The sequence below is a fragment of the Ascaphus truei genome, chromosome 15 (genome assembly GCF_040206685.1).
Source record: "Ascaphus truei isolate aAscTru1 chromosome 15, aAscTru1.hap1, whole genome shotgun sequence".
NCBI classification, from domain to species: domain Eukaryota; kingdom Metazoa; phylum Chordata; class Amphibia; order Anura; family Ascaphidae; genus Ascaphus; species Ascaphus truei.
In genome coordinates, this window is record NC_134497.1 from 24,065,918 (window position 1) to 24,138,006 (window position 72,089).

General features: G+C 45.2%; 2 protein-coding genes across 2 annotated transcripts in view; both read right to left on the reverse strand.

The window, feature by feature from the left end:
• Positions 1 to 18,333: 18,333 nt before the first annotated feature.
• On the reverse strand, positions 18,334 to 45,691 carry LOC142466702 (uncharacterized). The gene is made up of 2 exons (XM_075572020.1): positions 45,571 to 45,691; positions 18,334 to 19,399 (listed from the first exon to the last, which is right to left on the reverse strand). The coding sequence occupies exon 2, from the start codon at positions 19,290 to 19,292 to the stop codon at positions 18,372 to 18,374; it is 921 nt and encodes a 306-aa protein (XP_075428135.1). The 5' UTR covers positions 19,293 to 19,399; positions 45,571 to 45,691; the 3' UTR covers positions 18,334 to 18,371.
• A 22,533-nt stretch (positions 45,692 to 68,224) lies between these two features.
• The window catches only part of LOC142466363 (uncharacterized), a 790,214-nt gene continuing 786,349 nt past the window's right edge, over positions 68,225 to 72,089 (reverse strand). Inside the window, exon 5 of the mRNA XM_075571215.1 lies at positions 68,225 to 69,195. Within this exon, the coding sequence (XP_075427330.1) occupies positions 68,251 to 69,195 (945 nt within the window). The 3' untranslated portion in view covers positions 68,225 to 68,250. The remainder of the gene's footprint in view (positions 69,196 to 72,089) is intronic.

Here is a 72,089-nt window from a genome sequence, read left to right on the forward strand (position 1 = left end):
TAACCAACTCTGATTCAGAATTACTAGTAGGAACCAATGCAGCCTCGTCGGAAATAAAATCCCTCTCTTGTTTAAGGAAATGCCTTTTCAGGGTAATATTACGGGTAAATTTATGCAGATCTTTGAACAGCTGGAAGGAGTTAGGTCCACATGTTCTAGAAAAACTCAAACCTCTTCCAAGTATGTTCAATTGATCCTGAGTCAAAATAACAGAGGAGAGATTGAAAACCCCTTTATTAGCTACGGAGTTCTTTCCCAAGAGTACTCTCTTCTTTTGTGCTCTGGTCCCTCCTCGTGTTCCTCGTCTGAGGTTACCCTTTTTTTCTTTTTCTCCTGAGGGGTATTTTGTACACTTTTTAATGGCATTACCCTCTTTTCCAGTCTTGTTCTCACTAGATCTAAAAAAGAAGGTGAATCTGTATTTGATTCGGGTCTGGCCACACGCTTAGGTGAATGTCTGGGGGAGTTTCTAGGAGAATATCTAGTTGATCTTGAATGGGACTCTTTATTCTCATATTCATATGATTTAAAGGGGACCTGAGGTCTTGAGCCATATCTAAAGCCCTCAATGTAGTTTTTCCCTTTGTAATTGGGATTACGGTACCCATTCCCATAGTTAGAGCGAAATTGGTCTTTTTCATTTCGCTCATCTCTATGCGTCCTATTCCCTTTTCTTTGCCCATACAAATGATATTCTTGCTGCCTATTTTTTGAATGTGCAGACTCCCCTCTTCCTTTTTGGTGGGGGATATATTCATTTCCTATCACCTTCCCTCTATCTTTCTTGGCCCAGTCCCTTTGTCTTCCCTGTTGATAGTCCAGTTTATCTCTTAAAAACTTGTTGTGTTTTGTTTTAAGGAGTTCATCTTCTTCATGCTCTAATTTTACCTTGAGATCGTGTTCAATCTCTGAACAATCAGTGTCTAGTACTATTGGTTCTAGTGCCTTAATTGCTTTAAGGATCTCCTTTTCAAGTTCTTTAATTTCTCGATTCCTTTCGTAAATTATTAATCTTATGAGATCATTAGAGCACTCATCTTGTATCCTGTTCCACTCTTGTATAAATTTAAGGTTATCCTTACCGAAGGTAGGGCTTTTCGAGAATCTAAGACCTCTTGGGATTCTACCTACATCCAAATAACTCTGTAGGGTTTTTGTCTCAAGCCAGTGTTTACCCTCGGTAAGTAATAACCTCTCTAGTATTTTAAATTGATCCTTGGCGGATGAGCCCGTTGTTTCATTCTGCTGACCATGTAGCACCTCATCTGTAAAAAGGAGTCTAAAATTCTCCTCTCTTTTCTCCCTACAATTGACCAAACTCCACACCATAATTAGCTAAAATATTATCTAAACAACTGAGGTGATGAGTGCAGCAACAGTAAAGAGCAAGAAACAGTGATAAATAGAAATAAACCGTGCACAACTACTTAACCTCTAGGAATGTCAGTGAAGTGATATACCTATAACCTTATAATTTGTAAAGCCTAAAAACAGGACCACAAAAACCACAGTGAGATTCAAAATAAAATAAATTTACACAACCGTGTGTTCAGTGATGATGGCGTCTGCTGCTATAATAATAGGGGGTGGCTCAGCACCCCCTAGTACACTACAGAAATGGAGACAAAATACAGCGCACAACGCAAATGGTGAAGTAGGTAATACAAGTGTGTATTGAATAAAACTATATATAAACTGCGTACATCAAGTAAGATTTATGTAAGCATTGCGTGTGTAATCACACTCGTTACCACTCGATGCTGTTGGTGTGGAATTGGTGTAGTATAACCTCTCAGCGGGCACTCTCAGCGACAGCTGTATATCAGGACTGGCTGGGAAATCCCTCTCAGGCTGACGTCATCTCCGTAAGGATTCGCCCTTCAAGACAGCTAGGCTCCGTTCGTGATGTTAGCCTCCGGAGGTACTCCAAGGGGTTTGGTAGTGTCCGCAAGTGGCTGTTGGGGCTCCCTATTTGAAACCGTCACACAAATGGGAAAGTCTGTTTGTTGCAGGCTTCACCGCGGCTCGACACAGTGCTGCTTCATTCAGGGACGCCACGTGATGACGTCACTGCGTCCGCGACCCTTCGATCCGTCGGCAAGAATATAAACAGTCTTTCACAGGATAAAAGTTCCACACAGTGTTGTAGATAATAAAATTAATACTCAAGAGCACATAGATTATGGATAAGGTTCTTCCAACGCGTTTCGTAGTAATCACTACTTCTTCAGGGAATAGTTGACATGTTTCCCAGAGGTCTAAATATACCTCTCAAACGAACCCCATTGGCTAATCAATCAGTAATGAATTAGTTTCACCTCAGGGTAATTCGCTTAGTCATACTGACTGGGGAAATTGTGAGCACTTTTTCTTAAAACAACAACTTTATTGACAACTCTGTTAAAATTACATAATAATAAAAAATCAATAATGACACCTTAAAAATGTTACAAAAATACATGAGAAGCTCTGTAATAAAAAGATACACACTATTAGTAAAATAATATGGGCAAGTAATGATCAAAATATGTACTAGGAAGAGCGGAGATAAGGTGCAAAAGTGGAATACAGCAAGGAAGTGAAAAGGGCTATAATACTCAATAAAGTGCCCAGATATCAACATCCTCGTTTAACCCTTTCGGGGACAAGGTATCTAATTTATGTATCCAGTATGTTTCTCTTGCAGACAATATTTTAACCCTATCTCCTCCTCTCCTATTGACTGGAATATGTTGAATCCCCTTAAAAGTAAGATTAGAGGGATCTTTGTTATGGTGGGTCAGAAAGTGCCTAGACACGCTATGTTTCTCAAAACCATTTCTAATGTTTCTAACGTGTTCTTGGATTCTGACTTTGAGGCTGCGTTTGGTCCTACCCACATATTGGTAACCACATGCACACTCCAATAAATATACAATATGTGTAGTGGTGCAAAGAATAAAATCATCAATGTTAAAAATTTCATTAGTAATCTTTGACTGAAATCTATACTTATCAGGGTGTTGAAGTTTGCAAACTGAACACTTACCGCAAATAAAATTACCCTTAGGTTTAGAGCCTAACCAATTTCTCTGAGATAATGTGTCGGAGCTCTGATAAACATCACTTGGTGCTAATAAATTCTTAAAATTACTAGCTCTTCTATAAATAAAACGCGGTTTGTGGTTTAAATGACACCCCAGAATGGGATCATTACACAAAATACCCCAGTGCTTGGTAAAAACTTTTTCAATATCCCTATGCACAGAATTAAAATCAGTAATGAAGGCCACATTAATAGTATCATCTTGTGCCCTAGGTCCTGATTTAGTTCCTTTCCTAGACTCTTTTTGGATTAACATATCACTGCGATCCATTTTGCGTACCCTCATGATCTCTTTATCGAGTAGTTCCTTGGGATAACCTCTCTCTCTAAATCTAGAAGACAGTTTATTGGCCTGTTCATTAAAAGTTTCTAGACTACTGCAGTTACGTCTAAGTCTAGTAAATTGCCCCCCTGGTATATTGCTCTTCCATGTATTTTTGTGATTACTGTTCGCCATCAGTAGGTTATTAGTATCCACCTCTTTAAAGAAGGTCTCTGTCTCCACGGTGCCGTCCACTCGTGCCGTCAGTCTCAGATCTAAGAAATCTATCTGAGCCGCATCAATCTTATGTGTAAATTCAAGATTGTAGTCATTCTTATTAAGGTAGGCAATAAAAGTATTTACTGACTCTTGATCGCCATCCCACACACATAGGATGTCGTCTATATAGCGTCTCCACATTACGACATTCCCATGGTGAGGTTTACCGGGCCCAATGAAATGTGACTCCCACTCCCCCACATACAGATTTGCGAAACTGGGGGCAAATCTAGTCCCCATAGCAGTTCCGCAAATCTGCAGGTAGAAAGTGGAGAGAAATAGAAAATAATTGTGCTTTAGTATGAAGCCAATTGATTTAAAAATGAATTCCCTATTTAATGGGTGTAGCTGGAGATCTGATTCCAAAAAAGAACTAACAGCGCTTAACCCCTTCTGATGGGGTATGTGTGTGTACAGGGCTTTAATATCACATGTTATCCACACATATGAACTTTTCCATTGGAACCCATTAAACATGTTTAGAACTGCAGTTGAATCCTTTAGATAGGATGTTAATTTGCCAACGTATGGCTGTAGGAAAAAATCCACATATTGGCTGAGGTTAGCTGTCATGGACTGTATGCCTGACACTATCGGGCGTCCAGGTGGATCAACCAGTGCCTTATGCATCTTAGGCAGATGGTAAAAAATTGGTATCCTAGGGAATTCGGAAAATAAAAAAGCAAATTCTGTGGTAGTGATGATAGAGGCGGCAGCTGCATTGTCTAATAATGCCTTAAGTTCTGTTAAATATTCTGCTGTGGGGTCTTTAGGTAACTTGGCGTAGAAAGATGCATCACTTAGGAGCCTTAAAGCTTCTTTCTCATAATCACATCTGTTCTGCACTACTACGCCTCCCCCTTTGTCTGCTTGTCTAATAATAAGACTCCTATCATCTTTTAAACTTCTAAGTGCTAGAACGCATTGGAAGAACCTTATCCATAATCTATGTGCTCTTGAGTATTGATTTTATTATCTACAACACTGTGTGGAACTTTTATCCTGTGAAAGACTGTTTATATTCTTGCCGACGGATCGAAGGGTCGCGGACGCAGTGACGTCATCACGTGGCGTCCCTGAATGAAGCAGCACTGTGTCGAGCCGCGGTGAAGCCTGCAACAAACAGACTTTCCCATTTGTGTGACGGTTTCAAATAGGGAGCCCCAACAGCCACTTGCGGACACTACCAAACCCCTTGGAGTACCTCCGGAGGCTAACATCACGAACGGAGCCTAGCTGTCTTGAAGGGCGAATCCTTACGGAGATGACGTCAGCCTGAGAGGGATTTCCCAGCCAGTCCTGATATACAGCTGTCACTGAGAGTGCCCGCTGAGAGGTTATACTACACCAATTCCACACCAACAGCATCGAGTGGTAACGAGTGTGATTACACACGCAATGCTTACATAAATCTTACTTGATGTACGCAGTTTATATATAGTTTTATTCAATACACACTTGTATTACCTACTTCACCATTTGCGTTGTGCGCTGTATTTTGTCTCCATTTCTGTAGTGTACTAGGGGGTGCTGAGCCACCCCCTATTATTATAGCAGCAGACGCCATCATCACTGAACACACGGTTGTGTAAATTTATTTTATTTTGAATCTCACTGTGGTTTTTGTGGTCCTGTTTTTAGGCTTTACAAATTATAAGGTTATAGGTATATCACTTCACTGACATTCCTAGAGGTTAAGTAGTTGCGCACGGTTTATTTCTATTTATCACTGTTTCTTGCTCTTTACTGTTGCTGCACTCATCACCTCAGTTGTTTAGATAATATTTTAGCTAATTATGGTGTGGAGTTTGGTCAATTGTAGGGAGAAAAGAGAGGAGAATTTTAGACTCCTTTTTACAGATGAGGTGCTACATGGTCAGCAGAATGAAACAACGGGCTCATCCGCTAAGGATCAATTTAAAATACTAGAGAGGTTATTACTTACCGAGGGTAAACACTGGCTTGAGACAAAAACCCTACAGAGTTATTTGGATGTAGGTAGAATCCCAAGAGGTCTTAGATTCTCGAAAAGCCCTACCTTCGGTAAGGATAACCTTAAATTTATACAAGAGTGGAACAGGATACAAGATGAGTGCTTTAATGATCTCATAAGATTAATAATTTACGAAAGGAATCGAGAAATTAAAGAACTTGAAAAGGAGATCCTTAAAGCAATTAAGGCACTAGAACCAATAGTACTAGACACTGATTGTTCAGAGATTGAACACGATCTCAAGGTAAAATTAGAGCATGAAGAAGATGAACTCCTTAAAACAAAACACAACAAGTTTTTAAGAGATAAACTGGACTATCAACAGGGAAGACAAAGGGACTGGGCCAAGAAAGATAGAGGGAAGGTGATAGGAAATGAATATATCCCCCACCAAAAAGGAAGAGGGGAGTCTGCACATTCAAAAAATAGGCAGCAAGAATATCATTTGTATGGGCAAAGAAAAGGGAATAGGACGCATAGAGATGAGCGAAATGAAAAAGACCAATTTCGCTCTAACTATGGGAATGGGTACCGTAATCCCAATTACAAAGGGAAAAACTACATTGAGGGCTTTAGATATGGCTCAAGACCTCAGGTCCCCTTTAAATCATATGAATATGAGAATAAAGAGTCCCATTCAAGATCAACTAGATATTCTCCTAGAAACTCCCCCAGACATTCACCTAAGCGTGTGGCCAGACCCGAATCAAATACAGATTCACCTTCTTTTTTAGATCTAGTGAGAACAAGACTGGAAAAGAGGGTAATACCATTAAAAAGTGTACAAAATACCCCTCAGGAGAAAAAGAAAAAAAGGGTAACCTCAGACGAGGAACACGAGGAGGGACCAGAGCACAAAAGAAGAGAGTACTCTTGGGAAAGAACTCCGTAGCTAATAAAGGGGTTTTCAATCTCTCCTCTGTTATTTTGACTCAGGATCAATTGAACATACTTGGAAGAGGTTTGAGTTTTTCTAGAACATGTGGACCTAACTCCTTCCAGCTGTTCAAAGATCTGCATAAATTTACCCGTAATATTACCCTGAAAAGGCATTTCCTTAAACAAGAGAGGGATTTTATTTCCGACGAGGCTGCATTGGTTCCTACTAGTAATTCTGAATCAGAGTTGGTTATTCAACATACATTATTTAAAACACAATCCAAATTTTACCCTGCACACTCCAAGGGCCACCATATTGACACATTTTTTACTATGGTTATTAATGATTTTAATAATTTATCACGTAATTTTAAACCAAGCGATATCAAACACAACCTCAGTTTTAAAGAGTCCCTAGCACTTAGAAGTTTAAAAGATGATAGGAGTCTTATTATTAGACAAGCAGACAAAGGGGGAGGCGTAGTAGTGCAGAACAGATGTGATTATGAGAAAGAAGCTTTAAGGCTCCTAAGTGATGCATCTTTCTACGCCAAGTTACCTAAAGACCCCACAGCAGAATATTTAACAGAACTTAAGGCATTATTAGACAATGCAGCTGCCGCCTCTATCATCACTACCACAGAATTTGCTTTTTTATTTTCCGAATTCCCTAGGATACCAATTTTTTACCATCTGCCTAAGATGCATAAGGCACTGGTTGATCCACCTGGACGCCCGATAGTGTCAGGCATACAGTCCATGACAGCTAACCTCAGCCAATATGTGGATTTTTTCCTACAGCCATACGTTGGCAAATTAACATCCTATCTAAAGGATTCAACTGCAGTTCTAAACATGTTTAATGGGTTCCAATGGAAAAGTTCATATGTGTGGATAACATGTGATATTAAAGCCCTGTACACACACATACCCCATCAGAAGGGGTTAAGCGCTGTTAGTTCTTTTTTGGAATCAGATCTCCAGCTACACCCATTAAATAGGGAATTCATTTTTAAATCAATTGGCTTCATACTAAAGCACAATTATTTTCTATTTCTCTCCACTTTCTACCTGCAGATTTGCGGAACTGCTATGGGGACTAGATTTGCCCCCAGTTTCGCAAATCTGTATGTGGGGGAGTGGGAGTCACATTTCATTGGGCCCGGTAAACCTCACCATGGGAATGTCGTAATGTGGAGACGCTATATAGACGACATCCTATGTGTGTGGGATGGCGATCAAGAGTCAGTAAATACTTTTATTGCCTACCTTAATAAGAATGACTACAATCTTGAATTTACACATAAGATTGATGCGGCTCAGATAGATTTCTTAGATCTGAGACTGACAGCACGAATGGACGGCACCGTGGAGACAGAGACCTTCTTTAAAGAGGTGGATACTAATAACCTACTGATGGCGAACAGTAATCACAAAAATACATGGAAGAGCAATATACCAGGGGGGCAATTTACTAGACTTAGACGTAACTGCAGTAGTCTAGAAACTTTTAATGAACAGGCCAATAAACTGTCTTCTAGATTTAGAGAGAGAGGTTATCCCAAGGAACTACTCGATAAAGAGATCATGAGGGTATGCAAAATGGATCGCAGTGATATGTTAATCCAAAAAGAGTCTAGGAAAGGAACTAAATCAGGACCTAGGGCACAAGATGATACTATTAATGTGGCCTTCATTACTGATTTTAATTCTGTGCATAGGGATATTGAAAAAGTTTTTACCAAGCACTGGGGTATTTTGTGTAATGATCCCATTCTGGGGTGTCATTTAAACCACAAACCGCGTTTTATTTATAGAAGAGCTAGTAATTTTAAGAATTTATTAGCACCAAGTGATGTTTATCAGAGCTCCGACACATTATCTCAGAGAAATTGGTTAGGCTCTAAACCTAAGGGTAATTTTATTTGCGGTAAGTGTTCAGTTTGCAAACTTCAACACCCTGATAAGTATAGATTTCAGTCAAAGATTACTAATGAAATTTTTAACATTGATGATTTTATTCTTTGCACCACTACACATATTGTATATTTATTGGAGTGTGCATGTGGTTACCAATATGTGGGTAGGACCAAACGCAGCCTCAAAGTCAGAATCCAAGAACACGTTAGAAACATTAGAAATGGTTTTGAGAAGCATAGCGTGTCTAGGCACTTTCTGACCCACCATAACAAAGATCCCTCTAATCTTACTTTTAAGGGGATTCAACATATTCCAGTCAATAGGAGAGGAGGAGATAGGGTTAAAATATTGTCTGCAAGAGAAACATACTGGATACATAAATTAGATACCTTGTCCCCGAAAGGGTTAAACGAGGATGTTGATATCTGGGCACTTTATTGAGTATTATAGCCCTTTTCACTTCCTTGCTGTATTCCACTTTTGCACCTTATCTCCGCTCTTCCTAGTACATATTTTGATCATTACTTGCCCATATTATTTTACTAATAGTGTGTATCTTTTTATTACAGAGCTTCTCATGTATTTTTGTAACATTTTTAAGGTGTCATTATTGATTTTTTATTATTATGTAATTTTAACAGAGTTGTCAATAAAGTTGTTGTTTTAAGAAAAAGTGCTCACAATTTCCCCAGTCAGTATGACTAAGCGAATTACCCTGAGGTGAAACTAATTCATTACTGATTGATTAGCCAATGGGGTTCGTTTGAGAGGTATATTTAGACCTCTGGGAAACATGTCAACTATTCCCTGAAGAAGTAGTGATTACTACGAAACGCGTTGGAAGAACCTTATCCATAATCTATGTGCTCTTGAGTATTGATTTTATTATCTACAACACTGTGTGGAACTTTTATCCTGTGAAAGACTGTTTATATTCTTGCCGACGGATCGAAGGGTCGCGGACGCAGTGACGTCATCACGTGGCGTCCCTGAATGAAGCAGCACTGTGTCGAGCCGCGGTGAAGCCTGCAACAAACAGACTTTCCCATTTGTGTGACGGTTTCAAATAGGGAGCCCCAACAGCCACTTGCGGACACTACCAAACCCCTTGGAGTACCTCCGGAGGCTAACATCACGAACGGAGCCTAGCTGTCTTGAAGGGCGAATCCTTACGGAGATGACGTCAGCCTGAGAGGGATTTCCCAGCCAGTCCTGATATACAGCTGTCGCTGAGAGTGCCCGCTGAGAGGTTATACTACACCAATTCCACACCAACAGCATCGAGTGGTAACGAGTGTGATTACACACGCAATGCTTACATAAATCTTACTTGATGTACGCAGTTTATATATAGTTTTATTCAATACACACTTGTATTACCTACTTCACCATTTGCGTTGTGCGCTGTATTTTGTCTCCAATGAGACTACACCTTTTACTCAGCACCTCACCAGACCTATTCCCGTATAGACTACTTTCTGGTAACCAAAAATGTTCTAGAGGCCGCCTCTGAGTCAGAAAGCCCAGTTACCTGGTCGGATCACGCCCCTATCACCCTAACCCTCTCCGTCCCATTTGTAAAATGAAATTCCTACTCCTGGAGGTTAAATGACTCCTTATTGAACCATCCTGAGATAGAGAAAGAGATCAAAACATCACTTAAGGATTACTTTTTCTTTAACTCAGGATCAGTCACTTCCCCAGCAATCCTATGGGAGGCCCATAAGGTAGCAATCAGAGATAAATTCATCTCTATTGCATCCCATAGGAAAAAGGTCAAACTAAAATTGATCAAAGATCTCACAGACAATATTGTCACACTTGAGCAATCACATAAAGCTAACCCATCAAAGAAAATATACAAAACATTAACCGTAGCCAGATTAAAACTAAAACCGGCCCAACTAGAAGACGTAGAAAAAGCCCTCAAGTGGACAAATCAACAGTATTATGACAAAGGCAACAAGGCCGACAGACTCTTGGCTAGCAGACTAAGAGGAATACAGAAAAGATCCCAAATAACAGCGATCAAAAATAGGTCTGGTGAGATACAATATAGCGACAAAAAAATAGCAGCAGAATTTATTAAATTCTACACCAAATTATATAACCTAAGAACCCAAAAGGGACATCCCGAACCAACAGCATCGGAATCCATAAAAAAATATCTAGAAAACCGCCACCTTCCCACATTAACAGAGGAGGAAATGCAATGCTTAATGCTGAGATGTCAAAAGAGGAATTGGAAGAGGCAGTAAAAGTGCTGAAGGTGTCTAAGTCCCCTGGCCCTGATGGGATCACCAATGTTTATTACAAGATATTTTTACCAATACTATCCACGCATGTACTAAAAATGTTTAATTTTTTCATGGAAGGGAACCCAATGCCTACCTCAATGTCTCTAGCCAATTTAGCCATTATACATAAAGATGGAAGAGACCCAATGCAACGTGGAAGCTACCGTCCAATCTCCCTCCTGAACAATGACCTCAAATTATATAGTAAAATTCTAGCAAATAGGTTGAATCTTATTTTACCCAGACTTATAAATATAGACCAAGTTGGGTTTGTCGCGGACAGACAAGCCTCAGACAACACCCGTAAGATAATCAATATATTAGACCATGTAATCCTCACAGGAATCAAAGCAATATTGCTAAGCCTATTCGAAGAGAAGGCGTTCGATAGAATTGACTGGTTATTTTTATATAACACTCTACGAAAATTTGGCTTCAAAGACACATATTTAGAGGGTGTCTGTAGACTTTACCAAGATCCATCAGCGATGGTGAAACTCCCACTGGGCAACTTACAGAAATTCAATATTAAAAATGGCACAAGACAAGGATGCCCCCTATCCCCTCTCCTCTTAGCACTGACCATAGAACCTGGTATCAAAAATTCGAGATAACGTTGACATCCCAAGGGATAGAAATTGGAAATAAACAATACAAGATATCTCTGTTCGCAGATGATATAATTCTAACTCTATCCAAACCCCAAATATCCCTCCCTAATCTCCAAAAAGAACTCCTGGACTTTGGTAAAATATCAGGATATTGTTACGCGGTGCTGCCCGCAGACCAGACCCGTCCCTTCTACTGAGGTGAGGAACGTATATGGGCATGCACCCGCAGCAAAAGGAGCGTGTCCGGAGTGTGGTGATTTAGGCGTTGCCAGGCCAGGTGACGTTTAGCTAGCAATACTTGCCGGTACCGGTGAAGAAGTGCCGTCGTCGTTGCCGTTTTAGCCAAGGTCAGGGATTGGAGAATTCCGGAAGGTTGTTGTCCAAGCAGGGGTCGAGAGCCAGAGAAAGACGTCCACCAAGCCAAGTCGTAACCTGACACGCTGTTCACGTGCGAGGCCGGGACACACGGCAGCCGCATGGGACAGGGAAGAGCTGGCAGGAGAGAGAGACCGCCGGGGACGACGGGGAGCCCCCAGAACAGCAGGCGATAAGTGGCGCCAGCGAGGAGCACGCACCTCAGCAGTGGGGGTTAAAATAGATGAGGAGGGGCCAGATCGCAGGCGCCGCGATCCCTGACTCCTCACAGTACCCCCCCCCCCCTCAGGGTCAGCCTCAGGACGATCCTTCCATGGTTTTGATGGAAACTTCTTTCGGAAGCGTTTAAGGAGTCCGGGGGCATGAATGTCTTTAAGTGGTACCCACGACCTTTCTTTGGGTCCAAAACCCTTCCAATGGACCAAGAAGTGGAATTTACCTCTCGAAAGACGGGAATCTAGTAAAGCCTGGATCTCGTACTCTTCGTTACCTTGTACCATCACAGGATCTGGTTTAGAAGTGTGGTCCGGAAAGAGGCTACTGGAGATGAATGGCTTGAGAAGCGAGGTGTGAAAAACATTCGGAATTCTCATACCTTGAGGTAGTTGGAGTCGGAAGGAAACCGGATTTACTTGCTCCATGATGGAAAAGGGACCTAGAGACGTAGGTACCAATTTGGGGGAAGGAGTCTTGAGATGGATGTTCTTAGAGGATAGCCAAACCTTGTCCCCGGGTTTGTAGTTGGGTGCCGGACGGCGGTGACGATCAGCCTGGGTTTTAGAAGTCAAGGAGGCTTTTTGTAGTGCAGATTGAATTCTGGACCAAGAGTCCTGAAGGAGGGCGATATGCTCGTCCACGGCTGGTACTCCAGAGGAGTTTTTAAAAATAGGTAGGCGAGCCGGATGGAATCCGTAGTTGATGAAAAAGGGAGTCTCACGGGTAGACTCGTTCCTGGAGGAATTAAAGGCATACTCAGCCCAGATAAGTAATTCTGCCCAGTCATCCTGAGAGTTAGAGACGAAGCACCTTAAGTATTTCTCGAGGGATTGATTAACCCTCTCGGTCTGTCCGTTTGATTGAGGGTGATATCCAGAAGAAAAGGAAGATGAGATGCCCAGTCTTTTGGTGAAATTCCTCCAGCATTTGGAGATGAATTGAGAGCCCCGATCAGATACGATGGATGTGGGAATCCCATGGATACGGAAAATCTCTTTGGAGAAAATATCAGCTAGGGTGGGTGAGGAGGGTAATCCTTTAAGAGGGATAAAATGTGCCATCTTGGAAAACCGGTCCACTACTACAAGAATGGTGTTCATGCCATTCGACCTAGGCAACTCCACAATAAAATCCATCGATATGTGTGACCAGGGACGCTCCGGAATAGGTAAGGGTAAGAGAAGGCCCTGAGGTTTCTGACGAGGAATCTTGTTACGTGCACATACCGGACAGGACCGTGTAAATTCAAGAATGGTTTTGGCCATATTGGGCCACCAGAAGGTGCGACGGATGAGATCCAACGTTTTCTTGAATCCTGGATGCCCTGCCGAACGGGCAGCATGTCCCCAGTCCAGTACCTCAGGAACGAATTTGGGCTCTATGTACAAAGTGTCTTTCGGAACCTCAAGACCGGTCGGAAGATGTTTTTGTGATTTGATGATCTTCTCAAGATTCTTGAACGCCGCAGCCGCTATGATCCTTTGTTTAGGAAGGATAGACTCGGTTGTCTTTTCCGGTCTCTCTTCAGAAGAGTGTTGCCTGGAGAGGGCATCCACCTTGACGTTTTTTGTGCCGGGAATATATGAGAGAACAAAATTAAATCTGGAGAAAAATAATGACCAGCGGGCTTGGCGAGGACCTAACCGGCGGGCATTCTCAATGTACAACAGGTTTTTATGGTCCGTGAGAATCGTGAATGGCTCTTTTAAACCCTCCAGAAGGTGCCTCCATTCTTGAAGAGCCAGCTTGACAGACAAAAGTTCCCTATTGGCCACGTCATAATTTCTCTCCGCTGGAGAATTTTTTTTAGGGAAAAACCCGCAAGGGTGAAGTTTGTCCTGGGGAGAAAATTTCTGAGACAGAACCGCACCAGCGCCACAGTCAGAAGCATCAACCTCTAGCGTGAATGGGAAATTAGTGTTCGGATGTCGAAGGATGGGAGCAGAGACAAAGGTTTGTTTCAGCGTTTTGAAAGATGTGACTGCCTCGGGTGACCTTTTTGGGTCAGTGCCGTGATAGGAGCGATGATGGTGGAAAAGTTACAAATAAACTTCCGGTAATAGTTGGAAAAACCTAAAAATCGCTGAACAGATTTGAGGGAATTGGTTTGCGGCCAATCCACGACGGCTTTCAGTTTCTCTGGGTCCATGGCCAAGCCTCTGTTGGAGATAATGTACCCAAGAAAGGAAGTGGTAGACTGGTGAAAAAGGCATTTCTCCATTTTAGCAAACAACTGGTTCTCTCGGAGGCATGAATAACGTCAAAGCCCAGGATCTCTTTGTGAGAGTGAGAAGAAAGGGTGATAGGTCCGGTCTCCAAGGAGATATATGCCGGAGTGAGTGGCCGATTATCAATCCCGACCAAGGCAACGGGGGACTTCTTCTTGGAAAGTGGGATCTGATTTTGTTCAGAAAAGGTCTGATCCATGAAGTTCCCTCCGTCGCCGGAATCGATAAATGCTGCTGTGGAGGTGCGGAAAGTAGGGCCAGAAAGGGAAACAGGAATGGTCAATTTTTTAGGGAGTTCCCTTCTGGATAGGGGACAAGGAGATTTAGCACCCAGGAAGCGCCGATTCGTACTCACTGGGTTTGGTCGTTTCCCGAAGATGGTGGATTGTTACGGGTACGCTGCTCAGAAGATCCGCAATCATGGCACGACTCTCCGGTTGAGCGAAATTGTCGTAAGGGTGCCCGAGGTTGCTGGACTCCGAGTTGCATCGGCTCTAGGGCTTCCAGCGCAGGCAGCGGGGAGAAGACGGGTCTCGAGGTAGTAGAGAACCTGGAGAAGGGAGCATGGAAAGGCGTAGACCGGGGTTGCTGATGCTGAGCGCTGCGTACCTGAAGACGCTGGTCCATACGAATGGCCAGGGTGATGAGGTCCTCCAGCAGTCCTGGCCTGGGTTGAGAAGCAAGTTCATCCTTCAGGGAGTCCAATAGGCCTTTCCAGAAGACGGAGACTAAGGCCTCCTGACCACAACGAGTCTCAGCTGCTATGGTCCTGAATTCCAAAGCGTATTGGGCCACAGGCCGACGTCCCTGTGTAAGCTGCAGCAGGGAATCAGAAGCAGTCTCTTGTCGTGCGGGGGTATCGAAGACCTGTCGAAAGTCTCATCTGAAGGCTGCGTAATCTCGGGTAATATTAGGACGCAGTTCCCAGATCGGGGAGGCCCATGCCAGTGCATTACCTGTGAGCAGACTGTATACATAAGCTACCTTTTTTCGGCCAGTAGAATACAGCTTCGGAGCCATCTCGAACTGGATCTCACACTGGTTGAGAAAGCCACGACAAGCGTGGGGGTCCCCTGCATAGGGCTTCGGAGCCGGAATCTTCGGAGCTGAGGATAAAGTGGATGTTGAATCGGACTGCGCAGCTGTGCAGCCACAGGTGGTGCCTGTAGAGAAAGGTCCTGTACCTGTTGGGAGAGGAGAACCACTTAATCCATTAAGACCTGGATTTGTTGGTACATGGCCGTCATCATAGAGTCCACATCAGTCTGGTCTGCGTCTTGTGGGCTCGACATAATGTTACGCCGGTGCTGCCCGCAGACCAGACCCGTCCCTTCTACTGAGGTGAGGAACGTATATGGGCACGCACCCGCAGCAAAAGGAGCGTGTCCGGAGTGTGGTGATTTAGGCGTTGCCAGGCCAGGTGACGTTTAGCTAGCAATACTTGCCGGTACCGGTGAAGAAGTGCCGTCGTCGTTGCCGTTTTAGCCAAGGTCAGGGATTGGAGAATTCCGGAAGGTTGTTGTCCAAGCAGGGGTCGAGAGCCAGAGAAAGACGTCCGCCAAGCCAAGTCGTAACCTGACAAAATAATAGAGAGAATGCCAGAGTAGTATCCAAGTGGAAACTATGTCGAGCAATGAGTGAGTGGGAGAACAGGCATTATAAAGTGCGGCTGACCAATAAGAAGTGGAGGCAGACCTGGAGGAGTGCGTGGAGCTATCCTGGATAGGTCCACTTGATTGGCAGGCAGGTGAGGACTCTTGTTTTGGTAGGAGGTCCTGTTCGTCTGCTGGGGGCGTGGTCTCACTGCTAGAGCAGTGAATAAATTATCTTCACCCGGCGCGCGCTGTTCACGCGCGCGGCCGGGGCACACGGCAGCCGCATGGGACAGGGAAGAGCTGGCAGGAGAGAGAGACCGCCGGGGACGACGGGAAACCCCCAGAGCAGCAGGAGGTAAGTGGCGCCAGCGAGGAGCATGCACGTCAGCAGCGGGGGTTAAAATAGATGAGGAGGGGCCGGACCGCGGGCACCGCGATCCCTGACTCCTCACAGATATAAAATCAATAGCGACAAGTCTGAAGCCTTAAACTTAAATCTGCCAGAGCCAGAGGTGAATCTACTCAAACTACATTTTGATTATCGTTGGAGTTCCTCATATATTAAATATTTGGGAGTAAATGTATCAAGTAACTACCAGTCCCTATACCAACACAATTACCCAGCCCTATTCCGGAAAATTAAAAATTACCTAGACAAATGGGAAGGTTATCAAATATCATGGATCGGGAGAATGATCTCGGTCAAAATGAACATACTCCCCAGATTGTTATACTATTTCCAGACTCTCCCGGTCCACATCCATGGCACAGAATTGAAAAATATTCAGAAACAAATATTTCATTTTATTTGGCAGGGTAAAAAACCCAGGACCGCTAGGTCAGTTCTACTCTCATCAAGAGGGAGAGGAGGCCTTGGAGTCCCAGACATCATAAGATATTACCAAGCCACCCAGCTACGACAGGCAGTAGTATGGCATGCCGATCCAGACCAATATTGATGGTTAGATATAGAATCACAATACGCCGGCACGCCTTCTCTGCCAGCATGCCTTTGGTCCCTGAACAAGGGAGATACACAAACTAGTAAATTTAAATTAGGACCGATGAGGCACACGTGGGAGACTCGGATGAAATCCAAATTTAAATATAAGCTCACAACCACTAACTCCCAACTCATTCCAATTTTCAAAAATCCTAAATTTCCTCCTGGTTGTGAACTCAGACAATTCGACCAATTCAAATCAAAAAATATCAGGACAGTCGCTGACCTGCTGAGTCTAGGACAGTTCCTAAGATACCAAAGATTAAAAAAGAAATATGAAATTCCAGAACTGAACGCGTTCAAATATCTCCAGATTCGACACTTTATACAAAACCTATCCCCAACATTAGAATTTCCCCCTCTCACTAATTTTGAAAGGCTGTGTAGGAACACCGCTCATCAAAAAGGTCCCATAATGCAAATATACGCCGAAATGGAGAAGTCGGCAGACCCCCCTAGCCATGACTATATGCTCAAATGGGCAGCTGAATTGAATATAGTTATAGACAGAGAGGACTGGGAAAGTATATGGGAATCTGCCTCAGGAACTTCCATATGTACCACAACTAAGGAAAACATTTATAAAATACTGTTCCACTGATATCTTACCCCAGTCAGATTAAGACAAATCTACCCTCTGGCCTCCGATCTATGCTGGACAGGCTGCGGACAAAAGGGGGACATGGCTCACATTTGGTGGTCATGCCCAGATACAGAAATATTGGCTAACCATACAAACTATAATAAAAGAGGTCACGGACTTCACAATACCCATAGACCCGCTAACCTACTTATTGGCCAGGCCAATGGAGAATATTGACCACTCAATAAGAAAATTAATCTCCTTCATTCTTACAGTGGCTAGATGTGCTGTGGCCGCCTCATGGAAGAAGGTATCACCCCTCTCCCCCAAGCAAACGGTAAAGAAAAGGATCCATGAAGTAATGCTAATGGAAAAACTTTCAGCCTTTCTGAAAAGAACCACCACGTCCTTTTACAAAGTTTGGGAACCATGGCTGACCCAACCAATAGGGTAGAAAACCCACATACATAAAAGGGAGACGACATAGACATCAGAGAGAAAAGATGCGGGATACCTGGTGGACGGGATAGGAAGTCGGGAACCACCACCCTCCCCCCCTTACTCTTTCCCCTCCCCCTTTCTTCTTCTCTCTCTCTCGTCTGCCCTTTTCGGTCCAACAAAAGAATCGGAGGCCTGACGAGGCTCTCAATGTGAAAAACAAAAAACCCTGTATTAGGCTAAGATATACCTGTATATATGTACAGTATAATGTATAAATGCCTAATAAAAAAATTTGAAACAAAAAAAAACCTATTTAATTTACCCCCCTACCCAAAACAGTAAAAAAAATTACATTAGAAGCAGCTGGTGATGGAGAGTCTGTCTGCGGCCTAACGCCGGCGGCCAATAGGTCGCGGCGAAACTATTCCGATTCACAGCTAATTGAGACTACAAACAGCTTCAGCATAATGGGGAACACACATTTTATTAGACCCAACAGAATGGAAATATAAAACAAGAAGAACAAAAAATTTCTTTACATAAAAAGACAATAAGAATGATACAAATAACCTGCATTTAAAAAGTTATATATATTTTTTTATCCTTAAACATGTCTAGCTTTAGAGAAAGGTCTATTCCCCGTGTGTGTCCTCCTGTGTCTATTCAGGCTGGAAAAGTCACTAAATCCATTCCCACATTCCCCACATACATGCGGTGGCTCCACTGTGTGTGTCCTTATGTGTCTGATACGGTTGGAGAAGTCACTAAATCCCTTCCCACATACCCCACATACATGCGGTCTCTCCCCTGTGTGTGCCCTCTTGTGTGTGTTCAGATGTGATAACCGACTAAATCCCTTCCCACATTCCCCACATAAATGTGGTCTCTCTCCTGTGTGTGTCCTCTTGTGTATGTTTAGGCTGGATAAGTCACTAAATCCATTCCCACATTCCCCACATACATACGGTCTCTCCCCTGTGTGTGTCCTCTTGTGTATGTTCAGGTGGGATAACTGACTAAATCCCTTCCCACATTCCCCACATACATGCGGTCTCTCCCCTGTGTGTGTCCTAATGTGTGTGTCCAGGTTGAATAAGTCACTAAATCCCTTCCCACATTCCCCACATACATGCGGTCTCTCTCCTGTGTGTGTCCTCTTGTGTCTGATCAGGCAAGATATGTGACTAAATCCCTTCCCACATTCCCCACATACATGCGGTCTCTCCCCTGTGTGTGTCCTATTGTGTGTGTTCAGGTGGGATAACCGACTAAATCCCTTCCCACATTCCCCACATACATGCGGTCTCTCCCTGGTCTGTGTCCTCTTCTGTAGGTTCTGGTCTGATAACCAAGTCAGACTCTTCCCACTTTCTCCAAGATCTTTTCCTGAGGCAGCTGCTAATATATATTTTTTGGAATGAGAAGCAGTTACATTGTTTATTAATTGCCTTGACTGGTTGAAAGACGCATTTTCTGTCATATTTCTTGGAATGTTGCAAGATTGTTCTGTCTTCATCTTTTCCATATACTCATTTGGTTGTTTGAACTTCAGATGTTTGAGGAGGTAATCCTGACTGTTAAAGGCAATCTTGCATTGTTGGCATGGGTGGGTTATTGGAGCTTGTCTTTGTACTAGACGAGACAAAAAAGTCACTGTTACACAAACTGTCTTACAAAAGGTCATGCAGGAGAGGTAAGTTGGCATATCCCAAAAAGTTCAGGATGAAAGTAAACTGTAGAATTGTAAAAATGAAGGGTTTAGCACAATATGTGCAGCATCAGGGTTTAGCACAATATGTGCAGCAATATGTGCATCAGGGAGACTAGATGTAGTGGATCATACATTTAAAGTAGATCATAATATTTAATGATTTAAAAGGAAATCTCACTAGCTGCAAAACACCAATTAAAGCGGCGGAAATCTTTTCAAATCCTTAGATAGATAGTAAGTCGATAGTTTCAGTTGTGACGGTATAACTAAAAAATGTTTGTACAATGAAGAGAATACGTATCTCATTAGAACCACACATACAGCTGCGGCCACCTTTATCCTAATGCGGCCGTAGCAGCGCAACTCTGATAACCGCGGGCAGATGCAGTATATTTGTTTTTTTCCGGAATATGTTCCGGTATTTTAGCGCTTGTAAATATTAGAATATTATTAGCGCTGTCTGCAATACTGCAATACCGTCTAAAAACTCAGGTGGGCGTTCGCGAGCTGTTGTCTTCAAAGTCTAATACTGTAGCATTTCAACCTACGTCAGTACACAGTCTGCGTGTGCATGCACAGTAATTGTAAATTTGCATATTTATACATGCATGTACAGTGCTGTATGTCTCATTTGAACATTGTTGAAACGCATAGGCGTGTACTGTAACAGTATAACATTTCGGCGTATACAGCGCTCGCCCCCGCACACACACAGGCTAATTTACTGCACTGCAGTATTTCAACTTCTTATCTTATCTACAGTACACCTCTCCCACACCATTCCTTTGAATGGGTGTCTTTCTGGTTTCAATCACATTCCTGCGTGTGTAACGTACAGTCCAGTGCAGTGCAGAGCCTGCTTTGATTTATTCTGTGTTGATTATTAATGCTCATTGGGGGAAAAAAAGTTCAAGAGTGAGTGACCAAAAAAAATATATATATTTTTTTCTCGTCATTTTTTATTTTTATTTTCTCAACATGTGCCTGCCTAAACCATCTTGATATTACGATATTCAATCGTTGCTGTAGCTTTTGACTGCGACACTGCGTTTGACTGCACATGATTGATTTGTGTGATTTTTATGTATTTGGGGGTGTGGGGATCAAATTAATATGATGACCTGTCTGTTGAAAATATGTCATGTCTTTGAACTACAGTACAGCTAATCCTTCATGAAGCTGTACCCTGTTTCCCCCTCCCCCACGCGCACACACACACACACAAGGCTCGCTCAAGGATTTCAACCTCTCAGACCATTCGTTAATTTTCCTATTGTTGGCTTTCCCTTATGTTGTATTGTATTGTATGTCTTTATTTATATAGCGCCATTGCTGTACATAGCGCTTCACAGTAGTAATACACGTGGTAATCAAATAAATAACAGATAATATAAATAACAGATCATGGGAATAAGTGCTTTAGACATAAAAGTAACATTAAGGAAGAGGAGTCCCTGCCTCGAGGAGCTTACAGTCTAATTGGTAGGTAGGGAGAACGTACAGAGACAGTAGGAGGGAGTTCTGGTAAGTGCGTCTGCAGGGGGCCAAGCTTTGTGTATCATGTACAAATACAAAAAATGTCCCCGGCGCAAAGTGTGGTGATGATAATTACAGTACCATATCGAAAGACAGTCCTGTTTGAAAAGTCAGTCCTGGTAGTAGAATGATTCATCAACAATGTGAGGTAGATTTTCCTCTAGGCGTGTTCCCTTATGTTGTCTGCAATGACAGATAAAGAAAACACACCATTGCGCAGTATACAGACTCAATTGCCCCAACCTGAAGAGGATAATCTCTACTTACAGGATATTTTCTTCTACATTCGGGGGAGAGAATCTGTTCTTTAGCTCTTTTCCTCCACCTTGATCTCCACGGGCCCCTCGTGGTTCCTAAGGTGGCTCTCTTCAACTCGGTCTGCGTCGTCCTAGTAGCAGCATACACCGCAACAACCGTGGTTGGAGAAAATTGAAAGACAGCCTAGTGTACTCCGCAAATTTTATTTAACAATGTTAAAAAGCAGCGATGTTACACTCACATTTTGCGAGGGCAAACATGCCGCTCAAGAATGCCGTCCGCAGCCTATGTCCACTCGATGGTGTGTTGTTCACGACGTCGCGCGCCAACCGATGACGTCAGCGGCGCAGCGCCCGAAGTTCTCCCCACACCACGAGATGCAACGCAGGTGACAGCTTACAACGTGCACTGTACTAGGCTCCTCCTCTCTACGCGTTTCGTGACGCTACGTCACTTCCTCAGGAGATGAATGAGTCCAGTACACTGTCTTTTGATATGGTACTGTAATTATCATCACCACACTTTGCGCCGGGGACATTTTTTGTATTTGTATTTGTATGGTATTGGATTTGAACAATCCATTGTTTATTGCCCCCTTGGCTGCATATGTAATCACATTGTAATCACACAATTGTTGTTATCACACCAATTAGTCTATCACTTGGATCAAGCGCTGGTAGAGAGTTTTTTTTTAGTTAGTTTTGTATTCACGTTTGTGTATCATGTGTTCAGACTATCCACAGTGCTATTCATATGCTTCTTTAAGCAAGTATGTCTTGAGGTGGGTCTTAAAGGTGGATAGAGAGGGTGCTAGTCGGGTACTGAGGGGAAGGGCATTCCAGAGGTGTGGGGCAGTCAGTGAAAAAGGTTTAAGGCAGGAGAGGGCTTTAGATACAAAGGGGGTAGAAAGAAGACATCCTTGAGAAGAACGCAAGAGTCTGGATGGTGCATAACGAGAAATTAGGGCTGAGATGTAAGGAGGGGCAGAAGAGTGTAAAGCTTTAAAAGTGAGGAGAAGAATGGAGTGTGAGATGCGAGATTTGATCGGAAGACAGGAGAGGGATTTCAGGAGGGGAGATGCTGAGACAGATCTAGGAAAGAGTAGAGTGATTCTGGCAGCAGCGTTTAGGATAGATTGCAGGGGAGACAGGTTTGAGGCAGGAAGGCCGGACAGCAGGAGGTTACAGTAATCAAGACGGGAGAGAATGAGGGCCTGAGTCAGAGTTTTAGCAGTCGAGCAACAGAGGAAAGGGCGTATCTTTGTTATATTGCAGAGGAAAAAGCGACAGGTTTTAGAAATGTTTTGAATGTGAGGGGCGAATGTGAGAGAGGAGTCGAGTGTGACCCCTAGGCAGCGTGCTTGTGCTACTGGGTGAATGATCGTAGTTCCAACAGTAATGTGGAAGGAGGTAGTGGGGCCAGGTTTGGGAGGAAGTATGAGGAGCTCTGTTTTAGCCATGTTGAGTTTTAGGCGGCGGAGGGCCATCCAGGATGATATAGCAGAAAGACATTCAGAAACTTTGGTTTGTACAGCAGGTGTAAGGTCGGGTGTTGAAAAGTATATTTGACTGAAAGTACGATGGGAGAGGTAGGATGAGATCCAGGATAGAGCTTTGTTCCAAATACCAAGAGTATGGAGAATGTGAAGGAGAAGAGGGTGGTCCACGGTGTCAAACGCTGCAGAGAGGTCGAGTAATATGAGCAGAGTGTAATGACCTCTGTCTTTGGCAGCATGGAGGTCGTCAGTTATTTTAGTGAGGGCTTTTTCCGTGGAGTGAGCAGTGCGGAAGCCAGATTGTAGAGGGTCTAGGAGAGAATAGGTGTTGAGAAAATGGAGCAAGCGAGAGAATACAAGACGTTCAAGGAGTTTAGAGGCAAAAGGCAGGAGGGAGACAGGTCGATAGTTAGAAAGACAGGTAGGGTCAAGCTTGCTGTTTTTGAGTAATGGCATGACTGTTGCATGTTTGAAGGAGGATAGAAAGGTTCCAGAGCAGAGGGAGGAGTTAAAAATGTGTGTGAGCATAGGGATTATAGTAGGAGCAAGAGGTTTTAGGAGATGGGAGGGGATGGGATCAAGAGGGCAAGTGGTAGAGGGAGAAGAGGCGATCAACAGCGACCCATCCTCCTCTGAGACAGTGGAAAAAGAGTCAAGGAAGGCAGGAGGAGAGCTGGAAGAGGTGTAGGATTGTATGGATTCCACCTTTTCCTTAAAATAGTCAGCAAAGTCCTGAGCGGAGATGGAGGAAGGAGAGGCAGCTGAGGGTGGTTTGAGTAGAGTATCAAAGACAGAGAACAGTCGGCGTGGGTTAGACTTGTGCATGTTGATTAGTGAAGAAAAGTAGGCTTGTTTAGCTAGTGAGAGGGCAGAGTTGAAACAGGATAACATAAATTTGTAGTGAAGGAAGTCTGCGAGAGTATGAGATTTCCTCCAGAGGCGTTCAGAGGAACGAGTGCAGGAACGCAGCATGCATGTGTGGGAATTTAGCCAGGGTCTAGGGTTAGAAGGGCGAGTGCGGCAGAGAGAAAGCAGGGCATGTAGATCAAGAGAGGAGGACAAGGCAGAGTTGTAGTTCCTGACCAGGTTGTCAGGGTCTGTAGCAGAGCTGAGAGAGGAGAGGGAGGAGCGTAAAGTGGACTCAAAGTCAGGTAAGTGAATAGAGCGCAGGTTTCTGCAGAACCGGTGGGGTAGATGGAGGTGGAGAAGGGGAGAAGCGAGATAGAGAGAATGAGATGAGGTGATGGTCAGAGAGAGGAAAGGGGGAAATGGAGAAATCGGAGAGAGAGAAGTTTTTAGTGAAAACCAGGTCTAAGTAGTGGCCATCCTTGTGGGTGCTGGCTGCAGTCCACAGTTGAAGGCCAAAAGAAGAGGTTAGAGAAAGAAAGCGGGAAGCCCAAGGGAGAGAGGGGTCATCAATGTGGCAATTGAAGTCCCCAAGGAGAAGAGCAGGGGAGTCTGAGGAGAGAAAGAAAGAGAGCCAGGATTCAAAGTGAGAGAGAAAGGCATAATCTGATTATGTAACCAATTATTAAAAAGGTAACCAATTATTAAAACTGTATGTCTTCTTGAAGAATCCCCCCCACACACATTCACAGTAAATTTAAAGTTCAAAGAAATAAAATCTGAATGTAATTAAATATGTATTTTATTTTATCAGGAAAGAAAAATACAAATAATCATTGAGAGAGGGGGGGGGGGGGGGGTTGTGGATCATGACTGTAGATACACTATTGAAGTATGCAGAAGAGAAATAACAAAATAGTACAGCACAGTTGAAAATTGAGGGCCGGTGGATAATCATGAATAATGCACATTGATAATAATAAAAACAGTAATACAATTTTTCCGTCTTTATCTTCTTCCTCATTCTGTGTAGTTCATTGAGAGAGGGGAGGTTTTGTGTACATCATGACTGCAGTTTAGATACACTTAACTGTACACAGTTCACAACATTTACACATGATACCCCCCTCCCCCTGTCTATCCTTTTTTCTCTGAAAAGACAAGAAAAGAAAAAAAAAGTGCAGTTATGTGCATACTGTATTATGGCATTGTGTACTGTATACTGTAGCTACTCCATATTGAACTACAGTAGGCAGATAGTACTGTCAAACTAGTCTATACTGGAACTACTGTATACTCTGACTACTGTTAAATACTTTGTAACCAGATGGCTAGTGCTGCTCTCTCAGGAAAGAAAAAATCTGTGCCATACTTACCTGTATCATACTGTACTTGGTGTGCCTGTACTTACCATACTACAGTACAGTACTATACCATACTACCTTCCTGAAGCTTGCCCATTACGCTCGATCACAGTGGGCAACACAGTCGCAATATGGTCAATATATCATCGTTCCATGGTAAGTACATCGTTCCAAAAACTCATTATGCCTTGCGCCAACTCATCCTTTTTGGAGGGTTTCACGACTTTTCGGATATGATCCTTCAGCTGATGCCAGACCATTTCGATAGGATTGAAGTCTGGCGATCTGTCATTGGAGGGGGAAAAAAGGACAATTAGTTAAAGAGATACACAGTAAAAACAGTGGGGAAAAATGAGACATGATTACCGCAATTACTTCGGTGGCGTCTTCACCCAATTGATACCGCGCTCAAGAATATGCGCTGTTGACGCGGTGTGCTTCGTATCGTTGTCCTGGTAGAAACGGTGACCATCTGGGAACTCGCGTGTGATATATTCCACAATCTAAGGCACAATTTGCTCTTGGAAAAAAGCTTTATTCATGATTCCTATAACAAGAAAAGAAAAGTGCTCAAAAAACTGCACACTAGTACAGTACAGTGCATAAGGCAAAAGCGTGTGACTTATTTTACCTTCAAAGATGACAATGCATCCTGGTCCACGCCTAGAGATGGCACCCCACACATGCATCTTCACTGGGTGTTTTGGACGCGGCTTCATAGATATGCAACCTTTTTTGTGGAATGCAAAGGTGGCAAATCTCTCCAGCGATACAGTAGACTTGTCAGTGAAGATGCAATCCTGGAAAGTTTCTCCACTGTTGATCCATGCCTGGGCCTGGGCCTGGACCACTCTCTTGATCATGTTAACGTCCCTTATCATAGGGTACGCTCTGTAATGACAAGGAATAATTTTATAGGTACAGTACAGTTTCTTAAAAAACACTTTAACCTCCTGTACTGTCCAGTACTAACCTCACACGTCCATATTTTCATCCAATTCTGCTTCTCATCTTCTTTATGCTGGTCTCGGATACAGTGAGATTGTGATTTTGCAGCAGAGTGTATTTGACTTTTAAGGCACTCTTCTCATCATTCCCTTCACTTATTTTGTCGACCAGAAGAGTTGTCTCCCAACATTGTAAAGAAAAACAACAATCCTGTAAGTAACAGAGCAGTAGGCCACAAGTACAGCACATCATTTACAGTAAACAATAATAGATAGATATACTGTATAGTTATATAAATATACAGAAATAACTATATTAGATAGATCTATACTATATAGTTATATTAATATGCAGCAATATAAACAATAATAGATAGATATACTGTATTATACAGTAGTTATATAAATATACAGAAATAACTATAATATTAGATAGATCTATACTATATAGTTATATTAATATGCAGCAATATAAACAATAATAGATAGATATACTGTATTATATAGTAATATAAATAAACAGAAATAACTATAATATTAGATAGATCTATACTATCTAGTTATATTAATATGCAGCAATACTGTCTAAACAATAATAGATATACGGTATTATATAGTTATATAAATATACTTACGCGTTAATTACCGTTGGTGTCCTCGTGCGTTGTTTGGTCTTACCGTGGGCATGATAGCACACGGTGGTTGATGGCACAACGAGGCCAGAAGCAGCTAATTAGCATTGGATATCTGCAATTCGTTGTCCGCTCGTGTACATCTCCTTCATTCTCATGCTGAGATCCTTTGAAATCTTTTTAACAGGCATTGCTGCGAGTAGAAAGAAATACAAGCACAAGAATGTATATTCGATGTTTAGTCGATGTGTATTCAATGTGCAGTGAATCCACAAAATACACTGCACTAACATATTTATATGTTAATTACTCACATTAGAGTACGCCCACTTTTAACACCTGTACCTAGTCGCCATGCATAAAAGGTGACACACTTTGCATAGCCCACCACTCGATGATATGTATCTGAACTTTCCCTTGTCCAGATACTGCATTGTGCCATCTGCTTCCATGGATCAACCCCGATTCTACGGACACAGGAACACACTCGCCTCTGCCATGCCTATCACACAGAAAAAGCGAAAGGCGGGAGCCATTTCCAAGCCAAGGCCAAAGCAAAAGGCTAATAAAGAAAACCTTCTGACGACCCCAAAGGCTAAGGTTTTTAATAAGCCTTATTATGTCAAGAAGAAATTCGGTGATGTACACTCAAAGCAAAACAAATGGCAGCCAACCCATCGAACCCGCAAGCCACTTCCTCGATTACGCTTCGACGACTCTGCCGCTGCTCTCCCGGAAATCCACAGCCCATCTTCTCCACTACTCTTCGACGACGCTGCCGCTGGTCTCCTGGAAATCCACGGGTCACTTTCTCCATTACGCTTAGACGACTCTGCCGCTTCTATCCCGGAAACCACAGGTCACTTTCTCCATTCCTCTTCGACGACGCTGCCGCATCTCTCCCGGAAATCCACAGGTCACCTCCTCCATCCTTCTTCGACGACGCTGCCGCTTCTCTCCAGGGAACCCCCATCTCATCCTCCGTAGCACCCATCCACCCAGATGTCTACAGCACCCCATGCACAAGACCCAGCTCGTTAGACCGCATGCTGAATGGGTTAAGTGTCGATATCCCCGGGAACTCTACTATGCAGGTAAAGATAGATCTTCTTTTAGAGACCATGCTAAATATGGATCAACGGATGGAGAAGATGGATCAACGGATGGAGAAGATAGAGACTGACATAGCGGGGATACATAATTTGCTCGGAGTTCATGCCCCTGTATCTCCGACGCCAAAGCAGGAGGGTGGCATGGATGGGATGAATGGGACCTTCGACCACCTTACATCACCAAGCGCACCCCCTCCACCAGAAGAATATGTGTACATATATGCCGTTGACGAGGATGACATGACAACTCCGTCAAGACCACGCCAGGAGACAACACGGTGACCAAGACAGGAGGAAAGCATCCTCCCAGACAACCTACCCTCGCCCACCGCCACAAGCACACCCGCTCCCAGAATCCAACCCATATACGCTTGCATCGATACGGTGCCTGACAACATCCTGCGCGAGCTGCCCAATCCACTCAGGGAGAAGTATAGGGTGATGAGTGCTGGTTTACCCCAGAAGTATGGCATGTTAATTTAAAAGTACCACGTATCCTATTTGGTGTACTGCGGGTGGGCCAACAATGTAAACTACGAAGGAAATCGCGAAAAAAAGGGCGCTTCCTGAAAATTTAAGAAGGACTATTGTGGAGGAATTGCAGCGCTATTTTTCTATTACAGATCCTGTAATGAAAATCGTGAGAGCCGCCATTAATGGCATTTTGCGTCATACTGCACCGACACACTTTATTCGAGCAAATACCCGGTATGTACCTGGCAGATACCTGGAATGCGCCACTCCTCACCTCTGACAAGCCCCGTTGCATTTGCCTTCCCAGCCTGGGTTCATGCCTGGCTGATGGGCGGCTGATCTGTTAAATGATAATGATTAGGATTTAATAGGCTGCAATGCTTCGCGTGTCTACCAGATGGCATAAATTCATGAAATGTAATGCAGTATATATATATATACTGTGCAGTATTGCAGCCAGCGGGAATAAAATGCTTCAATCCCTGCTTGAAAAATAACCCAATGCACTCGGGCAGAAAACAGTCACAAACCTCAATACACCCGGGTATACCCGAATTCGTGGGACTAGCCAAGCTCGAATAAAGTGTGTCGCCAGTGTACAAGGCATCGGCCCTGGAAGGACAATCTGGTGGGGATCGAATTTGCGTGACAGTTCAAATGTTGTTTATTTTTTGACTTGTTGCGTGTTTTAACTTGTATTAATAAAGAAATGTTTTTACTTACACAAGACCTGCACAACTCCAGTCTTCAGGATTGAAAACCGGGTCTGTTTGCGGCCCTCGAGGACTGGAGTTGTGCAGGTCTGACTTGCTGTTCAGCACACCATCCTTTGTTTAAATTTTATTAATAAAGAAATGTTTTTACTTACACAAGACCAGCACAACTATCCTGAAAACCGGGCCTGTTTGCGGCCCTTGAGGACTGGAGTTGTGCAGGCCTGACTTACTGTACTGTACACCATCCTACTGTAAATGTTTTGACTTTCTGTACATAAATGTTTTTACTAGCAATACACCATACACCTGTAAATGTTTTGAATTGCTGTACACTTTAAATGTTTTTAAATTGTATTTGTAAATAAATGTTTTTACTTACGCCATAAATGTTTTTGTACTTACTCCACCAATAAAAGAAAATGTTGATTTGTTTTAAATTGTTCCATTGTCTCCTTTTATACTGTAACAAAATACAGTGTTTCTAGAACATACAGTACAGTACTGTCCAGGCATACTGTACAGTACTGTACTGTATAGTGTAGGCATGCTCAGTACATCACAAGAGTATTAAAACAATACATGCTGTACGGGTATAGAATACACATATGTAGTGGAATACATGTACTGTAGAATAAATGCATACCTTTTAGTTTTCGGGTTTATTATACAGTATATATATAAAATAGTTATGTATACGGTCTGAAAACAACAGCATACTGTTTCAGGTTTTCTATGATGCTCTCAGTTACAGTATTCTATCCTAATCAATAACAACGGCCACTAAACTGTTGACTCCGGAACATGTTTTTTTAAAATCCGATTAAGCAATGTGCAGGCGATATTATCCATCGAAATCCCTCCATTTGCCGTTTTCCGCATGAGATGACAAAGTTTTCTTTTCTGAGGAAAAACAAAAGTACAAGTTTTACTGTAATGGTATTGTATTGTATTGTATTGTATGTCTTTATTTATATAGCGCCATTAGTGTACATAGCGCTTCACAGTAGTAATACATGTGGTAATCAAATAAATAACAGATAATATAAATAACAGATCATGGGAATAAGTGCTTTAGACATAAAAGTAACATTTCGGAAGAGGAGTCCCTGCCCCGAGGAGCTTACAGTCTAATTGGTAGGTAGGGAGAACGTACAGAGACAGTAGGAGGGAGTTCTGGTAAGTGCGTCTGCAGGGGGCCAAGCATTATGTATCGTATTTAGAATATCCACAGTGCTATTCATATGCTTCTTTAAGCAAGTGTGTCTTATGGTGGGTCTTAAAGGTGGATAGAGAGGGTGCTAGTCGGGTACTGAGGGGAAGGACATTCCAGAGGTGTGGGGCAGTCAGTGAAAAAGGTTTAAGGCGGGAGAGGGCTTTAGATACAAAGGGGGTAGAAAGAAGACATCCTTGAGAAGAACGCAAGAGTCTGGATGGTGCATACCGAGAAATTAGGGATGAGATGTAAGGGTTGGCAGAAGAATGTAAAGCTTTAAAAGTGAGGAGAAGAATGGAGTGTGAGATGCGGGATTTGATCGGAAGCCAGGAGAGGGATTTCATGAGGGGAGATGCTGAGACAGATCTAGGAAAGAGTAGAGTGATTCTGGCAGCAGCATTTAGGATAGATTGTAGGGGAGACAGGTGAGAGGCAGGAAGGCCGGACAGCAGGAGGTTACAGTAATCAAGACGGGAGAGAATGAGGGCCTGAGTCAGAGTTTTAGCAGTCGAGCAACAGAGGAAAGGGCGTATCTTTGTTATATTGCAGAGGAAAAAGCGACAGGTTTTAGAAATGTTTTGAATGTGAGGGGCGAATGTGAGAGAGGAGTCGAGTGTGACCCCTAGGCAGCGTGCTTGTGCTACTGGGTGAATGATCGTAGTTCCAACAGTAATGTGGAAGGAGGTAGTAGGGCCAGGTTTGGGAGGAAGTATGAGGAGCTCTGTTTTAGCCATGTTGAGTTTAAGGCGTCGGAGGGCCATCCAGGATGATATAGCAGAGAGACATTCAGAAACTTTGGTTTGTACAGCAGGTGTAAGGTCAGGTGTTGAAAAGTATATTTGTGTGTCGTCAGCATAGAGGTGATAATTAAACCCAAAAGATGTTATTAGGTCACCTAGAGAGAGTGTGTACAGAGAAAAGAGAAGAGGTCCCAGGACAGAGCCCTGGGGTACCCCCACAGAGAGATCAATAGAGGAAGAGGAGGTGTTAGCAGAAGAGACACTAAAAGTACGATGGGAGAGGTAGGATGAGATCCAGGATAGAGCTTTGTTCCGAATACCTAGAGTATGGAGAATGTGGAGGAGAAGAGGGTGGTCCACGGTGTCAAATGCTGCAGAGAGGTCGAGTAATATGAGCAGAGTGTAATGACCTCTGTCTTTGGCAGCATGGAGGTCGTCAGTTATTTTGGTGAGGGCTGTTTCGGTGGAGTGAGCAGTGCGGAAGCCAGATTGTAGAGGGTCTAGGAGAGAATAGGTGTTGAGAAAATGGAGCAAGCGAGAGAATACAAGACGTTCAAGGAGTTTAGAGGCAAAAGGCAGGAGGGAGACAGGTCGATAGTTAGAAAGACAGGTAGGGTCAAGCTTGCTGTTTTTGAGTAATGGCATGACTGTTGCATGTTTGAAGGAGGATAGAAAGGTTCCAGAGCAGAGGGAGGAGTTAAAAATGTGTGTGAGCATAGGGATTATAGTAGGAGCAAGAGGTTTTAGGAGATGGGAGGGGATGGGGTCAAGAGGGCAAGTGGTAGAGGGAGAAGAGGAGATCAACAGCGACACATCCTCCTCTGAGACAGTGGAAAAAGACTCAAGGAAGGCAGGAGGAGAGTTAGGAAGAGGTGTAGGATGGGGGGAAGAAACAGAGGGGATGTTCTGCCGTATGGATTCCACCTTTTCCTTAAAATAGTCAGCAAAGTCCTGAGCGGAGATGGAGGCAGGAGAGGCAGCTGAGGGAGGTTTGAGTAGAGTATCAAAGACAGAGAACAGTCGGCGTGGGTTAGACTTGTGCATGTTGATTAGTGCAGAAAAGTAGGCTTGTTTAGCTTGCGAGAGGGCAGAGTTGAAACAGGATAGCATAAATTTGTAGTGAAGGAAGTCTGCGAGAGTGTGAGACTTCCTCCAGAGGCGTTCAGAGGAACGAGTGGAGGAACGCAGCATGCGCGTGTGGGAATTTAGCCAGGGTCTAGGGTTAGAAGGGCGAGGGCGGCAGAGAGAAAGCGGGGCATGTAGATCAAGAGACGAGGACAAGACAGAGTTGTACTTTCTGACCAGGTTGTCAGGGTCTGTAGCAGAGCTGAGAGAGGAGAGGGAGGAGTGTAAAGTGGACTCAAAGTCAGGTAAGTGAATAGAGCGCAGGTTTCTGCAGAACCGGGGTGTAGATGGAGGTGGAGAAGGGGAGAAGCGAGATAAAGAGAATGAGATGAGATGATGGTCAGAGAGAGGAAAAGGGGAAATAGAGAAATCAGAGAGAGAGAAGTTTTTAGTGAAAACCAGGTCTAAGTAGTGGCCATCCTTGTGGGTGCTGGCTGCAGTCCACTGTTGAAGGCCAAAAGAAGAGGTAAGAGAAAGAAAGCGGGAAGCCCAAGAGAGAGAGGGGTCATCAATGTGGCAATTGAAGTCCCCAAGGAGAAGAACAGGGGAGTCTGAGGAGAGAAAGAAAGAGAGCCAGGATTCAAAGTGAGAGAGAAAGGCAGAAGGGGGATGAGTAGAGGTAGGTGGGCGATAGATGACCGCCACATGAACAGGGAGAGGAGAGAAGATCTGGACAGTGTGAGCCTCAAAGGAGGGAAAAGCAAGAGAGGGGGGAATAGGAAGGGTTCGGTAACGGCAGACAGAGGAGAGCAGGAGCCCCACGCCTCCACCCCTGCCATCAGGGCGCGGTGTGTGGGAGAAGGAAAGCCCACCATAGGAGAGGGCAGCTTCCAGAGCAGAGTCAGACTGAGTGAGCCAGGTCTCAGTTATAGCAAAGAGAAGCAGGGAGTGAGAGAGAAAGAAGTCATGTACAGAGAGGAACTTGTTAGAGAGGGAGCGAGCATTCCAAAGGGCACAGGAGAAAGGGAGAGAGGAGGGAGGGTGGCAGGGGATGGATATGAGGTTAGAGGGGTTGACACCAGAAGGAGTAGAAGTTGCATGTGGGAGGCGAGGACGAGAGCAAGTTGAAATAAGACAGGGACCAGGATTGGGAGAGATATCCCCAGAAGCAAGGAGGAGAAGCATGGATAGAAAGAGGATGTGTGAGGAGGATTTGTAGGGGTGTTTTTTAGTGCAGGGGATATAGCTGTGTGGTGTCAGAGGACGCAGGTAAGAAAGGAGTTCATGTGAACTGAGAAGTGGTGAAGAAAGGAGAGATGGAGATATATGAATAGAGTTTGAGACATACTGAGGCTGGTAAAAAGAAGTGCATAATTTGAGAAGAAGTGAAGTCACAGCAAATATAAATGGTAAACGCAGCATCACAGCAGTAATGATGCAGTCTGGTATTGATGATATCCTCTTTTCCAGCGTAGTTCAAATGCAGGAATCAGGGCCAGATGGGGTGTCCACTTCTTTCTCACTTCTTTTGAACTTCCTTTTAAACTTCAGTTGTTCAATAGTCATGCCACTTAAACTTCCTTTTAAACTTCAGTTGTTCAATAGTCATGCCACTTAAACTTCCTTTTAAACTTCAGTTGTTCAATAGTCATGCCACTTATAATGGGCTACTTGGATATGGGCTGCAAGCAGACTAGCTGTTCTGACTGGGTTTATATAGGCCTAAAAAGTCACCTGACAATGTTGTTCTGTCTGCTTAATTAGCACATCTGAGGCACATTCAAACAAATGGTTTTCTACACAGGGTGTTCCCTGCCTAGGTGGCAACACTTAATTTGATTAGGGGTAGACAGAAAACAGCATTCAAATATGGATTTTACCTAGCATTGGATCACTTGCATATACTATATAATACACACAGCAGAGGATTTAGAGATGGATTTTACCTAGCATTGGATCACTTGCATATACTATATAATACACACAGCAGAGGATTTAGAGATGGATTTTACCTAGCATTGGATCACTTGCATATACTATATAATACACACAGCAGAGGATTTAGAGATGGATTTTACCTAGCATTGGATCACTTGCATATACCCGGTACTATATAATAGACACAGCAGAGGATTTAGAGATGGATTTTACCTACTGCTGCGGCCGAGTTTATTCGAGCATTTGCCCGTTCTCGGCCGCAGCAGTAAACTGGCGCGCGCCGGAGGGTGCCGGGCGCGCGCCGAAGCAGCGGAAGAGCGCCCTCTGATCGGGGCGCTCTCCCTCCCGCTGCCGGGTCCGCCGGGTCCCCCGGAACCCCCTGCCGCCGTCCCCCACATCGCGGGACACCAGGGCTCCCTCGGGGAGCCCTGGACGCGCGTGCAGGGGGCGCAGGCTCCCGATGACGCGTGATGAGGGGCGGCCACTAGCAAGCCGGGAAATCTCCCGGCTTGCGGAACTGGCCGCAGTGCAATAAACTGTGTCGGTAGTGTAGCATTGGATCACTTGCATATACTATATAATACACACAGCAGAGGATTTAGAGATGGATTTTACCTAGCATTGGATCACTTGCATATACTATATAATACACACAGCAGAGGATTTAGAGATGGATTTTACCTAGCATTGGATCACTTGCATATACTATATAATACACACAGCAGAGGATTTAGAGATGGATTTTACATAGCATTGGATCACTTGCATATACTATATAATACACACAGCAGAGGATTTAGAGATGGATTTTACCTAGCATTGGATCACTTGCATATACTATATAATACACACAGCAGAGGATTTAGAGATGGATTTTACCTAGCATTGGATCACTTGCATATACTATATAATACACACAGCAGAGGATTTTGAGATGGATTTTACCTAGCATTGGATCACTTGCATATACTATATAATACACACAGCAGAGGATTTAGAGATGGATTTTACCTAGCATTGGATCACTTGCATATACTATATAATACACACAGCAGAGGATTTAGAGATGGATTTTACCTAGCATTGGATCACTTGCATATACTATATAATACACACAGCAGAGGATTTAGAGATGGATTTTACCTGAGGAGAGAAGAAGGATAAGATCCATTAGGGTAAGAGTTCCTTCCTTTTAAACTTCAGTTGTTCAATAGTCATGCCACTTATAATGGGCTACTTGGATATGGGCTGCAAGTCCCCTAAAAAAGGGGTCAGTCATGGTCAGTCAGTCCCCTAAAAAAGTTCCCACAGTCAGACGCACCAATAATTTTCTCGGGGGGGGGGCGTCTCCTGTTCCCATGCGCATGCGCCTACTGTCGATGTGATGACACGCATATGCGTTTCAAGAAGGTTCCAATGCGCATGCGCCTAGCTTTCCACCAATTGTTCAGTATCTACTGTAGAAGCTGCTCAGCCAATGATATTGCTTACAGGAGAATCGCTTGACTGTGCATTGATATTGATATTTCAAAAACAGAATAAAATACGGCAACATTACTCACCATAGACTTTGCCAATCAGCTGGCGCCGAGACACTGCCAGTCCCGTATTCTTGATTTTACACGTAGTTGACAGGTGACAGCGGGACTACTACACCTGTAGTCAGCTGATGAGGCTGGAAATCGCTTTGGTACATGCAAGCTTGCTGGAATCTGTACGCCAAATCCGGCTCAGGCTGCAGGTATCTGGGTGGGGACAGACAGCAAGGGTTGCCGGTCACCTGGTTTTCACTGACGGTCGGACCGTTATTGGATGCTGTCGCTGGCGCATTGCTCAGCGACTGACGTTTCTTAGTTGGTTTTAACATGACCTTTCGCCTTTTGAAGTCTCCATGATCAAAGATACGGGAAAAATCTGGTGCTACACACCAATACCCTCCTTTAACACCGGTATCAATACGAAAAAAACACGGATAGATACATAACTTTTTCCTTATTGCACGCTTCCACACATGAGCATCTGGTGAAAATTTGTAAAAGTCATAGTCTTCGATAAAATACTGATAAATTTGACCAACTATTGCCATCTTATCATCTGTTGCATTAATCGCGGCCCATATTAAATAAGCGTACATTCTGTCGGGTTTTTGGAACACGAACTGCGATGGTGCACTCATGTCGGGACTCTCAGGACAATAAAACACCAGACATGCATGTATTTTTTAATATGAAAAGCCTAAATTGATACATTGTTGTAACTTCTTCAGTACCAAGGTCAATTTACAATGGACCACTGTGGTATTTTTTTAAACACATGCAAGTCGACACATTACGGAAGCGCATGCGCATTACAATTCATGAATATCTGCCACCTGGCGGATATGCAAAGAATTGCAACCAATTAAATCCGAACCATTATCAATAAACACATCAATAAACACATCAACCGCGGGTGACGCCAGCATGAATGCAACATGGATGCGGCATGAACGCGGTGAAGTGCGTGGCATTCGGAAAAAATTCGGAGATGTTGGAGAATAAAAGGGGCCGCGGCTGTATCAGTCACTGGGTGTTCCCAGTCCGCACCATGTACCAGGTCTCTAATAGTTATAGGATGACCCAACTTTCTACTAAATCTCCATTGTTAATCAGGTAGCAAATGCACAATTATTGTATTTTATATATACAATATACAATGGTGGTGGGGACAATGCAAACACAAAAACGATGCAAAATCATGGAATGTGATTCCAAAAAAAGGAATGTGATTCCCTCCCTTTAAGGTGACATTCCAGCACCCAAAAAAGGGCATTCATCACATGGTACATCCACCAAATCCCTTCATTACCTTAGCGGTTAGCCACTGTGGGGCGGGGGGGGGGGGGGCGTTAGTAATGTATTTGAATATTGTTGATGTGTTTATTTATTACTGGGTTACCATTTATCGCCACTGTGGATATCTGGGCCCCCCATTGAGAGGGCCTAATTATCCACAGTGATAATCAATGGTTTTATGTGTACAATGTATTTTGAATGGCAATGCTTTACTGGTCACTAACGGGGTCAACAGAGTTAGGTAATATTTTTTTAAAATAAAGTATTAACCCCTTTGGTGCCTGTGGTATACTTTGGTAACCACAGGCATGAAACGGGTTCATGTTATGTTGGTCATAGGTTTCTGTAATAATAGACATTACAGAAGCCTATGATAGGAATATTAACCCAATGCGGTATGTAAAGCATTATTAACGGTCGCGCTAATTCCCATATCGTGAGATTGGCCCAAATATTGCACACAGTAAATTATTACCACGATCTTGATATATACCACCTTAAAATTGCGGTAATAACACCCATTCGTTTATTATTTCCCATGGTGCGATATTAACTCCACTTTAACAGAATTTGATGTATGTGAGTCATACTTTTTTGTTTATGCCTTCGGGACAAACCAAGAACTTACCATGTTTTACTAGCCAATAAGGTGCCAAAGGGGGTAGGTAGTGTAATGTTTATATTATCCCGTGTAGTCAGCTAGTCATGGAGACTGATGACTAGTTGACCCGTGGACTACTAAGGGGTTGTCATGGTAGACCAGGTCTTTTAACACCATATATACTTAAGGGATCAGTCACAAGGGAAAACAAGGCAGTAAAATAAAATTAGGTTTATTCTGGATAAGACCTCGTGTGAGGGTGCTCGTCTCAAATCAGGAAGCGGACCAGCTGGGCTGAGATAGGGATGCAAATAAACCAACCACAGCCCAGGGACAGAGTCCTTTGAGAGTATCCGTAGTCGGTATGGAAGCAGGGGTCAGGGCTGGCGGCAGAGTTGCAAAGTCCAGGAGACAGGCGGAAGTCAGGGCTGGCCGAAGCCAGCGAGGTCGGAGTCATGGTCCAAGGTCAGCAACAGGGAATCAAAATAGGCAAGAGGGTAAGGTGCTGCAAACCGTAGAACATTGCTCGGTGACTCCCTATAGTAACTGCAGCCTTATAAAGCAGACTGCCAGTACCCAAAATGGCCACAGTGAGCAGAAAGGGCAAGAGAGACAGAAAACCTGGACCGTAGTAAAAAACTCGGCACGGATCAAGCAGAATCCTTACACTCCGAAACACACAAGAATACAAAATTCAAAAATGTACACACTTACAGGGGTCTGGGGAATGAGATCTACCTTCAGGATATCAGAGTGCTGACCACACAGTAGTCCCTCTGACATGTATCTCCAGCTTGTCACAGTCCAACTCTACACTCCTTCCCAGAGTGTCTCTCAGACAGTCTCCACACTCCTTCCCAGAGATAGTCTAGGGCTCTAATAAGCAGAACTCCTTATATAGCCCTCAGTCGCTATCCTTTACATGGGACAGGGGCTGCTGGCCAACCAGAGCACGGATTGAGTTGGTGTCACAAAAGCCAGAGGAGGGGTATGCTAAGGCACTCAAGACCTCCCACTGGGTAGGAGCCTCAGAGTCTGGGCAGAACAATGCTCTTACTCCCAGATCAGCAGCCGTTCAACTCTCCCCAGGAGTCCTGACACCTAGCTGTCCCAACCCTGGTTTTAATCCCATAATTTCTATGGAAAGCTTCAGATATATGGATTACAGAAACTCCCTCCATAGAAATGATAGGAACAAGCACATAACATATCATAATTTTATCACCACACAATACCAAGTATATAAACTGGGGGGAATTGCTAACACTGGAATAAATAGAGTCATAAGGTATTTATGTAAAAGACAGAATTTAGAATTACACACAGCTAGCCCATATTCCCTGTCCTTATCCAGACATTACATAGAGTGGGCGGAAATATACATTACTTAGCCAGCCAAGTTATAAAGTTTTTTTAGGGGTAACTAGCTTGGATTTCTATTTAATAGGTCAGACAGTTACCCCTTCCATCACACCTCCCCCCTCAAGGTGAAGGCTCCAGGACAGTCACCCTCTCAGATGTCTTTCTGAGCCTGACAGAAATTGAGGTTCTTGAGGTAGGACACAGTCTTTCTGGCTGATACAGTCCTTCAGCCTGCTGAGGGTTCTTGCCCCCTCCCTGGTCCACGTCCATCAGGTCACTGATCAGATGTAAAAACACACTGGTTCCCCCCCTCCACCGTGGGGTCCATCCCTGGGTATGGGGACACGGATCACTGAGGTCACAAAAGACTGCAGGGGCTTGGGGCTGCTGACTGCAGCAAGGAAGGAACATAGTTCTGTCATTGCCAGCCCATCTTCTTGGTATCAGGCTGCCAGCACCAATGCCCTCTGGTCAGTCATCTGTAATGCGTAGCTCACCACAAACGAAGCGCGACCGCGGTGCTGAGGTAGGGAATTGAGTAATGCCAACCCACAGTCATGCGGGCGCGCCTAGGATATAGAATAGTAATTCAAGCCAGGTCAGGATTGGAGATGTGAGAGTAGTGGGGTACTTGCCAGGTTCAGGAGAGGAGAGTAGCGGATCGTCAGGGTACGCAGCCAGGTTCAGGATAGGAGATTGTCGGATCGTCTGAGTACTTAGCCAAGGTCAGGACATGAGATTGGAGAATGGTCATGCAAGCCGGATCAGGAGTGGAGAGAAGCAGGGTCCAAGGTACTAGCAGGGTTCAGGCAACAAGAGGTTAACAGGCAGGCAAGGCAAGGTCTCAGTAACAGAATGCAGCAAGGCATGGCGTCACACTAGACTATGCTCAGCAAAGACAGGATGCAAGTGAAGGGTATAAATAGGAGGATTCTCCAATATCAAGCCAGGCCGGAACCAGGAAGTAAGAATCCAATAGGATGCCGGTGCACACAGGTGTGCCCTATGATGCACCCTGATCAGAACTGGAGGCGGGACCGATCGCGCGCATCATGGGGGTCAGTGGGCGAAGCCGGTTCCGTCGATCATTAGAGCGGGGCTTGGACCGCGCATCCGCAGGGAAGCTGGACTAACGCCCCGTCGTGCATCAGAGTGGGGGGCGGGGCCAGAACAGACCGCGCAAGGTCCGCACGCATCACTGGACCAGACGAATGCGCATCCTGGATGTACGTCGTGAAAGGGTCAGTAAGGTGAGAAGACGGTCCACAGCCGCCAGGATGACAATTCCTCACATCATCCTAGTCAGGGGTCTGTCAGGACACTATAACGAGTCACTAAATCCCTATACTACTGCTGCGTGTCCCTGATCTCCCTGTCTAACCTTTCCCTCCCCATTAAGATATTGTAGCCAGTCCGATGGAGGGGCTGCTGATCGCCTGGGTTTATGTGCGATCGGTATACTGGCTCATCCATAGCAAGGACCCTCTGTCTCCCTACCATCTCTCGCTTCCACTCCCACAGGGGAGCTGCGAGCTGGGGAGCCTTCCCTATAACTCCAAGGGACCACTAGTGCAGAAAAGTGGTGTAGCGCACCGCGATTCAAAGGGAGAACAGGTCTGGCCAAAAAATGAAGAATCTTTATTGAAGTTTCATAAAATCAAGGGATGCAGCCCTTCTACGCGTTTCGTGCATAGCACTTTATCAAGAAGTGTTTTTGCACTGTGTAAAAAGCGTTTTAATAACAATGGCTGCCAAATCTCGCGATATTTGGTGACGTCACGATCGCGTCATATCCAATGGGAACTGACTGACCCGCGCATGCGCATCGCGGCTCTAAACGGGGGAGGTACCAGTCTTCACACCAACTCCCCACCACTGCTAAGGAACGCCTCCAGGGGAGTGCCAAACAGGGAGGAGAGACGTGTGAGAAACTGCATCCGCCCCCATCCTGGCTCTGCGTGCCTGCTTGTGGGGAAAACATTGCAAGAGTCTATTAATGGCATCTAAACTGTATGTTACTCAAAGAATTTGTGTGCTTAATGCCATATTCAACCCAATATGACCACACATACAATGGGAGCCCAGATATCTCCACCTCCACCACTACCTGGTCTTTTGCTGCCTCTACATTAGCCATAGCTCCTGCAACCGTAATCCCAGGCAAAATGCCTACTATGGTCGCAGGTAAATCGGAATTTACCTGCACCATCTCCTGGTACCCTTCACAGAGTTTTGGTAGTTCCCTGTCTGTCCGATAGTCTGAGCATAGTCACCATGGGGAACATTACATACATGGGGATACTGCTCAGGCGTGGTCTGACTTACCTGCCAGATCCCTTCGAGGTCCGCTGCATGTTAGGGCTCCGAGAGTAGAGGCGCGATGTGTGGGGTGGGCTCCAAAAGCTGGGGAGCACAAACCACCTTGGTCGGCATGGGTGCCGACTGCACCTTTGCCTGGGCAACTGCCCAACCGTGGCTCTGTGTGATAAGTGTCACACGATCATCCTCTATATACTTTCACCGGCATCCCCGTCCATGGGTACCGGTGCCCCAGCCAGATCCTATCAGGCTGCCCGAGAGTTCCTTGTTGCAGGAGACTCCCAGAACGACTGTCTGGCACCCCTGGGTGCAAAAGTAAAACTTTGGCAACTGCGGGCTGCATCTGGGTCTGAAGCTGCTGCACTGCTACCGTCCATCCTGTAGCTGGGGAGCAATGCACTGTACTGGGGTTACTGGAGCCACAGTCGGTGGTACCAATAATGTCCTATGCTGAGGTCGGGTGGTCACAAAGTCATTTGCCACAGTGGCTGCCTCCTCACAGTTAGCTGGATTGCGGTCAAGGACCCACTCCTGGACTTCTGGCAAGCATCTATGGTAGAACTGCTCGCGGAAGATCAGGTCGAGCAGCTCCGGGTAGGTACAGCCATTGCACCGCTCTACCCACCGAGTACTCCATTGAACAATCCGGGTCATATAGTCCACACGAGTGTCCTGGGCAGTCTTGTCCTCTGACCGGAACCAGTCCCGGTAATTCTCAGGAGTGATGCTGTACTGTCTTAGCAGGACCGTCTTCACGTACTCATAATCCCCACTGGCATCTGAGTTGATCGCCTCATATGCCTACTGTGCCTGGCCAGTCAGCTGAGGGAACAGGAACCTGACCCACTCAGCTGGTGGGAGAGAGTACGGCCGGCACTGCTTCTCAAAGCTCCCGAGGTACCCATCGATATCCGTGACCCCATCAATAAATTTCCCAAAACTCTGATGAGTTATCTTGGAGGGACGGTACTGAGTATAGTCCTGATGGGTGCTGGGCACAGAAGCTGCCGAGTGATGCTCCAGGGACTGAATCTACAGTATTGTCTGCAACTGTAGGTCCTGTCCCCAGGATGGCTATCATAGCTGCAATATCCTCAGGCGAACTATACCACGGGTACCCCTTGAGCCACCGGGGCGACCTGAACTCGTACCCCTGGCTGCATTCCTCCGCTCTAGCCAAAGGCAACAGCTCCTGCTGGATTAGCACTGGCAAGGGCATCTTCATGTTCCTCAAGTATGGCTTTCAGCTCAGCTCTGCTGCGGCTCTCCGTTTGCAGACGGAAGGTCTCACATTTGGCAGCGATTGCTTCTTGGCTCCAGGACTGATACCGTCCTGATCGGGAAGCCATGTTCACCTTGGGGCATTAAACTTAAGTGACACAAAACAGAGTGTGAATCCTGATTTTGTAAAAACGTGTTTTCCGACACTACTTGTTTTGAGAGCTTTCAATCTCCAAGATCACTTTGCACTATAGCTTCCTGCGGGGAATTATAGGACAAAGTCCTATGATCCCACACACTGCTACCAGAAAAAAAGCCTGTCACGGTAGACCAGGTCTTTTAACAACACTTATATTTAAGGGATCAGTCACAAGGCAGGGAAATAAAATGAGATTTATTTTGGATAAAACCTCGGCAACACACAAGAATACAAAATACAAAAATACACACACTTACGGGGCTCTGGGGAATTGAGATCTACCTTTCCTAGGTGCAGGGACCCACTTCAAATGGGTTTACCCTGTTTGCTTCTCTGCTTCAGGATATCCGATGGCTGAACACACAGCAGCCACTCTGACATGTATCTCCAGCTGGTCACAGTTCAACTCCACACTCCTTCCCAGAGTGTCTCTCAGATAGACTCCACACTCCTTCACAGAGTGTCTCTCAGATAGTCTCCACACACCTTCCCAGAGATAGTCTAGTGCTCTGATCAGCAGCACCCCTTATATAGCCTTCGGTGGCTATCCTTTACATGGGACAGGTGTAGCTAGCCAACCAGAGCACGGATTGAGTTGGTGTCACAAAAGCCAGAGGAGGCATGTGCTAAGGCACTCAAGACCTCCCACTGGGTAGGAGCCTCAGAGTCTGGATAGTAGAATGCTCTTACTCCCAGAGCAGCAGCCTTTCAACTCTCCCCAGGAGTCCTGACAACTAGCTGTCACAACCCTGATTTTAATCCCATCATTTCTATAGAAAGCTTGAGCTAAATGGATTACAGAAACTCCCTCCATAGAAATGATAGGAACAGGCACATAACATTGCATAATTTACATTTGCAGGACTGACATGTTAATTTCATCACCACACAATACCAAGTATCTAAGATGGGGGGAAATTGCTAACTGCAAAAGTGAAGGGGTTAACCAGGTTCACTAATAAAGGATAAGCCCACTTGACTACCCCTGATCCATGTGTTGAGGTCCTAGAGTGTCAGCTCTTGGACCCAGATGTCAGAACTGCATTACTGTGACTGTGTGCAGATTATACGACATTAAAGATTTGTTTGTCTTTTCCCTTTCCTGGGGTGCTTGGACCGGGAGATTTCTAGGCTGTAAGTTTCAGGGTGGGTTTTCTGGAGAAAGTCTTTACAGAATGTGTGTATGTATCGGGGTTCCGGAGTTATGGGATACTCCAAAAGTTGGATCCGTGAATCGAGTGAGATTCTCAGATACAGCCAAGAACATTGCTCCGGTCAAACTCTGACTCTGAAAACGTTCTTACAACTCACCGCCAGGATTTCTGCTGCAGCATCATCCGGACAAGGTAAATGGGCATGAAGGAGTTAATGTACACATGCAACCATACACGGGGTCCCTAGTATAACAGGGGGTCCCTGGAATAAGGAGGGGTGCGCAGATACATGCCCAGGTACCCTGAAGCTGGTCTAGGGGTTCAGGGGATGCTCCAGCTATGTGATAAAGCCGAGAGTGATTTCCTGTGTATAAAAAGTTTTAAAAGTTATTTTCTAAAGTGTGCCAAGAATGAGGCTAGTGAGAGTAAGCAGTATATCCCCTCACTCCATCCCTGGCACCAGAATAGTGACTACAGTTTATCACACAAGATACAGGGCACAGTATATTTTATTAGAGCGTTATGTTTAATAGGAATATGTACTGATAACCTATAAATGAACTGTGGGATTTCCAAGTCATGAATTCCGAGGGACCAGATGGCTACCAAGCTTGGTGCCTATGGGTCTGTGCGGAGTCCGGACTTGAAAGCCTCAGGGAAGCCAAGGTGTTAGAACAGGAGTAGTACTGCCGTTCTGCTTGAGTAACCGCAAACTGGGCTAACACAGAGCTATCCAGCCACCATTTGCCAGGTTGGCGCATGCCCCTTTGCAGAATGAAAGGTGCCCGCCCGGCTTTACAATACCGGCAAATCGGTGACTGGCTGGCAGGAGAATTCCGACACTCTGATAGGCTGTAGAGGTTGGTGAATGACACCCTGAAACCCATAAGGAGCCTTGCACCCAATCAGGAGCGCAGATTCCAAGTGCCAAACAAACAACGGCAAATTCAAAGATGCTCTGTGCTGAATAGATGTGAGGCGGCTTCAAAGATTTTGACTCAAGAATTTTTCTAAGTCCCACTTTTGAGAACGTAGCGTTTGCATGACGAAATCAGTTCCAGGACTTTCGTGACTACCTCCCGGTCAGTGGAAAGGGTAACTTCAGAGGTAATTTTTGTGAATTTCGTTTGAAAGGATAGATTTCTTTGTTAGCCCTGTTCCCAGTAAGTGTGTTAACCCTGTAAATTGTGTTACATTGTGCGTATGTCTTTTCCTGAAATAAATTATAATTTATTCTACCTCCTTGATTTGCTCAATCAATGATCCCGGTATGAAAAGGTATTGATAAACCTGGTCTCCCGTGACACTAACACAGGAATAAATACAAACTTAAGGTATTTATGTAAAACACAGGACTTAAAATTACACACAGCTAGCCCATATTCCCTGTACTTCCCCAGACATTACATACATTGGGCTGAAATATAAATTACCAAGCCAGCCAAGTTATACATTTCTTTAGGGGTAACTAGCTGGGATTTCTCTTTATTAGATCAGCCAGCTACCCCTACCGTCACAGGGGTTAATATGTACTGTAATATATTTTACCAACTATTTTATCATCTATTCCTTGTTGGTTTAGCAGAGCTCATCTTGCCTATGTATATAATGGCCATTATATACATAGGAAAGACAGGGCATACGCCAGCCTGGAGAAGGTGATAAAATATTTGCGGTATTTCTGCTGGTCATCTGTTCCGATAAATAGCAGTTTTTACTTGAAAATATGATATTATGCCTGTTTTGTATCGGATCTGATGCTTTTAACGGGTTCGATAAAAACTGCTTTATTTTTGGCGCTGCAACGCTGATTCATCGCACTGTAATAAGGCACTTTTTTATGGGCAGTAATATGGCATTTTTGGTTACCGCAGCTTGATGTATCTGGACCTTTGTCTCAAATCAGGTTTAGTGATATTAAGATCTAGTTGACACGTAATGGTGTATGCAGATCTATCACTATTTGCAATTTATCAGTAATAAGACAATAGAGATGTAAAAACCACGTAACACACATATTCCTGATTAACTTGTGCTGACACGTTACTTTTCCACAGTGTACCCACCTTGATACCAAGCTCTTTCCCATATGCATCTCCAGGAGCTCTGTGTGTGGGGGGAGGTCTGTGCAGGTTCTGTAGTAGATTTTCCTGTGTGACTGCAACGCCACAAGGTTCTGTTCTTCCTCGTTTTTCGCACAATTCACAGATCTAAAATTGGGACAGTTAGTGAGGTCTCAAAGTAATGTCTATTTTATACAAGAGCTGAAAAAAGATACAGGTTGATAATACAGGTAATGTGACTTGTCTTTTCTTTCTTCTCTACAGTTTTATAGGTGAACAGAAGTTAATGGAGAACAATGTATATACCAGCAGTGAGCAAACCGGGGTGCGCAACATTATTCAGGGGGACGCGGGCGGTTCCAGAGGCCCCGCCCCGCGCTCTTCCCTGAAGGCATTTAAATGCCAGGGGATCACATGAGGCCGCTGCAACTTCACTGACATTCTCTTCGGCGACACGTCGCCATGGCAACGCGGCAAATGATGTCGCGGGGTCAAGTGACGTCACGTTGGCATGGCAACCTGAGCAAAAGAGATGGTAAGAAAGGGGGGGCGCGAGCAGGGAGGGAAGCAGATGGGGGGGGGGGCGCAAGCAAAAAATATTGCGCACCGCTGGTATATACGTTGGTTCACTTGTACGTACCCACAGCTTGATTGAATGGGAGCCACAGGCAACACCAGCGGGTTCGCTCTCATTGGGCAAACCGCTCAAGTGAACTGCCCGTCGCGCCTAAAAATCAGTTTCCAACTGATTTCTCGCGCAACGCACGCCATCTCCTGCTGTCGAGAGCACGGACGCCTCCGCGTGGTCTGCGGCAGCATGGACTTAGCTTAAGGCTGCGCTCATAGTGCCAGCTACAAATACGGATGACGTCACATGTCTCCGTAGCCGTTGCGAAAGTTGCAATTTGTGTTTTGGAGACGTCTCTGGCTACAAGGGGACTGATGTCAGGCAAGGGGGAAAGCAGAGGGACGGAGATCAGAGCAAGGGGGAAGGCTGAAACGGAAAGGAGTAGTAAATTCTGTTTGTATGCTGAATTTACTTTACTTTTACTTTAAATTACGGGAGAATTAACTATTTTAAAGTTGTTAATATAGTGTTTAACTTGGCAGACACACAATCACACACACATCTCACCTTTCCCTGCACTCTTAGGCCTCGGCTATGTTTACCGATTGCTTGCTGAAGCGTGCTGACGCGCGCTCCCGCTCAGCACTGAGCCCCTACAGCTGCAATTAGAGCGGCTTTAGTAGGGGCTCGCCTATGCTTCCGCAAGCGCACGGAAGCGTAGGTCTTAGGGAATTTTAAAATTCCCCCACTTGCCGGAGCTCTCCAAACATGAGCAAGCTCAGCGCCAGCGGGGACAAAGCCTTAGGCTGCACTTATAGTGCCCGCGACGGAGACGCGACGTTGCTCAAAAAACAAAATCAATTTACTCTGTCGCAAGTGCTTATAATAAGCGCGACCGCGACGGAGCGACAAAAAATTTGGTAGCCGGGAAAATTTGATTTTTCAGACACTTTCGCGGGTGGCGACGGCATCGGTCGCGTTGCTAGCACTATAAGTGCAGCCTTAGCCTACATACCGGCAGCAATGGTGCTGAACAAGACTGTGAGTAGAAGACAGCAGTGAGGGGAGAGGTGCAAAGAGCTGCTGTGATCACATGCTCATTGCCAGTTACTTGAGTGGCTGTTAAAGTGCAATTGAGGCTATTGCACTTTAGTGAATCTAGTGTTTGGTAAACAGAGGAGGCAAAGTGGATAAGGAAAAATAACCCCCTGCAGATCAGTACCTGGGAGGCAAATAAAGGGTGTGGGAGGAAGGGGGATACAGAACACAAACAGCAATAGAAACACAGTAAGAGAAACCATGTGAGACGGGTAACTCTTCTCTTGAGGGGATATTGGGGAAATTATTTGACAAGCTGTTTGGGGGATAAATAAAAATGATATTTCTGTTTCTTCAGTAGTTTTGGGAGGTTTTGCAAGGATTTGGAAAGACAATAAGTGATGGTAATGGTCACAGAGTAATAGTCTGGAGAATATAGATTTGGCATTAGCTGCCCAGTAAACTGGGTAAAGTAGTGTAGGTGACAGCAACCAAAGTCATCCATAATGTCAATAGCTGCCTCTAAGACGGGGAAAGATTTGTGTGGGGTGAGAGGAAAAGGAGCGCTTAGGATAGCTAGCAAGGAGAAAAAGCTGATTGTACAAACTCTTATGGGTTTGTAATCTCAGGATCTATTTAAATTTAAGCAGAGTAGAAAATGGTATTTAAAGGGGCAGTCCCTCCTAGGAAGAACGTGAACCAACAACAATGGCATATTTAATAGGTTCAATGTAGCGAATTGTTAAGTTAAAAAACCCATTTAGCAAACAAAAAAACATAACACTTCCATAGAAAACAAAGTCATTATAATGCCCTCATTAGTTACACACATAAATGTTCCTGGACAAATACAAAACAGGATTTATTTCACAATACACAAATAAGTAAAACAGTTATTTTAACCCTTTGAGTGACGGAGGGGTCACGCGATCACTCCCTCAATGATGACAGAACGGACGGGGAGACCCCCTCCCTTCTATCCCACGTAGTGATAGATCCGTCCTGCCCTGCACAGGAGCACAGAATGACATCTCCCCTAGGAAAACCAGCAGGATTACTATGACGTAGCTATTACATCATGGGGTCAGACGCGGTGACATAGCACCTACCTCAAAATAGCACCCAAAGGGTTAAATGGTGATTTCATCCTTTTCAAGGAAGTCGTGTACTCCAAGTGATTTCATGTTTTCCCGCCGCTAGGTTGGATTTAAAGCAACAGTTCAAGCTGCCGTTAAAAAATAAAATAACTAAAATATATGTTTCCCTTCAATATGCGCATCAATGTAATCCCAACACTGACAAGTGATTAGCTAAATTGCCGAACGATCCGTTCACCTGTGATCAATTCCTCAAATATTCAGCTCGAGGTGTCACTAAATCACTGTGTGATTCAGTCAGTGGAACACATTTATATTCATATGCGTTCCACTGACGTGTGCTCGCTCCCAAGCCCTGGTCCTGTCTCATGGGGCTTCTGCACCAGCAGCAGAATCTCCTTGTAGAAGTACGTATTGTGACTTAAACTAAACTGGTTCCTGGGGTAAGGTCAGTCTCTACTATTATTCCAGATATGTAGAGGAGAAGGTAGCCCCACGCCCCCTAGTGGCGCTACTCAGAAGATGCCGGTATTGAATGACTGTCTTTGACACAAATAGAAAATCCTCAATCACTATAGCTGCCAGTTCCTGATGTCCCCCGTAGACACTTAGTCATGAAGAATCACAGTGGTCTGGCAATACCCAATAGCCTCTTAAAGCTGCAGTTCAGTCTTTTTTTTTTTTTTTTTTACATTAATTTTTTTACTTCAATAGTTTCATGTGGGCAATCTCTAATTAGCTAAAGAACTGTATAGCTGCAGGTCAATTCGTTCTCCATGTATTGATAGGTCGAAATTTGGTGACATATTAAAAGCTGGGATTTGTTTATAATCTGCTTGACTGGCAGTGGAAGCTCATGAATATTCATGAGCAATCCTGCACTGACATGTGCTAGAGGGAGGGCAGGGCTGACAAAGGGGTGTGCCAGAGCTTGTGACAGGACATGAAGGGGCAGTGCCTTAGCAAATGGCTGTTAAAATAGAATACAAGAAAATTGGTCTTTCAAAGTTGTTTTTTTAAAAACAGAAAATGCTAAAAGTATTTTTTCTTACTACAGAACTGATTTATTTAAAAAAACACACATGCAGGATATTGACTGAACTGCAGCTTTAATCGATGTAAATCTTGCATGAGTAGCCAACATAAATCCTCAAGCAAAACTCAGTTTGCTGCGTAGGGACATCTGGTAGCATCGGCGTGCTCCAACCGGAACGGGTAATAGGATACAAGAGAAGGTAAGGCGGTGCATCTGCCCAATGAGGAAGGTAACAGACCGGGACTACTCAAATCACTGCAAATGCTTTAATGGCAGAGAAAGCAACATAGACTCACTCTTACGTGTTTCGCACGGGTAACCGCGCTTTATCAAAGAGTACAAGTAACACACAGACAATTCAGCTTAAAATACCCAGCCTGCCCTGCGGAATAGCCAATAGGAGCTCAGTGAACATTTGTTCTCATACACTTGGCAGAAGGTAAACTCCTCCATATGTCACAAATTGAAAAATACAGAACATAAACATACCCGCAGAGGCAGGGTGAAAAAGGGTAACTAATTTAAAAAAGATTAACCAAAAGGATAAACTGTGAATTTTAAACAAATAGCTACAAAAGTGGATGGATATAGTCTAGATACATATATTTCTTAGACTAATAAAATCACAGAATAACCCAATTGAGATAATATACACAGAAATAGAAATCATTATAAACAGAAATAGAAATCATTAAAAACAAAGAAAAATTGCTACAATAGATCAAAAACACAGAAAAAAATTATATATTTGATAAAGCGCCTCCACGGCGGAAAACGCGTCAGAGTTTTAATCTGTGTGTTTGTCTTTTTGGCTGATATGCCCAATAAATAGTTATCTTTGCCCCAGCCCTTTGCTCTTTTTTGGCAGTGCTCTACCTTCTACCCCATTGATGGCAGGATTCAAGTGTGGTTGGATATACCGCAGCTCAATACTAACAAAATCCACCCAATGGTAGTGGAAGCCTTGATATGTCCTGTGCTCCAGGAACACCCAAGTTACCCAAGACCAACACAGATGTGGTGAGAGGCCTGATTCGGGCCTATCTGCAAGAAGCCGTCGAATAACTCAGGGGGACGAAAACTTTTTTCCCTGCGCCCCCCCGCCGGATGTTCTCCTCCTCACCTTAATTCCCGGCGTCTGGATGTCATAACGTCACGTTGCCATAGCAACGTGACGTCACATGACCCCGTGGCGTCATTTGATACCGCGTTGCCATGGCGACGTGTCGCCATATGCCGGCTGAATCAAGGTAAGTAGGTTTACAGAGGCCCTCCAGCTCCCCCGGCACTTAATTTAAGTGCCTTCAGGAAGCACGCGGGGCCTCTGTAAACCCCGCGCCCCCCGCCAGTAATCGCGCGCCCCCCTGGGGGCCGCGCCCCCCACTTTGCGCACCGCTGGAATAACTCCTACCATCTTTGCGGATTCACCCTGTATTCAAAGAAGAATGCTATAGGATCTCTGCCCAAGAAGGATTTGGACAATTTTTCAACCTTGAGAAGGCAACAAGCGCCATTTGACGCCACTCAGCCATATTGACAGTTGTCACCCTGCTGTTGGAGGGATAGGTATGAAATATGGTGTCCTTTCTGACACAAAGGGACAGAAGAGAGGGAAGAGTGGGTATTTCTTTTAGTGTCACATGCAGCGGGAGGAATAGATGTGTGGGGCTGTGTGTCCTGTCTGTGTCACCCTGAAGTGTGATGAACAGATGTCAGGGACCGAGTCCTTTCTGTCTCTGCCACCTTGCAATGGGAGGGACTGGGAGTCTGTGTTACACTGCAGTAAGAGGGACTGTGGGTCCTTCCTTTCTGTATCACCCTGCAGTAGGAGTGACCGATGTGAAGGACTGTGGGCATTTCTGTTCATGTCACGCTTCACTGGGAGAATAGATTTGAGGCAGTGGGTGGGACGATGTCCTCTCTGTCTGTGTCAACCTGATATGTGAGGGACAGGTGTACAGATGTAAGCTGCTATTGGTCCTCTCTCTCAGTCACCCTGCAGTGGGAGGTACAGATTTGAGAGACCGTGGGTCCATTCTCTGTGTCCCCCGGCAGTAGGAGGGACTATGTGTCCTTTCTGTGTATATAACTCTGCAGTAGGAAGGACAGGTGTGAGTGACAATATCCTTTCTGTCTGTGTCACCCTGATGTGTGAGGGACAGATATAAGCTTCTGTGGGTCCATTCTCTCTGTCACTCTGCAGTGAGATGGACAGATGTGAGGGACTGTGGATCCTTTCTGTCTTTGTCCCCCTGCAGTGGGAGGGACAGATGTGAGGGACTGGGTCCTTTCTATCTGTGTCCCCCTGCAGTGGGAAGGACAGATGTGAGGGACTGTGTGTCCTGTCTGTGTGTCCCTGCAGTGTGAGGGACAGATGTGAGGGACTGTGTGTCCTGTCTGTGTCTCTGCAGTGGAAGGGACAGATGTAAGGGACTGTGTGTCCTGTCTGTTTCTCCCTGCAGTGGGAGGGACAGATGTAAGTTTCCTGTCTGTTTCTTCCTGCAGTGGGAGGGACAGATGCGAGGGACTGTGTGTCCTTTCTGTCTGTGTCCCTGTGCAGTGGGAGGGACAGATGTGAGGGACTGGGTCCTTTCTATCTATGTCCCCCTGCAGTGGGAGGGACAGATGTGAGGGACTGTGTGTCCTGTCTGTGTGTTCCTGCAGTGTGAGGGACAGATGTGAGGGACTGTGTGTCCTGTCTGTGTCTCTGCAGTGGAAGGGACAGATGTAAGGGACTGTGTGTCCTGTCTGTTTCTCCCTGCAGTGGGAGGGACAGATGTAAGTTTCCTGTCTGTTTCTCCCTGCAGTGGGAGGGACAGATGCGAGGGACTTTGTGTCCTTTCTGTCTATGTCCCTGTGCAGTGGGAGGGACAGATGTGAGGGGCTGTGTGTCCTTTGTGTGTGCAATCACCCCACATGTCTGTCTGTGAGGTCTCTCCCACATAGAAAAGCTGCGTCAATAGAAGCACCGACAGCACTGAGCAGTGCGGACGCTCCGTAATGAGACCATCATCCTCAAAGAGGATGTGTTCAGAAGGGGCTTCCGCGAGCGTCTGCATGCGTGCTGAAGAGCTGGGATTTTCAGCCGAAAGCGGCAATTGTTCTCGAGTGTGCTGTCGGCTGAAACACCCAATCAGAGCGAAGCAGCGTGACGACGTTGGCACCGTGATGTTGACGTCGGTGCTTTGCGGGCTATTGGCCCAGTGACGTCAGTGCCCCGCCTCGCCTGCTAGTCCATGTTATCGCTCCTGATTGAGCAGGCGAGCAACAGCGTCAGCGCGGAGGAGCACTGTCGGTGCTTCTATGGATGCAGCCTAAGCCTCTGTCTCTTTCTCTCTCCGCAACTGCACTGATTGAGATTGGCCGTCTCTTGTCATGTGATCTCTCGTCTGCAGGGTCTTCTGGGAGTTGTAGTCCTGCTTATCTTCCTTTACAATTTTATTTACAGACATGTGAACTACAAGTCCCAGAATCCCGTGTAAAATTGACATCATAATGATTCAACCAATCAATGCAGAGCTGTGGTAACCGCAACACTCCCCATCCTACACAAGGATGCAGCAAGTTATTTTGTTTTCTGATCAGCTTAAAGCACTCATTCACGTAAGCGCGCCACTGCTCACTGCCGTCCAGACCACCCGCCCTACCGGAGATTTCAGGGACAAACCCATAGCCCGGACAAGGGGATGCCAAACCCCAAGTCTCCGGGTGAAACCCGGAGAGGTGGCAACCATGTGTGTGATGCAATGCAATACCTGTGGCTCACAAGAAACCGGAGCCTCAGCTGCTGGGAACCTGGGGTGTACCTGAGTTAATGCTCGGTAGCGCCTCCACCTGTAATGGGATTCTACTGTGTGGAATGACCCTGTTACAGGACAATAAAGAATACACACGGGTTAAAACAATAACAGTTTACAGTACACATCAGAGAACCAATAATAAAGGTGATACCCACTCACAGGCCTCGCAGGACCGTGTCCACACCCCAGTGGAGTTTACCCCAATGAACTAAGCTGCTCCAGGTACTGGACCATCCCAGTGTCCATCGGATCAATCACCCACCCGTGTGTGAGACAGCGCTGCCCCCACTAGCACATGTATGGTTGGTGCACTTAGTTGGGTACCTGCCGGGTGTGTCGACACCCGGGCGCGCAGTGATGCTGATGGGATCCACGGATCCAGTGACGGCAACTGCGAGGCCTCCACCTCTACGTGGGGTGGGTCCCGCACGGATTGTACCAGCATATGAGATTGTTCTTTGTTGCAAGTGTCTGGGCCAGATCACCTGAGATCAGAATGCAGCCGCGTCCTGACTCTGTCCCTCACTCTGGTACTACAAGGCAGTGTCCCTATCTACGGGCCTGTCCCCGCAGCAACCACAAGCTGAGGGGAGTGGGGACCAAGCTGGGGCCTAAGGGCATCTCTGGCCTAGTGCAGTGGGTCACTGACTCACTACACACACACACAGCTACCACTGACCCACTCACTCACTAACTGCCCAACTGTATAACTGCCTTAAGTACAAATGCAGCCGCCCTATTAGCTAAGTGACATCTGTTCCTGAGGCTCATGGGACATGTAGTCCCTGTCTTGAGCCTTTCCCTTATTGGCCGCTGCTCCGGGGGTCCTGCTGTGCATGTGCGAAGTGTCTCTCGCGCTGGCGCCAACTCCAACATGGCCACCGGACTAGGGGATTCTCTGCACATGCACATGTGTGAGGATTAATAAAATGGCGACGCCCTGCTATGGGAGCTGCCAGCGACTCGGTCGCCGCGAAAGGTAAGAGGATGAAGGGGGATCCAGGGGGGACCGTGTCACATTCTCCCCCTGGTGAAAAGACGAACGTCCCCGCTTGGAACAGCATAACACAACTATACACACAATGAGTTATATAATAAAAATGCATCATATAACACAACTTAACCATCATTAACGACTTTACATAAGATTGTACATTTGTGTAAACATCACAATAATGGAGTGTATTTTACTCCTAGACCACTGCTGAGCCTTATAGTGGGGTGCCCTAAATGAATCGTAGGCTACCCGGTTGGGAGAGTACCTCATTCTTTGGCTTCGGTGAAGCTCTTGTTCTACTCCCTGTGGGGAGTAATGTACAAAGTCCTGAGGCTGAGCCTCTCCCATTGAGGGTATAAATGTCTCTGAAAAGTCTCTTTGTGGGAGGAAGCATGGGCTTCTGTGGTCCAAAGGTTGCTCATTGGAGCCAGCCTAGGGGGCGTTGTTTGTCGGGGCCCTTTTCCTGTGGCCTCTCCAGGAGGTGCACCAGGATTTTGGGGTCCCTTTGAGAGGGTCCCTCCATAGGATCCTCTACGGTCTCATTGATGGTTTCCAGTACAGTCTCTTGGCTAGCTTTGGATTGTTCCAGCTCACCGTCCAGTGGTGTGGCCAGGAACTCTGGTTCATCATCTCCCACCTGCGCGATGGGGAGAAGGTGGTTACGGTTAACCGACTATCTGTGTCTTTCATACGGTAGACCGAGAGGCCCGGGATCTGGGACTAGACCTTGAACACACCGTCATACCAACGGTCAGCGAGTTTGTGTTTCCCGGGAATCCCTAGGTTGCGGAGAAACATGGCATTTCCAGGACGGATTTCCGGGTGTCTGACCTTGTGGTCATAGCGCCTCTTGTTGTTGACATTGAGTTGGGCAGCGGACTTCTCAGCTTGCTGGTAAGCCTGTTGCAGGTTTTCCTGAAGACTTTGCACGTATTTGAAGTGCATTGCGTTATGTATCCCGTCTGTTGACACTCGCAGACGTACATCCACCGGCAGCCTGGCTTCTCATCCAAACATAAGGAAGTATGGGGAAAATCCCATGGACTCGTGTCGGGTACAATTGTAAGCATGTACTAGTGCTTCCATATGTCTACTCCACAGTGTCTTCTGATCGCCTTTCAACGTGCCGAGCATGTCAAGCAACGTCCTGTTGAATCGCTCCGGCAGAGCGTCACCCTGCGGATGGTACAGAGTTGTCCGAGATTTGGTGATGCCCAGAATTTTGAGCAGATCCCGGATCATCTTGCTTTCAAAATCCCTGCCTTGGTCAGATTGAAGGCGGTTGGGTAGACCATAATGCACAAAGTACTTTTCCCATAGAATCTTTGCCACCATGATGGCCATCTGGTGTTTGGTTGGAAAGTCCTGAGCATATTGTGTGTAATGGTCCATGACGACCAACACGTTACAGATCTCTCAGGATCGATGCATAAGAAAGCCATGCACACCAAGTCTATGGGGCCCAAGCTTTTCAGGTGAGCCATTGGTGCAGCTCAGGTAGGAAGCGTTTTTCATTGAATACATCTGGAACACCACCAACAGTGTCGTTCTACTGACTCACGCATTTTTGGCTAAAAGAACCTGTCTCTGATGAGTCTAAAGGTCTTTTCCACACCGAGATGTCCATGCTCGTTGTGCAAGGCTTTCAGAACCATATATTGTAAGTTCCTTGGGAGAACCAGTTGTCTTCTATCCGGGTGGTTATAGTATTTCACCACCTGATAGAGTAGCCCATTGTTGATCTCGAACTTATCTGCTTCTCGCATGAGAATGGTGACCATGTTGCTGGGAGCACGTTTCAGAATGGCAGGCTTGTTTTTCTGGATGGCCTGGCAGATAAGGCCAGCCACGGAGTCCCTTATCTGATATTGTACTATATCGCGCCACGCGATGATCCTATCTGGAGTGATGTTAATCCCATCGGGGTCACAGTAAGCAGCGGGATAGCCTTGGATTGGCATCCCAAGGAATCGGCCACCCTCAGTTCTGAGGCCACGTTACCTCCGATGATAGCCGCTGTGTTGCACATGGCTCGTATCCCTGGTCCAGGGATCTCCTCCCAGAGTTCATCATCTGGAGGTGGCAGTTAATCTTGGTCTTCGGGATAGACCATCGGCTCCTATGTTCAGAGGTCCCGGTTTATATTTCAGGGTAAATTTGTAGTTTGATATGGCCACCAATCATCGATGGCCGGTAGCATCCAACTTGGCGGTGGTCAATATGTAAGTGAGCGGATTGTTATCCATCCTTACTTCAAAAGTGACGCCATTGAGGTAATCATTGAATTTATCCATGATTGCCCATTTAAGAGCAAGGAACTCCAGCTTGTGTACCGGGTAGTTCTGCTCTCTGGGAGTCAGACTACGGCTGACGTAGGCTACTGGTCGGAGTCCCTCCGGGTATTTCTGGTGCAGGATCGCATCCAAGCCGTAGACTTGCATCTACATAGGAGAATGTAGGGCTGTTCTGGGTCGGTATAAGTGAGAAAGAGGTGATCTGGCACACAATCAATGAAGCACTATAATGTCACCTGCCAGTGCCCACAGACCAAGGGGGGTCGTCCTACCAGGTCCCGAAAGTGGTATCAGGGTAAAGAGAATAGTCCAGGCACACGGACTTATAACAAAGAAGAACATTTTCTTCTTTGTTATAAGCCCGTGTGCCTGAACTATTCTCTTTACCCTTGGCATAAGTGAGAACAGGTGCTTCTGTTTGGCTTTTCAGGCCGATGAACGCCTTTTCATAGGCGTCCGTCCACTTGTCGTTGAACGGTAGTCGCGCTGAGGTGGCTTTCCCCCCTGTCTCCTCGGGGTATATCTTGAGAAAGTTGTTAAGGACCTTTGCCTTGCTGGAATATGAGCAAAGAAAACCTATCAAGGAAAGATAGGAATGAAAAGAAGGTCCCTATTATAGCACTCCAAATAAATGTAATGATGTATTAGTTAAATGTTAAACTTTAATAGTATTGTAATATAAAATAAAGGTGGACTGACTAACAAAAAATATTTAATAATATATATAACAACTTGCAATGTTTGCATCTCGGCACTATATCAAAGTGTTGATGATCCTCCCTCTGTCCTATTGGACCAGATACCACAGCTCCATTTTATCTAAAAGCGAAAATCGCCACTAAATGGGAGTGCAGTATATCTCAAATTCTCCGTTAATACTGAGTTTTGCTACTCCCAATTAACAACAAGCGATGATTGCCACTGACTGAGAATGTGATATTAATAGTTAAAAATCCTTGTGTAGGAGGCGCATGCGCGAAGCCAGAGGGGATGGAAGCTTAGGTTTCTAGCTCTGCTCGCACCGGCATAATTATTAATAAAAAGCGGCACATAAAGCGACCCCACAAGCAGCATTTCGGCACGATCATCAATCGGAATACCCAGGGATGCCGACAAAGGCGAAATCCAAGCAAAAGGACCCCTCGGTCACCACTTATTTTAATTTAAAAAAAAACAGCAGCGGGAAATGACCCCGAACCCCTCACACCAGAGATGCAGACAGATGCTGAAGCGGACAGACCGGCACCGAGAGCGGATGACCAAGAACTGGTCACCAGAAAGGATCTCAGGGAATTCTGCACAGAAATGAAGCAGTTCTTCCGGAGAGAACTGTGGAATCTGAGGAGGGATCTGGATGGGCTGGGGGAGAGGACCGGGACCTTGGAAACCAAGATGGACGCCAACACGAGGGCCCTTCAACAGACAAATACGGTGGTTGCCCAGCTGCAGGACAAAATCCGCAACATCACAGACAAACAAGAGGATGCGTAGAATTGCGACAGACGTAACAATGTCCGCATTCGGGGGGTCCCAGAGGCTGTGAACGACCCTGAGGAATATGTACAGAAGTGGCTGGAACACCTCCTGCCAGACAAATCAGCCCAGGACTTACATCTAGACAGGTGCCACAGGGCCCTACAATCGAAGCCACAGGCAGGAGACCCCCACACGACGTAATTGTCCGCTTCCACTATTACAAAATAAAGGACTCTGTCTGTCGGATAGCCAGGGAATCCAGAACCATGGAGTTTGAGGGTGTCAAACTCCAGATCTATCAGGATCTCTCCCCAGCTACCCTTTCAAGAAGACGCAACCTGGGACCTGTGACAAAAATCTCACAGGACAGGGGGGTCAGATATAGGTGGCTGTTTCCGTTCGCCCTCCTAGTAGTCAAAAACGGAGTGGAAAATACCCTGCGGAGGGTGGAAGATGGCGATGGCTTCCTCAAAAAGCTGGGACTACAACAAAAAAACCCCAGCCCTGGTCCCTCTCAGCCTCCTCACCTGGAATCAGAAGCAGGTCCGGCACTGACGACGTCCTGGAGCAGAGTGGGAGCCGAGACTGAGGAAACCACGTGAGGATCCGAGTCCTCTGCAGCTCAATGGGACCAATTGAGCAATTAAAGGGACCCTGTTAAAATGGCCGACCATAGAAGTACCTGCATTGCCCCCGCCCTGGCGGTCTTCTCCGGGAACTGCAGCAGCGTGACGTCAGCAACCATCTTCTGGGACCAGCGGTGAGGCTGCGAGAGGGAAAGCAAGCTGAAGGCGCAAGGAGCAAGGAGGAGGCGCCACGGACCTGCGCACAGCTCGGCATCACAGCAGAGGCACCCCGACAGCCAGGCACTTCCGCCCCTCGGGGGACTTCCGGGTCATGGGGCACTTCCGGAGGGCGGACTGCAGCCAGAGCCAAAGCCACCGAGACTGACACAGGACTGAGGGAGCGGTGCATGGGGTCTGGGGGGGGGGGGAAGGGGATCAAAGGCAAGCGGGAAAGGGCAGGGAGCAGGCGAGGAGTTCTCTACACCCCGCGCATCCTCTATGGTTGTCGGGTGGAGGGAGGGCAATCCCTTAGTTAAGCACCAGGGTCAACAGGAAGAGGGATCCCACAAGCAGCCCCCCGTAAGCGTAACTACAGACAAGCTACACTAGCTTAGGTGCTCCGTACACCCCCAGCTCCAGACCAAATAGGCCAGGGCAGCGTTCACAGATACTTAAAGCAGATAGTGCCCCCGGGAGTCGGCAGAGGATGGGTATTGTACCCCGGACGAGTGTTGTGGCAATTAACAGAAGGGGGAGAGATTAGTCTCGGCGGAGACTCTGAAATGGCCAGAAAGACTCACAAGTTTTCAAAGGGGGGGATAGGGGTACCACTTGCTTAAGAGGGTCCGGTTCAGGTTAGATTAACCAAAATGGTTCAAGTTATAGTAGATCGTTACAGTTGAATGTTATGTTTTTGCTATAGGGTCACGATGAAATCACAGCAGTCAGCTGGTGGCGTGCCGGGGTGCTCAGGGATGCCCTCGAGGGGGTCCTACAACACTGGACATGTCCCCGGCCGGGCCGTGGGCCCCCACCCCGCACGGCACCCCTAGACGTGGTAGGGGGAGGAACGTGTGTCCCCTGTACAAACGCAAACGAGAGAGAAGCACCATCTGTGGGAGTGGCGGGCCTCCGGTCGGAAGGGGGTCTCCGGGCACCGGGACGCGTCCGCAGAGCCGACGCTAAGTTAAGTCAAGTTACGATAAGTTTGACAATACACCCAGTTTATTCAAGTTATAATAAAGACTGATATTGTGTGCCGCAATACACCGCATTTCATGATCATGGATCACTGCCGGTGCGAACCACCCCTGGTTGTTCGCCGGCGCCTCAGGAGGTATCTCATGGAAGTAGTCCATGGGAGCCATTTAGCCCTACGGAGGACAGGCCCGCAAACGCTGGAACACCCCTTATTCGGGTACCAGATGGCTGTCCGACAAGTAGGGCAAGAGAGCCGACTCTGGATCAGCCCAGACACCGCTCCTCTCTTTTTCTTTTTTTTTGCCCTTTTTTGCCCCTGCCCCCCCCCTCCCGCCCCCACCTCACCCTCTCCCTGGGACGCTGGTCACTCTCAAGCAGAGGCTAGGTAAAACCTCGCTACACACGTCTACCACAGCCCACACACACAAAACTCTTCTGCTCAGATACAGACCACCTAATTATTGTATCAGCATAATGCGCAGACCCTCTATCAATCCCAGTATATGGCTCTGAATATTTTATCTAACAACGTAAAAGGGTTTAACAACCCTATAAAAAGGAAAGTGGCGTTCACAGATTTTACAAAGAAACAGGTCGATATTCTCCTAGTACAGGAAACCCATTTTAGCCGCAGCAGTACACCCAAATACCTAGATAGACAATTTGCACAATTTTACATAGCGTCAGCTGGGGGCAAAAAAAGAGGGGTCGGGGTTATCTTTCATAACAGGGTTCCATTCACTTTAGAAACAATCAAGAGAGATAGCGAAGGCAGATACTTGATAGTAGTGGGAACCATACAAGAACAATCAATAACGCTAGCCTCGATATATGCTCCCTGCGAGCAAAGTCATGACTTCTTTAGGGAATTTTTCCAGAAACTACACCAGGTAGCCAAAGGCCAGATAATACAAGCAGGAGACTTCAACCTAACATTAAACCCAAGACTAGACAGGTCGGGTATTGCTAGAAACTGTCGGAAGAAGGTGATAGACAACCTAAAAGCAGGCCTTAAGAAAACCCAGTTAGTTGACATCTGGAGGGAACTCCAGCCCACTGAAAAAAACTATACTTTCTACTCCAACCCTCATGATGCTTACAGCAGAACAGACTACTGTACTTCTTCATATCTAGTAGACTGGTCCCCTTGGTTGCCCAAGCGGAGATCCATGACATTTCATGGTCGGACCACGCGCCAATAGAGCTGAGGTGCAACCAAATTCGCTCTGACAGGCCTGGCGCAAACTGGAAGTTGAATGAGTCCATCCTTAAGATCCCAGATATTTGTGGCTCAGTCGGAAAGGAGATTGATCATTTCTTTACGACTAATTATGGTTCAGTGAGCTCGGATCTCACCCTCTGGGATGCCCATAAGGCAAAGATAAGGGGCACGCTATTTGGCATCGCAGCCCGTAGAAAGAGAGAGCGCAATAATAAGATTGCAGCCCTCCAAGCCAAATTACATTCTCTTACGTCAAGGCACAAACAGAAACGGGACCCAGGGGTCTTGTTGGAGATAAAGAATACCAAAATTGAACTCAACTTGCTGATGGTCTCTCAGGCTGACAAATCCCTAAATTGGTCACGGAGGAAATTCTATGAAAAGGCTAACAGGCCAGATACCATGCTAGCGCGTAAACTACATACTAGACAGCCCAACTATAACATACAGGCGGTACGCCTGAAAGACGGCACCTCCACATCTAATTCAAAAAGCATAGTCCAGGAATTTAAATCATTCTACGAAAATTTATATAATGGAGACAAAGTGGCACATAATCCCAAAACCACAAGGGCCATGGAAAATTTTCTAGCAAGGTCCAACCAGACAGGACTGAGCGAGCTGGATAGGGAGGTGCTAGAGGCTGATTTCACATTGGAAGAACTTACCCAGGTCATCACGGACCTCAAGCCCTCAAAGGCCCCGGGGCCTGATGGGTTTTCGGGGCAGTACTACAAGAAGTTCACCAAGAACTTAGCCCCGTGGCTGCTCCGAATGTATAATGCTGTTTTAGCAGGAGCCCCGTTCCCGAAGCAGATGCTCCAGGCGTCGATCTCAGTAATTTATAAACCAGGGAAGGATCCGCAGGACTGCAAAAGCTATAGACCAATCTCCCTAATCAACACAGATGTTAAAATCTACGCCAAACTACTGGCCAATAGATTAAGTCATATCCTGCCCAGACTCATTCATCCAGATCAAGTCGGTTTTATTATGGGTAGACAAGCTGCGGACAACACCCGACGAATCATTGATCTGCTAGAAATAGCCAATAATCAGAAATTAAACGTTATGATGTTGAGTCTGGATGCGGAAAAAGCGTTTGACAGGATTGACTGGCCCTATCTAAAACAGACGCTTGGAGCATTTGGCTTTGGTGAAACGGTGAGTGGGGCGATAATGTCGCTCTACTCTGGCCCCGCTGCCAGTGTCCTCCATCAGGGTTTCCCTTCAAATCTATTCCAAATTAAAAGCGGCACACGACAGGGGTGCCCATTATCTCCCCTGTTATTCGTCCTATTTATGGAGCCCCTGACAGCGCAGATCCGTAACAACCCGGATATATCAGGGATTACTGTACATTCACAATCCCACAAGGTTGCCCTGTATGCAGACGATATACTACTGTTTATCTCAAGGCCTCTAACCTCCCTACCGAACCTATTTGACCTGTTGGATAAATTTAATAGACTATCAGGATTCAAAATAAACCAAACCAAATCCGAGGCCCTGAATATTAGCCTCCCGAAAGAAACCGAAAAACTACTGAGTCTGAACTTTAATTTTAATTGGTAAACATATTAAATATCTAGGAGTTCACATCACCAAAGATTACAGAGGCATCTATGAAGCTAATTACCCCAAGCTAATTAAGACACTGAAAGAGGACTTGAAAAAATGGATGCCCCACAAGATCTCCTGGATAGGTAGGATACATAGTGTAAAGATGAATCTCCTCCCCCGTATCCTATACATGTTCCAGACTCTGCCTGTGCCACTTAGACTGAAGGACATACTCTCACTTCAGTCTGATATCTCCGAGTTTATATGGGGAGGGAAAAAACCGAGAGTAAATAAGACAATTATGAAAAAAACCACACGAACAGGGGGCCTAGCGGTACCTTGCCTGGTATCTTATTATAAAGCGGCGCAATTGTGTCAACTCACACAATGGCAGACCAACCCAGCATTGAAAAGATGGGTGGATCTAGAAAAGAGGGCTTGTGCCCCATTGGAGATAGACAATTTGCTGTGGCTACCCAAAACAGCCGTTAAATGGGCAACTCGCTGTCGGTTTGGGAGACTGCTAAATTTAAGCATGCCTTGACCTCTAAACACTACTTGATGTCCCCATTATGGGGCAACCCTGACTTTGCACCAGGACTAGCAGTAAGCGCCGCAGGGCACTGGAAAAAAATACGGATATCATAGGCTAAGAGATCTGGAGTGTATACCGAACAAGGTTAAATCATTCGAACAAATCCGATCTGAGAAAAATATCCCACACTCCGAATTCTTCTGATACCTCCAGATCAGAGCGTTCTTCACCAAAAATACTCCTTACCCGCCCTTAACCACATTTGAAAAGCTCTGTCTGACAGAAACAGACACGCGGGGACTTACATCGCAGATTTATGGAGAAGTGGTCGGTTCTTGGAGCTCACAGCAACAACAAAAACTGGCGTACAGAGCTAGATGGGAAACAGACTTAGGGGAGGAAATGGAAGAGGACGATTGGACGGCCATATTAGAGGCCACAGCCAAGAGCTCCATATGCACTACTTTGAAGGAGAATGCATATAAAGTATTGATGAGGTGGTACCTCACCCCACTAAAATTATCAAGGTTTGTCATTGGATACTCCCCGCTGTGCCCTAAATAGTGTGGAGAATCGGGGACCTGTTACACATGCTGTGGTCTTGCCCTCGGATCTTACACCTATGGGAAGAAATTAGACATTGGATCCAGAGGATTTTTGACCTCACAATTCCCCCGGACCCGTGGCTGTTTCTATTGAATAGACCATGGACGGGCCTTTCAAAAACAGGTAATAAACTAGTTGTACATTTTGCAACAGCAGCGAGGTACGAGATCGCAGCTATGTGGAAACAACCAGAGATCCCAAATATCCCCAAGATTCGGAATCGATTATGATACATATGCCAGATGGAAAAACTGACGAGTTTGGTCAATGACACTGGCAACAAATATCTAAAAGTCTGGATGCCTTGGCTGGCACAGACAGATATCCCGGGGGTAGAGGTAGCCACAATTTGGCAATGATAATCCTAAATGCATTCTCGTTCGAAGAGAGCGAATTGGACTGCGAGAACTAGCTGAAGGTACATATTATGAGCATTTAGTGTGGTCCGAGTGGCTAGAAAACACAGTGAACACAGCGGCCTAGTCAGCCACTCACGTTAAGGCGGTAGAAGAGATTGCCCGTGCCCCCACCCCCCTCCAAACCCCCCCCCCCCCTAAATTTTATTTTCTTGTTCCCCCAAGTTTAAACTGCCTAAACATACCGGCTGGTATAAAGGAAGATATATTCCTCTAGGATTACTATATTTGCCAGTGGGAGAGACTAAAAGTATCATATATGACTGTAATACATTGAATGTCCATGTTACTTGTATCACGATGCTATTTGTACTGAAAAATTCAATACACTTGAAGTTACAAAAAAAAAAATCCTTGTGTAACAGGAATTACATTGTTAGATACCATGTCACAAAAGCTACCATATTTGTAACCCCTTAGGAGCAGATCTTGTTTTTAAATGCTCAAGTTAGACAAAGTGCCCAATAATGTAACTCTTCAATAGAACTCACTATGTTTAAATCTTAGCTACTGTTGATATAATGTAGCTAGTTGCTTTGTACTGAAAAGCCTTCAGACTAGTAGGTCATGATGACAGATATATTGTTATTTAGTCTCTAACATTTATAAATGCTGAGACTTCACGGTTTACAAAGCAGGTTGCTATAAGTCATTCACATCAAATAGCCTTTGGAGGTAAAAAATAACAGCTTTTCCTACTGTAGGTTTGTGTAATGTATAGAGCACCCTTTAATATACTCATGCTCACTAGGATGATAGCTAACAGCTGATCATATTTAATCATTATTTGTGGGTTCCAAATTTTACATGAAACTCAATTATATGGCTTAAACATGACTAGCTTGGCTCATCTTGCTACTATGTACTGCACTGATGTTTCATGTGCATGCCTCATGAACCCACATGTAGCTATTCATGTGGAAGTCATAGCGTTTGTGTGCATCAGTTTGGCATTTGTCCAAAGTTCAGTGTGAAGTTACTGTCTCAAATACTTTCCTCCCTTGCAATGCTCAGGGGGAGCATGCGTAAAGCTAAAGTCATAAAGCATTTGCTCCGTGTGAAGTGACTGTGCTCACCAGCTCTGTTGACTGCTCATTTAACTGCCAGTTACCGTCTCAAATACTTCCCTCCCTCTCAAAGCTCAGGGGGAGCAAGCGTAAAGCTAAATTGGGCTCAGTCTAAGGCCTTGTCCAGGGTGGGTAGAGGCGCGCTGGCACTCCAGCGCTGTACCCTGCTCGGCCGTGCTTTTCCTGGCCGGCTAGGTGCGCGCGCGTGCGTCTGGGGCATTTCAGGATGTCATACCCTTTGACAAAGTTCATTGACGAAACGCTGAATTTTATGTTGCTGAATTTTATGAACTTAGTTTTGCTGCAAGTCTAAAGCTTTTGGCAGGCAATTTGAACTGGTAATAGTATTTGCCACTCTGATCCCATTGACGGGGATATCTATGGACACCTGCGTCACGATCCGCTAAACATTTTACCCACCATTGCGAGATTTGGAGGCGGGAGTCTGAAGCACAAGCACCAGAGAGGAGACGGCGTCTTCCAAAGAGCACGCGACAGACGCTGGCGTCAGTGTTTCCAGTTCAGCGGCTGAGAGTAGGATTTTATCCTGAAATGCCCATTTTTACCTGGTGCATTGTAAGTAGGATTTCTATCGGCCATTAATGATACTATAAATACTTACTTCACCTTATTCGGCTGTTTTCTTTCATTTTTATGTCCCAATAGGTCCCTGATATCTCACTCCGAATTTGCATTGCTGCATATCCTTGCATTTGTTTATATATACCTGTTATATAATTTTTGCGCCCTTTGTTTTTTCTCCTTCTATATTTCTGGTGTTGTGTACACCTTACACATTGTGGCAGCATTTATTGATTAAAATCAGAGACAGAACATAAAATACAGACAGAACCCAGTGCTAGATCCATTGACACAAGTACACAGTACAGTGCATATATATAAATATATATATATATATATATATATATATATATCTTTTGAATAAAATGGCCTTTTAGTTTAACACCTTGGCCAAAGTGCCGTAAGCCCATGAGCCCTCCAAGGCAGACCACGGTTCATGGGTACCTAACACTAATATAAATTCTTAATAACCTGTACATTACCAGGAAGAATGATTTATAATAAATCTGTTTTCAGTGTGAGGTTGGTTCTACTGGCTTTGCTGGTTTGAGACTAGAGTAGGTCTTCACCACACATTATTAAGGTTATGGTGGGTAAAAAAAAAAAGTGACAAAAGCCCTCCACAGCAAAGCATATAGCAACTGTAAATATTACTGTATGCTCATTTGCATGTCTTATACAGGTCTGCAACCCCACCTTTCACCATTATCACCCAGCACACAGCACTTCCACTGCAGCAAGGGATTCTGGGAAATGACATGCAAATACATGACATGCAAAGACAGTACAACCAACCTCACACTGAAGAGACCCACAGTCGAAACAGTCTGTCTGTGAGTGGGTTTACTGGCTTTGCATCTCATCCCAGCCCAGCCTATGTTTAAAAGCTGTGTTTAAAGCAGCATGCATTGGCTTAAAGATTGTTCATGTAATGTGAGCTTGAGACAAAAGGTGGCACTGTGTGCTTATTTGCATGTCATTTCCCAGAATCCATTGCTACAGTGGAAGTGCTGTGTGCTGGGTGATAATGGTGAAAGGTGGGGTTGCAGACCTGTCTAAGACATGCAAATGAGCATACATTAATATTTACAGTTGCTATACACTACCGACACACTTTATTTAAGTGTGGTCGGTACGCGGTCACGCGTCATCGGGAGCGTGCGCCCCCTGCACGCGTGTCCAGGGGCTCCCCGAGGGAGCCCTGGTGTCCCGCGATCGCGGGACAGCGGCAGGGTGTTCCGGGGGACCCGGCGGACCCGGCAGCGGTAGGGAGAGCGCCCCGATCGGAGGGCGCTCTTCCGCTGCTTCGGCGCGCGCCCGTCACACTCGGGCGCGCGCCAGGCTACTGCTGCGGCACAGAACGGGCAAATGCTCGAATAAACTGTGCCGCAGCAGTATGCTTTATTGTGGAGGATTTTTGTCACTGGCCTGCCCAATCACAGCACTCTGCACACCTGCCCAGCACCTACTCCTCAGCCAATTCACCTGACACCTGTCCCACATCTGCCTGGTAACACAAAGCTCACTTTCCCACCAAACCAGAACTAGCCCCAAACAAAACTCAGAGGTGAGTGAGGGGCTTCCAGTCCCGTGCTCTCCCACAGTCCCGTGCTCTCCCACAGTTCCTTGCCCCCCCCACAATCCCTTCACCTTTATTATGAAGGCCATCACACCCCTCTTACCTTAAAACCACACACCATAATCCCTTACCCTAAAACCACCTACCCTAAACCCCTTAAATTAACCCCATACCCAAAACAGTAATAACACTTACATTAAAAGTGGCTAGTGGCGGTGTGTCCGTCTGCAGCCTAATGCCACGGCAAATTGGTTGCAGCGAAACTATTCCGATTCACAGCTGAGTGAGACTACAGATCACTTCAGCGTAATGGGGAACGCACATTTTATTAGAACCAACATCATGGAAATCAAAAACATTATTATTAAGAACATTTTTCTTTAAATAAAACTACAATCAGAATAATACAAATAACCTGCATTTAAAACGTTATAACTTTTTATCCTTTTAAAATACTAGTTTTATGCACCATAAACTAAAGTCACACTTCATTGTGATTTAGCGTAACACAGATACACGTGTGCACTTACAGTGGCGGCAGAGTTTATTCTCTTTTGTGTATGTTCAGGTGGGATAAATGACTAAATCCCTTCCCACATTCCCCACATACATGCGGTCTTTCCCCGGTCTGTGTTCTCTTCTGTGCTTTCTGGTCCGATAACCAAGTCAGACTCTTCCCATTTTCTCCAAGATCTTTTCCTGTGGCAGCAGCTAACATATATATTTTGGCATGAGAAGCAGTTACATTGTTTAATATTTGCCTTGACTGGTTGAAAGATGCATTTTCTGTCATATTTATTGGAATGTTGCAAGATTGTTCTGTCTTCATCTTTTCCATATACTCATTTGGGTGTTTGAACTTCAGAAGTTTGAGGAGGTAATCTTGACTGCTAAAAGCAACCTTGCAATGTTGGCATGGGTGGATTATTGGATGTTGTCTTTGTACTAGATGAGAAAAAAAGTCACTGTTACACAAACTGTCTTACAAAAGGTCATGCAGGAAAGGTAAGTTGGCATATCACGAAAAGTTCAGGATGAAAGTTAACCGTAGATAATGTTCAGGTTAGATAACACATTAAATCCCTTCCCACATTCCCCACATACATGCGGTCTCTCCCCTGTGTGTGTCCTCTTCTGCGTGTTCAGACTGGATAAGTGACTAAATCCCTTCCCACATTCCCCACATACATGCGGTCTCTCCCCTGTGTGTGTTCTCTTGTGTGTGTTCAGGTTAAATAACACAATAAATCCCTTCCCACATTCCCCACATACATAGGGTCTCTCCCCTGTGTGTGTTCTCGTGTGTGTGTTCAGACTGGATAAGTACCAAAATCCCTTCCCACATTCCCCACATACATGCGGTCTCTCCCCTGTGTGTGTTCTCTTGTGTGTGTTCAGACTGGATAAGTCCCTAAATCCTTTCCCACATTCCACACAAACATGCGGTCTCTCCCCTGTGTGTGTCCTCTGGTGTCTGATCAGGTGGCATGACTTACTAAATCCCTTCCCACATTCCCCACATACATAAAGTCTCTCCCCTGTGTGTGTCCTCTTGTGTGTGTTCAGACTAGATAACTTACTAAATCCCTTCCCACATGCCCCACATACATGCAGTCTCTCACCTGTGTGTGTTCTCATGTGTGTGTCTAGGTTGGATGACACACTAAATCCCTTCCCACATTCCCCACATACATGCGGTCTCTGCCCTGTGGGTGTCGTCTTCTGAAAGTTCTGGTCTGATAAAGTCAGACTCTTCCCCCTTTCTCCAAGATCTTTTCCTGTGGCAGCAGCTAATATATCTCTTTTGAAATGAGAAGCAGTTATATTGTTTATTAATTGCCTTGACTGGTTGAAAGATGTATTTTCTGTCATATTTATTGGAATGTTGCAAGATTGTTCTGTCCTCATCTTTTCCATATACTCATTTGGGTGTTTGAGCTTCAGATGCTTGAGGCGGTAATCCTGACTGCTAAAAGCAGCCTTGTACTGTGGTCATGGGTGGATTATTGGTGCTTGTCTTTGTACTAGACAAGACAAAAAAGTCACAGTTACACAAACTGTCTTACAAAAGGCCATGCAGGAGAGGTAAGTTGGCATATCACAAAAAGATCAGGATGAAAGTAAACTGTAGATGTACATTGTAAGAATGAAGGTTTAGCACATGTGCAGCATTAGGGCCGGAGAGTAGATGTAGTGGATCATACATTTAAAGTGGATCATAATATTTAGCGATTTAAAAGGAAATCTCACTAGCTGCAAAACACCAATTAAAGTGGCAGAAATCTTTTCAAACCCTTTGATAGATAGTAAGTCGATAGTTTCAGTTGTGAAGGTATAATTAAAATATGGTGAAAAAATAGGTGCAAAATAAGCGCTCATGCAAACATATAAATATATAACAACCTTTGATACAATGTCCAATTGGTAGTCCTGGAGCTGCCCAAAGAGATTGTTCTGGTATCTCCCAACCAGACTTGGAATTGTAGAAAAAGCAACCTCCTGTGGCGCTGAGGCATGGATGTGGATCGGATTGTGAACAGGATTCTTCTCTTAAACGATTACCTCAGGAGAAATGACAAGACATGCAGATGGCCTGCAATAGTGCATTACCCAGGGACAACAACGATTATAAATAAAAGAGCAATTTAATACACAATAATAAAACTAGACAATGTAAAAACACAATGTGTTACACTAAAACTTTCATGTGCCTTTGTACTTGACCAATAGATCTTGAAACTTGTCCCTGCTGTGCCAAAAAACCTCCAACGCGTTTCAAAACTCCAAATAGTGTTCCCTGACGAAGAAACCAACTATTTGGAGTTTCGAAACGCGTTGGAGGTTTTTTGGCACCGCAGGGACACCATAGCAGTGAAAATCGAGTGGTGACGTCAGCGGAGGAGTTGACAGAGCAGTCTCCGGCTGCAAGTTCACACTGAGCATAGAAGTTGATCCTCCCTCAGAAGCAGGCGTATTTCACCCCACGGCGAGCGGTTGATCCGGCGGAAAAGACCCTAAAACCAATGCACATGTCCTATTCACTTCTGGTGAGGGCCTAGTTATCCAGTGATAACCAATAGTTTTATGTGTAAAATGTATATTGAATGTTCTTTTTTGTTTTGTTTTAAACGTGTATATATTTTTTGTTAATATTTAAAACCACATTTGTCTAATAGGGATATTGGGCATTAGTCTAGAAGGGGGCGGAGGTAGGGGATGCGGGTCATCAAGGTAGTTCCCCCGGGGAGGGTGGTTAGGCTTCCCTTGGGGGAGTGGGTGGGGGTTGTGGTAGTGAGAGGGGTTAACCCCTTAATTACCTTAGCGACTAGAATGACAATGCTTTACTGGCCATTAACGGGGTCAACAGTTAGGCAATGTTTGTTTTTAAATAAAGTATTAAGCCCTTTGGTGCCTGTGGTATACCTTGGTAACCACAGGCATGAAACAGGTTAATGTATTTTGATCATAGGTTTCTGTAATAATAGACATTACAGAAGCCTATGATATAAATATTAACCCAATGCGATATGTAACATTATTAACGGTCGCGTTAATTCCCATTTCGTGAGATTGGCCCGAATATCGCACCCAGTAAAGTATTACCCCAATCTTGATATATACCACCTCAAAATTGTGGTAATAACACCCGTTAGTTTATTATTTCCCATGGTGCGATATTAACTCCACTTTAACAGAATTTGATGTATCTGAGCCATAGTGTTTTGTTTATGCTTTCGGGACAAACCAAGTACTAACCATGCTTTACTAGCCACTAAGGTGTCAAAGGGTGGTAGTTAGTGTAGTCAAGTGTAATGTTTATATAATCACTTGTACGGTCAGCTAGTCATGGACACCGATGACTAGTTGACCCGTGGACTACGAAGCGGTTAAAATGTACTGAAATGTATTTTAACAACTATTTTATCATCTATTCCATGTTGGTTTAGCTCATCTTGCCTATGTATATAATGGGCAGTATATTGGTCATTATATACATAGGAAAGACAGCGTTAACGCCAGCCTGGAGTAGGTGATAAAATATTTGCGGTATTTCTGCTGTTCATCTCGTTCCAATAAATATCGTAACTTTATGTATGGCAGTTTTTACTTGAAAATGTGATATTATGCCTGTTTTGTATCGGATCTGATGCTTTTAACGGGTCCGATAAAAAGTGCTTTATTTTTGGCGCTGCAACGCTGATTCATTGCACGGTAATAAGGAACTTTTTTTATGGGCAGTAATACGGCATTTTTGGTTACTGCAGCTTGATTTATCTAGCCCTTTGACTCAAGTCAGGTTCAGTGATATTAAGTTCTAGTTGACCCGTAATGGTGTATGCAGATCTATCACTATTTGCAATTTAACATCAGTAATAAGACACTAGAGATGTAAAAACCACATAAATACATATTAATGATTACCTTCTGCTGGCGCGTTACGTTTCCACAGCGCATCCCCTTGATACCAAGCTCTTTTCCATATTCATCTCCGGACCAGGAGCTCTGTGTGTGGGGGGAGGTCTGTGCAGGATCTGTAGTAGATTTTCCTGTGGTACTGGAACGCCACAAGGTTCTGTTCTTCCTCGTTACTCGCACAATTTACAAATCTAAAATTGGGACAGTTAGTGAGGTCTCAAAGTAATGTCTATTTTATAAAGAAAGAGCTGGAAAAAAAAAAGATAAAAGTTGTTTATAATGTGACTTGTCTTTTCTTTCTTCTCTACAGTTTTTGAGGTGAACAGAAGTTAATGGAGAGCAATCTATATACAATGGCTCACTTGTATGTACCCACAGTTTGATTGGAATGGGAGCCACAGGCCACGCCAGTGACTACTTTCTTATTATTTAAAAAATAAATAAAAACACTGTTGTAATTAAAA

What these genes read in the sequence shown, in the direction of transcription:
- LOC142466702 (XM_075572020.1), bottom strand. Translation starts at nt 19,292, where the DNA reads ATGGAAAAGATGAAGACAGAACAATCTTGCAACATTCCAAGAAATATG.